This window comes from Sceloporus occidentalis, unplaced genomic scaffold (assembly GCF_023333645.1).
Source record: "Sceloporus occidentalis isolate IW3139 unplaced genomic scaffold, rSceOcc1.0.p SCAF_13, whole genome shotgun sequence".
NCBI classification, from domain to species: Eukaryota; Metazoa; Chordata; class Lepidosauria; order Squamata; family Phrynosomatidae; genus Sceloporus; species Sceloporus occidentalis.
In genome coordinates this window covers 17,051,108-17,122,931 of record NW_028316993.1, presented here as the reverse complement: position 1 = coordinate 17,122,931, position 71,824 = coordinate 17,051,108, and the positions used below count along the sequence as shown (strand labels likewise).

General features: G+C 41.8%; 3 protein-coding genes across 3 annotated transcripts; all 3 read left to right on the top strand.

Annotated features, from left to right (window-relative positions):
* The first annotated feature begins 14,238 nt into the window (after positions 1-14,238).
* ZNF683 (zinc finger protein 683) lies at positions 14,239-18,854 on the top strand. The gene is made up of 4 exons (XM_089479180.1): positions 14,239-14,603; positions 14,676-14,976; positions 16,420-16,548; positions 18,381-18,854. The coding sequence occupies exons 1-4, from the start codon at positions 14,239-14,241 to the stop codon at positions 18,852-18,854; spliced, it is 1,269 nt and encodes a 422-aa protein (XP_089335306.1).
* A 6,306-nt stretch (positions 18,855-25,160) lies between these two features.
* DHDDS (dehydrodolichyl diphosphate synthase subunit) lies at positions 25,161-42,648 on the top strand. The gene is made up of 10 exons (XM_089479036.1): positions 25,161-25,234; positions 26,010-26,096; positions 27,865-27,981; positions 29,944-30,086; positions 30,879-30,995; positions 31,571-31,672; positions 33,123-33,237; positions 37,466-37,573; positions 38,076-40,336; positions 42,207-42,648. Exons 2-9 carry the CDS (start codon positions 26,034-26,036, stop codon positions 38,310-38,312), a joined length of 1,002 nt encoding a protein of 333 aa, XP_089335162.1. The 5' UTR covers positions 25,161-25,234; positions 26,010-26,033; the 3' UTR covers positions 38,313-40,336; positions 42,207-42,648.
* A 3,896-nt stretch (positions 42,649-46,544) lies between these two features.
* On the top strand, positions 46,545-52,186 carry HMGN2 (high mobility group nucleosomal binding domain 2). The gene is made up of 6 exons (XM_089478247.1): positions 46,545-46,844; positions 49,957-50,001; positions 50,460-50,489; positions 50,681-50,731; positions 50,893-50,988; positions 51,280-52,186. The coding sequence occupies exons 1-6, from the start codon at positions 46,830-46,832 to the stop codon at positions 51,313-51,315; spliced, it is 273 nt and encodes a 90-aa protein (XP_089334373.1). The 5' UTR covers positions 46,545-46,829; the 3' UTR covers positions 51,316-52,186.
* Positions 52,187-71,824: the final 19,638 nt, after the last annotated feature.

The window sequence follows — 71,824 nt, the reverse complement described above, 5'->3', positions numbered from 1 at the left end:
CAGGCCTTCCCAGAATAGCCCCCAGCCATGCTTAGATTCCCCATACGTGGAGCAGTGTGTATTTGTACAATCCCGGCCATTATGAGTTTTTGTCCACTGCTTTTGTTCTATGCCATTGTGTTATTTTAATATAAATGTGTTGATTTTAATGTCTCAAATTTTAATCCCAGAACGGTTTAATTCTTTTTTTGGGGGGGATTGTATATATTTGTATTATTACTATTTCTGTATATCTGTATTATTTTATTTGTTGGAAGCCGCTTTGATTGTTTCTTACAAATAAGTGGGGTATAAATAAAAGTTTTATTTTATTATTTATTTATGGAATATATTTAACTCAGCCGTGGAAAACCTTGAGCATGCCGCACTCTTTTGGCCTCAAAAGGAGGCAAAGGCAAACCCCCTCTGAACAAATCTGGCCATAAAAATCCCATGATAGGGTTGTCTGAGAGTCACCGCAAGACTTGAAGGCATACAACAAAAAATGAACAACTCATATGAATGAAGATTTAAAACCTTTTTCAAATAAAATAAAATAAAATCCAACTATTAAGCCCCAAAGTCACCCAGAGCAATTTACACTGAATCAACCAAAAGAAGACAATTTCTGCTTGCAACGTTATAATCTAGGATGACATGACACAAAAGAAAAAAGGAATGGAGAGGGAAGAGGAACTGAAGTTGGTAGACCTACACACTTACTTCTGATGGCCTCTGATATTTGCAGGTCATCGCAAACATCACAAGCTGCAAAATACTGCATTTCACTAATACACGGATAGGGTATTAGAATGACCCAATTCATTATCATCTGTTATCCCAATATTGTGTCATTCTCCCAGTTTATTATTATCCAACAACAACTTAGAGCTATAGTAATCCTCTTCATCTCCAGTGTATTTTCTTCTAGTGTTGCGGAAAAGATACACTTGCAAAGGCACCAAGCCAACTATGGAGGCTTGTTTGGGACCTTGCAAACACTGCTTGCAAAGTGTCCGTTGACTTGGTGCCTTACAAGAAATGAAACAACTGTCTTTATTTACCACTTTTCTGTGCCACCCATTCCCCAAAGCTCCCTGGAGTGTTTACAAGTAGAGGTACGATTGCGTAAAATCATAATGTTAAAATCTTTATTATCTGAAGCAAATACTATAAACCCAAAGGAAATAAATAAATCCAATGTGAAATAAATCTAAAGTAAAACCAATAGCCAAAGTCAGTAATTCACATAAATTCGCCTCCTATACGCTTGTGGCTGAATCGGGATTTGAATACGGCGTCCCATGGCTTACATCATTGGCCACATATTAAATTAAATTCACAGTGAAGGAAGCACAGCTTATTTTTCTCAGGCTCTTTCAAATTTATAAAACAGAGCGACAAAATTTGCAACCACACAGAGGTCGAAGTCTGTATCATTCTTGCCACTGCCATCACTTCTGTTCTATGAGTCACCTTCCCACTGGAACCACCATCTTCTCTTCTTGACCAGTTTGGGCTGAGAGGTATCAATAGAAAAGGCAAGCCCTGGGAGGGAGATGGTTAGAGAAACCACAGGCAGGCAAAACCTCAGTTCTGAAACTTCACACCTACAGAAATGAAGAACGAGAAGGAGGCACCCAAAGGCAGCTGCTGGGGGTACGTTCAAGAGCAGAAAAGGCCAGGTCAGGAGCTGCAAACAGAAGAGAAAGGATAAGAAAAGAAGGGCTGTGATACTTATTGCTGTTGGGCCCATCATCAGAATATAAGATGGGTAGCAACTACGCTCAGTCCAGGACCAGTTTTTGGCTTCTAGTGGTTTCTTTTAAAAATGTTAAACAGTTTGGAGGCATCCTGCAAACTATTTAGAAGGTGAAAATGCCAGTCCCAGGGCTGCTAGAAGAAGCAATGTGCCCCTCCTTTCACCAGAAAAGGGTGGGCTAGGGTGTCTTTTGTCTTTAAATTGTTATAATAATTTTAATACAGTTGGCCCTCTGTATCCACAGAGTTTTTTATCCACGGATTCAACCATCCACAACTTGAAAATAGTCAAAAATAATATAAATTCCCAAACCAAATCTTGATATTACCAGTTATATGAGGGGCACTATTTTACTATCCTACTATGTATACTGGAACTTGAGTATCCACAGATTTTGGAACCAAACCCCAGCAGATACCAAGGGCCCACTGTATCACAAATTAAACAATCAACAAAAATCCACATCAGTTCTTGAAAACAATTAACAACAGTCTGGGGAATCTACACCCACATTTTGCCCATCCCTGGATTAGACCCAAAGCCCCAGCAATGGCACTACCTTTCTGCAGTGATGGGGTTGCATTCCCCAGTGAGGCAAGAGGCTATGCTGAAGGCAGCAGTGCTGTTGGTAGGGTCTCCCATGTTGAACAGGTTTTTCAGAGGAGCCAAACTAAATGTGCCAAACAGCTCCTGGGCAACAGCAGTAGTGGAAGGTGACATTGGCAGAGAATCTCTCAGAGATAACGGCAGTGGTGCCATAGCTAAAACTTATTAGTCCTGCAGAAAAGGAGGCATATGGTAAACCTCTCTTGAATGTCATGTACCATGAAATGCCTATGATGAGGCAATCCAAAATGAAACAAGAGATAGTGGCTGAAGATGACACTCCCAGGTTGGATGGCACTGAACAAGATGCCCCTGAGTTGACATGAAGGCACATAACTACAGCAACAACAGCTCCCAGTGTGTTGAGTGGATGCTGTGATCCCTCTCAGCTCCTAGAAAAGTGTCCGCCTCTGTTTTGAACAGACAGTATCTCTAACGTTCCCATCTGCTGTCTGCATTTACTGAAAGTGGTTCTCCTTTACCACAAAGGCTTCACTTAAAACCTGCTATTCCATTTCACTGGAGATGCTGAACACTGGACCTCGGCTGGGAACTTCGATGTGCCCAGCAAGCATTCCCTGCCAACTTGAGGACTTCCATGAGAGCATGATGATACATATCACTGATGGCAGCCCATGTACAAGGGGAAGGGCTTTTCACACATTCTAAGCTCTGCGCTGAGTGGGGCAAGCTTCGAATGTGTGAGAAGCCCTACCCGTACATTTACAACTAAAAATACAATGGGTAGAGAAAAAAAATGCAGATGGAATGAATCTGTTTTTAGGTGACACAACAAAAACCACCGGAAAGATGAAATGTGATTCAGCATGCACCTTCCTGCATAGCTAATTGTCACATTAACAATAGCCTACCCACCCACTGACACTTTGTTTTATGTTCCAACATATGGCACCAACGAAATTGGTGCCTGCTTTCCTTTACAGGAGGTGGAGCATGTAAGGAACCAACAGCAGCAGTGGCTAAGCCAGACAGCCTCTGCAAACATCTCCACTCAAGGTGTTGCATGCAGCCTGCACTTTCGCTGCGATGCCACGATGCTCGGAGTTCATTGTGGTTTCTCACTACAGTTTCCCTTGCTGCTGGGAGCTCATCGCTTCTCCCCTTCCCTCAATGGCCTGTGGGCTGTGAGGAAACAGCGAGGGTGGCAGGTGAAGGAAACAATTGAATGATTACCTGTAAAGACAGAATACACTGTTTATAAGAAAAGGGGCCAGAGAGTGTCCCCCTCCTGCCTGGAGCTGGGATGTTGAAGCTGAAGCAACAGGCTTAGATAAAAGAAGTACATTTTGATCTGCCATCTGGAAGACTGTCTTCCTCTATCGGGATATTGGCCTGTCACACAGCTGTTAGAAATACAAAGCTTCCTTTGGGAAGAAAGTCTTGGCAAACTTTCCATCTGATGTGGAACCAGAGCTTGGGGAAAATGATTTTGTTTAGCCCATCATTCCTCAGCCAATATGACCACCGGATGTGAGATAGTGGGAGCTGCAATCCAAAAGATAATAATAATAATAATAATAATAATAATAACAACTTTTGCAAGCTCTGAAAGCAACCACAAAATGAATTTTTAAACACTCAGCCATGCAACTGCCTATCACTGTTTTGAATTCTGGAGATTTGGGGTTATGACAAGTCACAGAAATGACAGTTAAGTCTCCCTTAGGTGACTGAAGGTAATGTTTAACAGTTTTGTGCAAGAAACAAAGTCTGTGTACACACACTGAACCATCAGAAAGCAAGGTATCACTATCTCAGCCACTAATGAAAAAAGTTTTGGGTTTTGGAAATATTTCCAATTTTGGAATTCCAAATAAGGGAGACTCAACCTGTAGTAACTATCATATGGTTTAGAACAAACTTCTGATGATTTCTTGAAAGCCTGTGTCAACCTGCCCCAGTCTTGTACCTCCTGCTCGTTTTTGACTAGAACGCCTATCAGCCAAGGTCAGCATTGGCAATGGTCAAGGGTGATGGCAGATGTCATCTAAAACATTTGCAGGACATTTGGAGGAAGGCTAGTGTATGACAGTGGCAGTTTGAATCCACACCACGTTTTAACACAAAGTTGAAAGTTAAGTTAAATTGAATTAAATCCAAGGTCCTGGATTTATTTGGAATAGATTGCTCCAAGAAGGAGGGGAGAACTGGGGAGAGAGAAAGACAGATACAGGTATTTCCAGACTGCACTCCTGCTCCAGTGATATAGATAGCCCTTGTCTCCCCCAAGAAGATGTCTCGCCTCTAGTTTGCTAGTGTGCTATTTTAATTAATTTTAATTCGACTTTTTACATTGTTGTCGACTTGTTTTGTTTTTGCTTTAAGGTAGGGAGGGGAGGGGGTGGGGTAGGGGATTATGTAATTTTGGGTTTTTATATATACTATGTTTTTTATTGACATTTGTCTGCTGTTGTAACCCACCTCAATCAGTAGGGAGAGGCGGGATATAAATAAACATCATTATTATTATTATTATTATTATTATTATTATTATTATTTAAAAGGACAGGAGCTATGGTTCCAATCAGGAGGACAGGCTCCAAATCAAGGCCCAGCGTCTCTTCTCAGAATGTATTAAAGCCTTGCCTGAAACGGAGTGCAGTGGGGTCTCCTTCCTTAGAAGTCTTTAAGCAGAGGCTGAATGGCCATCTGTTTGGGATGCTTTGATTTAGATTTCCTGCATGGCAGAATGAGGTTGGACTGGATGGCCCTTGGGGTCTCTTCCAACCGTATGATTCTAAGCTTGGGAAGCAACCATGAAAGAAAAGTGTGTCTCTGATCAGATGCAGAATGTCCTCTGAGCACTGAGTCATCAATACAGCTACATAGGGAGAATAGAGTCACCCAGGGCAGCATTCAGCCCATCATGAACCCCAGCACTTCTCTGCTTGGAAATTAAGCACCAGGGAAAATCTTCTCATTCTCTTTCCCTCCCTCCCTCTTGTGGCGTGGTAACTTTGACTTTCCTCTCCCCAAATAGCAAGAGCCGAAGAAAAGGACACTTCCTGCCTCCTCAGCTGAATCATTCATAGCGCACACCCAAGAGATCACAGTGGATTCCCTCCCATTCTCCCAACTGATCTTTGCTTCTACAGATAAAGCGGAGCTACAGTCCAGATTCAGGTAGGCAATCTTTGCTCCTCCTGTCAACTGCTGGAAGCCAAGGGGATTGGGGTTTCCCCCCCCATTCTGGGGCCTTTCTCTGCTCTTTTGGGTGGAATTCCTTAACTTTATGTCTTTGCTCCCCAGTATCATAACACCGTTTCCCCATCATCATCACACCTGCTGCTTATGTGCAGATACCCCATTGCGAATTGATTTAGAAATGGACATACTGTATATACTCATGTATAAGTCTAGAAATTTAAGTTTAAAAATTGACCCCAATAAACTGAGTCGACTTATCCATGGATCAATGTTAGTACTTTAAGTATATAAAACCATCCCCTGGTGAAAGACAAGAGCTTAATCTGCCCTTGAAGGACTGACCCCATTCTACTCTCTCATCAATCCAACCTTTAGTATGAGTACAAACAGTTATGTCTGCTGGAATTTTGTAAGTTCTTTGGCATTGTTTTCCTTTGCCTCATCCTTTACATCACCTAAGTTACATGCCCTTAAGTTTTACCCCCCACGAGTGGTATCAAAATCCATAATTTCGGCCCCAAAACCTGCCCTTGACTTATGCACGAGGTCGACTTATAGTTGAGTATATACGGTAGTTATACTCCAAGCAATACAAAATTTTGGCTGGAATGGCTTCTTTCCACATCCTGCCAATGTAAGGTGCTTCCCGCTAACGGTTTTCTCGTTCGTGGGATCCAGAGATGATAGTGTCTTCCATTTCAAGTCAAGTGAAGATTTACCCTCATCTTAAATGCCATGATCCCATAACGCATACACTACATTCTATGTGAAAATGGGTTTTGCATTTGTAAACCTCCTCTATGTTACACCTTTTATTCTACCTTCTTTCTTAGCACATGCAAGAACAACAACAACAACAACAACAACAAACCAAACAGGAAAATTAAGAATAACTGACCAAATTTATTTGATGGTGAATGGCACATTTCTAATTTGAATAATACAAAGTAATACACCTCCTGATGCTGTTCATCTGGAAGCATCCACATTACACTCCTCACCAATCCTTCCCTAATATCTGGTCATTTCGCTGAAAAATTCTGCTGTTTGGTGTCTTACTATTGTGTTCCTTCAAGTCAATTCCAATTTATTACGACCCTAAGGGGAACCTATCACAGTGTTTTCTTGGCAAGATTTATTCAGAAGTTTGCCATTGCCTTCCTCACGCAAAATCAATGTTTGGTTTTTGGAATGTGTATATATATATATATATATATATATATATATATATAATGTTTTCAAGCTGCGAGTGTTGGAATCCGCGGATAAGGAATCCATGGATATGGAGGGCCAACTATAGTTTGTTCTCTGCAAATATGTGTAGCTCCATCATCCTTTATTTATTTACAGGTGTGTATACTGCACTGTATATCGCCTGGATCCAAAAAGGCAAAGCAGTGTATACCAATATAACATAACATATAAGCAATACCATTCTTTATACCAGTTTCCATTGAACTGTTTCTAATTTTATTGCTCGTTTACATACATTTTAAACTTTTTTCATGTAAGCTTTTAGCCGTATCTGGTTTGCCTTTTGGACATAAGTAGTGTTGAGTTCCATACTGGCAAAAGCCAGGATATAAATAAAATATAGCATAAACCAAGAACAACAATACACAACATATACAGTACACACATTAGTATATACTCTTTATTTGGTCCCAGAATAAGATGTAAGACTGGACATAAGGCTTGGGGAGATTTGCAGGAATAAGTGTGTTTTGATACCTAAGAATAGTTGGAACTTGTTCACTTTCAAGGGAAATTTCATATAGTTGGTGACCAGCTTCCAATAATAGCCAAGCAGACCTCAGCAGCCTGTGGCATTACCTGGAAAGTCTCACCAGATGATCCTAAAGGCCAGATGAATCTGTAAAGGAGATGGCATTCTTCCAAGAAACCAGCAAGTTACTTAATGAGGCTGCAATATGTCCAGACAATCATTTCTACAAATACAGTACTATAGGTGACTGTGGTCTAATCTGCACTGCAGAAATAATTCAGTTTGACATTGCTTTAACTGTTATGGCTCAATCCTGTCAAATTCTGGAGTTTTTAGTTCTGTGAGATATTTAGGCTTCTCAGTCAGAGTACTCTGGTGTCACAACAAACTATAAATCGCAGGATTCCATAGGACTGAGCCATGGCAAATAAAACGTTATCAGACTGCGTTATTTCTGCAATGCAGATTAGATTTGTGCTTGTTGAAAAACTCAGATTCATAAAACGGAAGGAAGGAAGGAAGGAAGGAAGGAAGGAAGGAAGGAAGGACATGAAACAATGGGAAAAGTTGGATTTCAAGCATGGTCAAAAAAGAAACAAAACACGGCATGGATAAAAAGGATGTCCCCCCAAACTGTATTCATCTTTCACAGCTAATAGTAGTTATGGTGATTATTCAAAGGCTAAATAAATACATTTTTAGTGAAGAATAAATGCAATTGATTTAATTAGAGTTACAAATTTTATCTTAAATTAATATTTTATGTACAATGTTCAAACTGTTGTGTCTGTGCAGCAATGCACCACTTGCATCGTTGAAGCACAGAGTTGTAAACCTCACTTTGAGGTCTACACTGTAGAAATAATGCAGTCGGACACCACTTTAAATGCTGTACTTCCATCCTATGGTGTCCTGGGATTTTTCATCTTGTAAGGTCTTCAGCTTCCTCTGCCAAAGAATGCAGGTGTCTCAAAAAATTACAGATCCCAGGATTTGGTAGGATGGACCCCTGTTAGTTAAAATGGTGCCAAAATGCATTATTTCTACAGTGCAGATGAACCCTAAGTTTATATTCCAATTTTGCTACACGTCTTCTACTATTGTAATCTTTAATTCTTCCAACGTATTTGGTTTTGTGGCATAAACTCTATTTTGAAGGTACCCCCACAAGAAAAAGCTATTATGGATATATACATTTTTGTATTTTATTTTTTTAGGGGGGAATAGTCAGCAATTAGGAGTGTAAATCATTTCCCTAACTGCTATTCATTGTTTGCTGCAGATACTTTTTTTCGTTTGATGGGTTATGAAAACATTTCACTCTGCTCTTAATGGTCTTTAAATGAAATTTTTTAACATTGTGCCTTTGACTTTAGGGCTCTGATTGTACTCTTGTTAATGCTGAAACCATTTAGTTATGTAAAACTGCTTTAGAGGCCTTATTAAAGCTTAAAAGCAGTACCGTATAACAATGTTTTTGAAATGTAATCAACTGTTATTCATGTTTCACATATAAAAAACTTTGTTGTCATAGGAGTTTATCACACGGGGGAAACTGGGACTTTAAACAGTGATTAACCTGAGAAAATTGTGCAACTGACATTAAAATGTGATTAAAATGAGATTAACAAAAGACCGATTATCTTGTTAATAACCAGGGAATAACCAGGCAATAAACCGCAACTGGAAAATCTCATGAATTATTTGCTGCTATTTCTTGTCTGGTTATTCACGGGTTAATGGCACTTTATTCACGTTTCACCTCGACCTCGAGTGAAAACCATTAGCGCAATTGCGCAAAAATACCATGTTATTCACAAGATAATATCACTTTGAACACGACATTGTATGAAAACCATTAGCGCAATTGTGGGATTATCACAGGTTAATCACCGTTTATACTTCCAATTGTCCCTCGTGTGATAAACTCCATAGAGATGAACAGTTTGCAAATGAGAACAATATTACAATGCTTTTTTTAAGGGCAAAAATGATAGGGTTAATAAACGTATCTGGAATATTTTTTTTAAAAAAGAAGAATAAAAACAGACTAAAGAATTTCACCTAAAGGCCTTGGGAAATAACCAGGTCTTAACTTTATCTATATGTGAAAATACACAGCACGGCATTTACGCCTGAGATATGAATCAGTGACAGTGGTTATCCCCATGCTGACAAAATGACTCCAGGGGATTTTGAAGGGGAAAGTTGCTGCTAAAGGGAGCTTGAAGTCTGGCCAGGCCACCCTTTTTTCGTCTTGGGTTCTTATATTTAAAAAGAAAAATAAAGAAAAATAAAGAAAAATACATGGTGTGTGTGTGTGTGTGGTGTGAGGAACACATGGCACAACACATGTTGATGGACTGTATCTCCCATGGTTCTTCAATATCTATCCTGGCTAGACCTACTAGATGCTGCACTCCAACAACATTCCTCACCCATAAAGCATACCGTTCCAAAATAACCTGAAGGCATCAATCCCATCTGATCTTGGAAGCTGGGCTTGGCCAAGCCTGGTTAGTACTTGGATGGGGGACTACCAAGGAATACCAAATGCTGTAGGCTGTAATTCAGAGGAAGGAACTGGCAAAACCATCTCTGAGAATTCCTTGCCTAAGAAAACCCTACCAAATTCATAGGGTCACCATATGTCAGCAGGTGACTTGAACGCACATGCACACATGGGAGGTATATGAAAGCCTGTGAATGCTTGCAATATGCTCAGTAGTATTATTTTGGTTCTGGGATAAACAGGGACACCAGGACAGCGGGAAATAACTTTGTCTATTACAAATTTCCTCAGTGGTTTGCTCAGTGAAGGTCTGAGCTTGGTGGGTTGTTTTCACCACTTGCCCTCCAACTCACTCACAGGCAAACACATTTTTATTGGAACTGTTAGAAATGTATTTCGCTCCTGTCATACAAGGACGTAGCCAGGATTTTAGGAAGGGGGGGGGGTCCAGACTAAGTGCCACCATTATAATGGGGCTTGGGTGTGGCGGCACAGCAACACACACCATTCATTTTTCTAATGGAAGGGGGGGTCTGGACCCCAAGATCCCCCCCTGGCTACGTCCCTGTGTCATACTTTCTGTTGAATACAACGTTTAAATTCCTTCGTAGCGCTTTCTGGTGAAAGCGCTGGAGGCCTTGGCTTCAGAATAGTCAGAAAGAAACTGCCTTGTGCCCTTGAGATGATACCGCAAAAGGGGAGCAGTGTTTGTGTGTTCAAGTCACAATGAAACAAAAAAGTTCTGATCAGCTCTGCTCTTGGATGTGTCACTGTCTAGCAGTACCCACATCAAAAGAGTGAGTCCTTTATGGGTGGTTTTACTGGTCTTTTCTTCCTTTTTCTGCACCACTGGCATATGTAGCTCAGTGATTTCTAGGTACTTCTGTGTCCCTGAATATCAGGTGCTAGAGGCTATATTTCAGAGGAGGGAAATGGTGAAAGCACCTCTGAGAATTGCCTGCCTATAAAATCCACGGGGTTACCATAAGCTGACAGGCAACTTGGAGGCATATACGGTCAGTCCTCCATATCTGCAGATATGTAAAATTTAGGGTGCTACATAAATAAACTTTAATAATAATAATAATAATAATAATAATAATAATAATAATAATTAAAGCATCCATGGCTTGAAAGGGTTGACATAAGTAAGAGTCAACTTGGAGACACATAATAACAAATAGTCCTCCTCCTGAAAACCCCATTACAACCCCACAGTGCCAGTTCTAAGGGGAAAGTAAAAAGTAGGTGGCACTTATTAATGCTAGTCAAAGGACTCTGAACTTGTGATTGTGCAAAAGTGAGGTGCGGAGGATATTGCAGGATATACATTTGGAGAGGTGAAGTGGACTGAGTGTTGGACCAGGACTGCAGGGTTTTGCCTTTCATATGGCATTTCCAATTTTGGCCATGCTTTAAAAATGTAAGAAGCGTGACAGACGAGTCCGGAGTCCAGTTATACTCTTGTTTAAAGACCCAAAACACGTATAGCCAACCCTGCACGTAAAGTTGGCTTTTAAACCCATTGAAATTACCAATCTGCCCCACTAGTCGGCACTAGGAGGCTGTATTTGCTGACTTCCAAAATCTGCAAGAGAAAGGTTGGAGTCCTCTCTCCCTATTCCCATTCCCACCAACATTTCACAGATTAAAACTTGGATACACGTGGCCATGCAACATCGGAGTGTAGTTGAGATGGCAAAAGTTACTAATTCGATTAGTTAATGGAAGGCAAGCTACTTTTTTTACTTTGAACTCAGTTTGCAGCAACTGAATTAAACTGAGAACAAAGGGGGAAAGTGGCAGGAGGAGAGTGAAACTGCGCCATTGCAAAAGCTGCTGGAAAAGTGGGATATCGGAGGATTAATCAACACTGTCCCTTCCTTACAAATTGGGTCAGTTGGCCGGTATGCACTCCCCATCATTGCTTAAGGAGGGCTACATCTTTCAGGTTTGCCCATTCTTTAAAGGCTCAACGACTTGCCTATTGAATCTATATTGAATCTACTATATTGAATCTATTATATTGAATCTACTAATCTGTGTTCTTATCCAACCCCCCCCCCCAAAAAAAAACACAACCCAAACAGAATTCTCAACCATCTGCACTAACCAAATTCTATCAGTACAGCTAAACACGTAAAAAGGGCCGTACTGGATGAGACTGGAGATCCATTTAGTCCAATATTGTATTAATACGGTGACCAACCACTTCTCTCCAGGGATCCTACCTGTTTTTAATTGTTGGAATTGTTTTTAATGTTTTTAACTGTTGGAATTGTTTAGCTGTTTTTTCAACTTGGATTTTGCATGTTTTACAGTGTTTTAACTCGGACTGTTTTAGATCCGTAAGCCACCTTGAGTCCCTGTATTGGGAGGAAGGCAGGATATAAATAAACATAATAATAATAGTAATAATAATAATAAGCAGGACATGGGTGAAACAGTACCGTGTGTGTGTGTGTGTGTGTGTGTGTGTGTGTGTGTGTGTGTTATCCCTTCGAAGGTTGCTCACATACTCTCAGGTTCCTAAGCATCTCAAAATGGAGAGGAGCATGATGTTTCCACCTACTATTTTGTACATCATTATTATTGTAAATCATTATTATCATTATTGTTATTATTATTATTATTATTACATACCCTCCAATTGTCCTGATATGACAGTCAATGCCCGTTCATTCTCTTCTGTCCCACTTTCTCCACTGCCCTTAAAATGTCTCAGTCTCTTGCTGGTCTTCCCACTTTCCTGCTCTGTCTTTGGCCTACTTCAACTGCTGCTTTCAAAGTACAAAATAAGTGTACAGTCGTCTCTTCTTATCCCACTGATTTTTTATCCACGGATACATCAGTCATCCCCAACAACTTGTCTTTTCTGTGCTTTTTCCCCTCACAAAAGGAGAACCTTGCCACATACTGAATGTGAACAATCCCTCTTGGAGGTAGAATTCAAAGATATAGTCGTCTTAGTCTGTAGCATGAGTACATAGAGAGATCTTGCGGCACCTTGAACCTCTTGGGGTAACTGGATGTGCTTTGTGAACCCAGCTCAAGCCCATCCAGACCAGAACCTGATGGCCTTCCAACACAAATTGGGGATTGATTTTTACACTGTAACACCCATCCTGGAAGGAGAGGAACTTCTGACCTGGGACACTCGTGACATCTCCAGGAATATCCCCTCTCTGCAGTCGAGGGAACTGGCAGCTCAACTAGGTAAGAGTGCTACCAATGCCGTGGACATCACACTCATGCGAGTATCTTGAATAACAGGAAATTGGACAATTTTTGTCCTCAGCCTGTCGACAGAAGGATATTAGTCTCCACACATCATCTCACATTTGGAAAGAGTAGAAATTCATCTCTCGCTATACAGCAAGAGGTGGGAAATTGGCAGAGTACAGGGCCACATTTGTCCCTCAGGAGATGTTGGGCTGCATCTGCCCTGAAGAAATAATGTGGTGCCTTTAACTCAGTGCTATGGAATTCTGGGATTTGTAGGGTTTTGTTTTTTTTATTTTAGATATTCAGCCTTCTCTGTCAGAGAGCTCTGGTGCCCCATCTAACAGATACTGCCTATTTTACGGACACTTAGTTTCTGGATAATGGGCTAGAAATACACACATTACTATTTTTGTTCCTTGATGTGTTCTTTGTGAATGAGCCTGTACGTTTAAAATACACAGGCTTGTGATAAAAAGAACTTTTTTCATCCCTGTAGCTGTTTTTAATGTATTTTGGGGTGCTGAATTTGAAATACACAATAACAATGTCAGACCACACACAGTTCTTTCATAAGTTTGATTTTTTTTTTATCAGTTCACTTGTTACTCAGCTTTAAGAGTGGATGCTGATGTCCCGGTGTAATTTATTTTAGTTTTCTTGAGTTAGAAATCTACCAACCGTGAATAAAAGCAGTTGGTCAAGGGAAAAAGAGAAGAGCTTTATAGAGAAATCAGGTTAAGAAAACAGTAATCCTTCTAGTCTTTTCTTTGTTATTAATTGCCTCATTCTATAAGGTTTCTTAATAGGGAAGAAGGAAGTATCAATGCTAGCTTGACTCACGTAATGCAATATCTGCGGAAAGATATATATATATATATATAGGATATTTGTTTTTCTTGCAGCAGGTTTTAGTCTTTATAATGGTGGAAGGTACAATTTAATATCATGAGGCCATATATAAAACCATGGCATTTAATTTCTGTAAGTAAAAATACATGGACAAGATAAAGGACAATAAAAAGATTTGCTTCTTTCTTTATGGAATGTCTAGACTCAAGAGATTTTCGGTTAGACCACCAGGATGGTCAACTACCACAGACTAGCTCCAAAGAAGACCAGAAATGCACATCGTTTTCCATGAAAAGGGGCAAAAATGGTGAAAGGGAAGAAAGCATTGATGCTGAAGAACTAGAACAAGGCATGCCACAAAGGAGGACATCAGGAAATCAAAATGTGGGTTCAAGGACAGAGGCACCATTCATGGACACAGTCGAAGAGCATCCCACAATGCTCAACTCTTCTCACAATGCATCTAGGGAGGAAGTGGCCTATGAGAGATCTATACTTCCAAACCAAAGCAACATGGCTCCAGAAAAACAGTATGGCCCCAATTACTACCCATACAGCCCAACTACATCACAACAGAAGAAGCTTCAGCTTCATCTCAGCAACCTCTATTCTTCCTACTCAGGGTGCCCACCAATGGGCAGCGTGCCCCAAAACTACCATTATGCTCATAGTGCCATCTCTACCCACTACCCCAGGTTCGCAATGATCCCTCAAACCTTTTCCTTTCCGTCAGGACTGCCACTGACCAATCTTGGAGAAATTACACCTTTACATTTGTTCAGCCAGAATGTCCTAGAGAAACAAAGATGTCCATATCCTGGGATGTATCGAACTGTTTACCTACCCAGCTTGCCGCAAGATGCCAATAGATCACAAAATCCCTTTTCCTCTCTTCACACCTTTCCATCTGTGGGCTCTTCCAATGGATACCCCACCCATTCATGTGACTCTGTAGTCCAGCAAGTGAGGACAACCTCTCCATTTCTCCACCAGGCTGAGGTTGAGAATCTCAGTATACCAAAGACCTGCCCATCAGCATCTCAAGAAAGGAGCACCTCCATGCTATATCCTCTGAAGAGGAAGAATGGCAAAATCAAATATGAGTGCAACATCTGTGCCAAGAGCTTTGGGCAGCTTTCCAACCTGAAGGTATGATCTGCAAATCAGCATAGAAACAAGAATCAGTTTGTGAAACTCTATTATCTTCCCCATCAGGAATAGCACAATCCTCTTTATCTTCCCCAGGGCATGTTTACTAGATGTTTGGGTAGGATAAACTTTCATACTTGAGCCTGCATCCTCAGATGCATGCAATGGTAGTAGGAAGTAGGCACAAGTTTACAAAAGCTCATGCTACCAGCTTCTTCTTTCTACAAGATCCCTTTGCATGCGTATTTTCCAGACTTAGGTCTTTGAATTTTGCAACCTTAGTCCTAATTAGAATCAGCCCTCTGAAATAAACTGAATAAAAGTTACTAAAGACCACCTTAATTCCCCTAAATACACCTAAATGTGGATCTGGCCTATGGGATGATGTTAACCAGTCTACTGTTTTAACCCAGTTTTCTGTGGTGTGATAATGCTGCCATTTTTACAATGTCTTTGGATTTGGATAAATTATATTTTATTCTTCCTAGGCAGAGAAATCTTTTAGCCTGCCATCTGGACTAACAGAGGATTCCTTGAAACTAGTGCCTTAATTATTTCAAAAGACACATTAATCCAGTTGGGGTAATATTCAAATTCTCCCAAAGCAAGGTGGCCAGAGTGAACACTGAAGCAGATTCAAAACTGGAGAGGGCTCATGTGCCTTCAGTGTTGTACATGGCACTGTTGCATGACAAACAACACCGGCCAAAATTTCATCTTCTGTATCAACACTGAACGCACCTGAGCCCTCTCCAGTTTTGAATCTGGCAATTTTATTTCAGTCTACCGCCTCTACTCATGTCCTTTAGTCTGTAGAACAGATAAAAACAGGGGAAGAAATCATTGCCTTGAAAATGTCTAATATCTTCTCTCAGTCTCAATTGCATCCCCAGCTCTTGTTTTGATTACATTAATGTTTTATGTAAAACATTTATATACATTTAAGTTCGATGTATCCCAGCTTTTTGCCTCTTCACCCATCTAAGTTTTCTACATGGAAGGGGCTCTTGGACATTTGTGTGGCCTGAAAAGTAAAAATCAGCAGATACAGCCTTTCCCATAAATAAAAAACTATCATGAGCTATCATGATACTATAGTCCAATCTGCACTGCAGAAATAATGCAGTTTGACACCACTTTAACTCTATAGCTCAGTGTTATGCAATTCTAGTATTTGTAGTTTGGCGAGCTGTTTCACCTTCTTTGTCAGAGAGAACTGGTACTACAAAAAAAACAACAACCCTACAAATCCTATAGCTTTGAGTGCTGGCCGTTAAAGCGGTGCCAAACTGCATTATTTCTGCAGTGCAGATTAAACCTATGAAAAGCTCTACATGCTGAGTTTCCTCCCATTTCTACAACTCTTAAAGATCCAAAACATCTTTCGGTTTTGTTAACTGTAGTTTCAACTCTTCCAAGCTCACGCTGTACCATTGCCTACAGGTCCACCTGAGGGTACATAGCGGCGAGAAGCCTTTTCAGTGCTGGATTTGTAAAAAACGCTTCACCCAACTGGCTCACCTGCGAAAGCACCATCTGGTACATACAGGCGAAAAGCCACACAAATGCCTGGTAGGTGGCACTTCAGCTTACTTCTCAAAAGGTTTGGTGGAAGGTTGAGTATCCCCTGCGGTGTGGATGTACCTACGTGGGATCAGAAGGAAGATTTTTTATATCTTGGGCTGCATCTGCACTGCAGAATTAAGGCATTTTGACACCACTTTAACTGCCATGGCTCCACGCTATGAAATTCTGGGATTTGTAGTTTGGTGAGAGATGTCTCTTCTTTCATAAGAAGATAAAACATCTTCTCTATTAGAGAGCTCAGGTGCCACAAGAAACTACACATCCCAGTATTCCATAGGATGGAGCTACGACAGTGAAAGCGGTGTCAAGCTGCATTAATTCTGCAGTGTGGCAGCAGCCTTGGAATGAAAGAGAGAGGATGGGAGAAGACCACCTGAAGGCTGGGGTCAAAAGAACCTCTTGAAAAGTACTGTCAAATAAAAGTGGGTTTTCTGCATTTACTCCACTTTCATGGAACTCTATCGGATCAGAATCGGGTCAAAACCGGCGACAAGTGGGGATGACGGACATTTAACCCGATCTGCAATTCGAAGTAAATCATAGTGGGAACGCAGCCCTGGTATATTTAAGGACTGAATGGATGCAGGAGCAGGAACAACTGTTACAAGGCATGAAATCAAGGATCAGAATAGCCCAACATTTTCCTGGATGATGGGCCCTTCTGGAGGAGTCCTTGCTTTGTTTTTGTTATATGCTAGGGTGCAGGTGTCTTTAGCAGCTGCATGACAAATGGAAATTGAGTAAACAGAGTTCCTCCTGTCCTTGAAGCTGCATGCTGGGGGGGGGGGGGTCCAGAAATCTGAATTTCTACTCCTCATATAGTCAAAAAAGCAATGTCAGGAGTTTAAAAAACAAGTCATACTCTCTCAACCTCAGACTAGGGAGGCAATGCAAACCCCCTCTGAACAAGTCTTGCCAAGGAAAGTTATGATTGCCATAAGTCAGAAATGACTTGAAGGCACACACAAAACTAACATATTAATACAAAAGCCACAAAGAATACATAAATTGTATAATTTGGTAACTCCCAAAAGCCCTCACATAGAAGCAATCTGTCTTGAAGTTTAATCTACACTGCAGTAATAATACAGTCTCACATCCCTTTAGCTGCCGTGGTTCCCTCCTGTGGAATCCTGGGATTTGTAGTTTGTTGTGGCACCAGAGCTCTTGGACGTAAAAGGCTAAATAGTTCACAAAACTAGAATTCCATAGTACTGAGCTGTGGCCGTTAAAGTGGTGTAAAACTGAGACTGCATCCATACTGCAGAAATAATCCAGTTTGACACAACTTTAACTACCCAGGCTCATTACTATGGAATTCTGGGGATTATAGTTTTGTGAGATATGGTCAGAACAATCTGGTGCCACAATAAACGACATTTCCCAGAATTCTATAGCATTGAGCCATGGCAGTTAAAGGGCCATGGCAGTTAAAAACACATGGCAGAAACAATCCAGTTTGAGATCACTCTAACTGCCCTTGCTTCATGCTAGGGAATTCTGGGAACTGTAGTTTTCTGAGACATTTAGCCTTCTCTATCAGAGAGCTCTGGGGGCACAACAAATTACAGTTGCCAGAATATCCTGGCACTGAATCAAGGCAGTTAAAGAGGTCTCAAACTGGATTATGTCTGCAAAATGGTGTCAAACTGGATTATTCCTACAGTGCGGATGCAATCTGAATTATTTCTGCAGTGAATCCTCTCCTTTCAGAAGAGCCAGGACTAGTCGTTGCAGAGCAGGCAGCCTTTCTAATCTTTGTCTTTCCCTAATGCTTGATGGAGTCTGACAAGAACTGATCTCCCCATTACCTCCAGGTCTGCAGCAAAGGTTTCAGCAGCTCCAGCAACCTTAAAACCCACATGCGCCTCCATTCGGGGCTGAAGCCCTACGCATGCTGCTTATGTAATAACCGCTTCACCCAGCATGCCCACCTCAAGCTACACCAACATCTTCACGGACGCCGACACAGGCACCAGTGCCCCAGCTGCCTCAAGACCTACATCCATCTGGTTAGCTTGGAGGTCCACCGCAAAGGATATTGCCCACTTGCTCCAGTTGCCAACTGCTCCACTGCCCAGTTCTGCTACTTCAGCAACATGATCGACTGCTTTGACCTCACTCTGGATGCTGATCGTCTGGAAGAAGGAGAGCCTGACCCTGTCAGGGCTGCTCTGCTACTGGAAGCCATCCTTTGGAGGGACATGGTGGCCACAAGCCAGGACAAAACCTTCTGCTCTGCAAGCTCATATAGGCAATCTTGTCTGAGAATGCCTCTGCCTTTTTTGTAAACAGAAAGTCCTTGCCAATGCAACCAGCCTATTGTTACGGAGTGCGGAGAGATAGAAACTTCAGCTCTTTGAATGTTTTTTCGAGAGCTGATGGACAGATGTGGGAAGGAGGCCTTTGTGCTTCTGGTCCAGTTCACCCCACTTCAATGTCATACCTACAATATTTGAAATACTGTACCCATTATTTCTTAATATCCCCTTCCAGACAGTATGAGAAGCCAGTGTGGTGTAGTGGTTTGAGCGCTGGACAACAACCCTGGAGACCAGGGTTCAAATCCCAGCTCAACCACGTAAACCCACTGGGTGACCATGGGCAAGTCACATTCTCTCAGCCTCATAGGATGGCAGTGGCAAAACCCCCTCCGAACAAATCGTGCCAAGACAACCTCATGATAGGGTCACCATAAGTCAGAAACGATATGAAGGCATTGTAAAGTCGAAGATTATCATGGCCTGTATCCATAGTTTTTTGTGGGTTTTTCAGGCAATGAGGTCGTGTTCTGGAAGACTTTATTTCTGACATTTCTCTGAAGATGCCACCAAAGATGCTGGCGAAACGTCAGGAATAAACTCTTCCAGAACATGGCCACATAGCCAGAAAAACCCACAAAATACTTGAAGGTACACAACAACAACAACAATAACAACACCCTCCTCTTTTCAAAAGCCTTTTCCAAGTCTGGTGGAGCTGCTGCCCAGATAGGAGGAAGCTCACTTTCCTGCCAGGCCAACAAACCTGCCAGGACCAAAATCTTGATACTCATTCTCATAAGCGCATTGGGTGACACCTTGCAGGTTTCACCTGCTGTGGCCTTATCCCTTGCATTACCCTAATGATGCTTCTGTCCCCTTCCATAATAACAGGTGACAGAGCCTTCTCTTCTGTGGCACCCTGTCTTTAGTATTTTCTTTTATGAGAGTTGTGCCTGTCACCATCCTTGTTTTCCTAGGCAGACACCTTTTTGATTGCCCAGGCCTTTGAAATGTTTGTAATTTTTTTGCTGGCATATAGATTATTTTTTTGCTTTGCAGTGTCTTGTTGCATCTTGATTTGTATGATTTATTGTTTGTTTGTTTTTTAAATCCAGGGTTTTTTGTCATCTTCCTTGCAAGCCTCTGTGCGAATATTGGCCCCATTCCCACTGGCCCAATTAACGTGGGTGGAACTGGGTAGATCCAGATGCCCCTCCCCTGAATCTCTCCGTTAGCGAGTGCCCACCAGATTTGAGGGGCATTTTAACCCGAATGCCTTATCGGGTTTAACTTGAAGGCGCCTGCTGTCAATCAAGCGATCATCATAGGTGACGTTTGCATGGGCATCGGAAGTGTGATTCCCTCCCTCCTTTTTTTTAAAAAGCCATGCACAAAATGCTCCAAAGTGCGCACATTTTGTCAAAATTTAAAATCTCTTTGTGTGTGTGTGTGTGGGGGGGGCATTTGGGTCAGTGCAGGTTATGATCTGCCCCTGGCCCTATTTTCAACCCCAAAATGCAAGGTAATGCATCCTGTATCCCCCACTCCTTGCCACCCCAGAATGCCTCTTACGCATGTAATAATAATAATAATAATAATAATAATAATAAATTCCTCACCTCGGAAATGCCAGAAAAGGATGCGATTGCCATGCATTCTTTTTTGCTTTTAAAAGCAATTCAGGGCTACCCCTGAAGAGTAGCTAAAGCATGTATCATTTTGCCAATTGCCTAATTTACAAGAGCAACAAATGTAACATTTGAATTGTAGGATTGATTAGCAAAGGAAAAAAAGTCTAGCCCATTTGCAACATTTCCCCTTTGCTGGAAGCCAGCAAATAGAAGGGAAAGTGATCAAGCAGTTAGCCATGTTCTATCTATATATATATCTGCCTCAAGCAAAAAAAAAAAAACATGCACATATTTTGTCAAAAATAATTTTAAAAAATAAAAAAGGGGGGGGGAGGTGCCTGATGGGAGCTCCGTTTGTGCCCTGCCTTTGACCTGACCTGAACTGACCCTTTTCCTCCTGCTAGAAGAGCTTTGCCATTGCCTTCCACTGAGGCTGAGAGAGAGTGACCTGTCAGTTCCAACTGGCCCATGGAATCAATTGGGAATAAAAGGGAAACGCAGCGCGGGCATTCTGACTGTAGCTTCCTCATATAACACAAATAATAATAATAATAATCCAGGAGCAAGAGGAAATGAAAGTAGAACAAGCAAGCAGCCAAAAAATCATGCGCATAAATTGTCAAAAGAGGCTGCTTCTGCTGCATCCATTTCCCTACATCCCCCAGCTTTGCCCCACAGCCCTATTTCCCTGGGCAATCCTCCTCCTTCTCCTTCCTTCCGACCCTCACCTCCCTCTGAGCTGCCCTGGCTCCTTCATCCTCCTCCTCCTGCTCCGATATAGGATACCCTCCATGGCTCCCTTCTTCCCAGGGCTCCTTCCTCCTCCTCCTCCTCCTCCTCCTCCTCCTCCTCCTCCTCCTCCTCCATCACTTTCTCCACTCCCCCCACCCTCCCTCTTACAGCCCTTTGCAGCCCCAAAGTCACCCTGATTTCCCCTTTTGCCTCCTCTCAGCCTCCAGTCCTTCGGCTCTTTCCTTCTCCTCCTCTTCTTCTTCCCCCTCCCCTCTGATGAGGGGAGGGAATGCTCTGACCGCTGCCCACCCTCTGACCTTAATCCCTCCCTGAATTTGCCCCGAACATGATCGAGGGCAAGTTCATATTTCGCGGAACCCGTGTCTTTTGAGAAAAGACGGATTTTAGCCCGATTCTGGATACCCCGGGGTAAGGGGCATTTCCTTGTGCAAGCCTCGACATGGATTGTGACAGAATCGGGCCCAATATGAACTTCATGTGGAAGAATCGATTTCAAAACCGGTGTAAAAGGTAATGTGAATGGCCCCATTGTGTGAAGTTAGGTTGGTGGGTACATGTAACAGTCACATGAAAACTACTTACACTTGGTCTTATCAGGACCACATTTAAAGTGGAGTATTTGTAAAGCAACACTATAATATACTATTGATATGGTCTCAGGGTAGCCTTGGAAAATAACTTGTTTGTTCTCATATGACTACTTGTACATTGCCACATGCTTCTTCTTTGGCACATTTATCGGAGAAGACGTAGCCTTATAAAATATGGAAAAACTACAAAGAGTATTGATGTGTATCTTGTCCTCCCACGATTTACCCATTGTAAAATGGACTCAACATGTCTTTCCTGAAACATGATGTTCAGGTGTGTGGCACCATTATACACATCCAGGTCAGAGTGATCTTTTGCACAAACCTAAAAGCTTATTGTGCAAGCTTTCTTCCTGTGTAATCTCTGCTTTTTAAGAACACAAAGTGTTGGGGTGGTAAAGTATATCAAAACCAATGTGGAGCTATAACATTTGGTGCTACCATTGTCTCAACTGGAAATTTGTGAAGTAGCCACTTGGTCAGTTACATGCTTAAGAGGGTAAGGAATTGAACCCACTTTCCAAATCCAACTGGGGAAACTGTCACACTCCAGCCCTTGTTGAACTCTGACTCTCACCATCCCTGATACTTAACCCTGTCAATGGTGACAGATGGGAGCTGTTGTTGAGCAACACTGTGAAGCACTTATTCCTCAACTGTGTATTACATCCCGTTAAAGCAAGCACATCTTGTTCCTTAGCTCAATCTGTGGCATCACCACCTACACTGGGAAAAAACTTGACTTGATCTTTAGACTTTATCACACCAGCCAGCTGCCCTGCCACAATCTCACCAGTTTAAGAATGGAAGCATACCGGTTTGGCATATTTTCTTATCACACTTTTCCCCGTGGTAGTGCTTTGGGAGCCAGTGTGGCATAGTTTCAGTGTTGGACTATGACTCTGGAGACCAGGGTTTGATTCTCAGCTCAGCCATGAAACCTTGGCACATCACATCCTCTCACCCTCAGGGCAAACCTCCTCCAAACCTTAGGGTCGCTATAAGTCAGAAACTACTTGAAGACACACAAGACACACAGAGAGCTTTAGAGTTCCATGGTTGCGTGATCTATTTTCCACATTGCCAAATGGTGCCTTTCAGGATGAAGGGGAAAACAAGTGATCACAGTAACCAACATCATTCCAAAACTGGCTTCTGTGTAAATGTGCACACTGTGCCCAACAAGAATCTCTTTATGAATAATGGCTTCCTTTTATTTTGATTTTGTTAACACACATCATATAAATGTCAACCCGCCATCCTACCATTTGTCATTATGGTCTGATGATCCTATAATCTGTATAGGATTATATATATATATATGGCGCTACTGAATATCCAAAGCCGCACTCCATTCCTGAGCACTGGAGTGCAGCTTTTGGTGCAGCTTCCGGATTCTTAGGATGCATGCATCATTTAAATAGCATACCTCCAAAGAGACCCGAAGCAGCTTTATTTTGGCAGTCTGTAACAGGCCAAGGTTGTGAAATAAGTACTGGCCAAAGACACTTTAATCCTTTTCATATTCCACCTCTCATATGGTAAAGTCCTCAGTAGCATCTGGTCCAGGTATCCAGCTCACCACAGAAACTGATTATCCTTGCCTTTGTGTTTACGCACCGCTTTCCCAATTGATCGCCAGCTGGGGATGGGTCACACCTGTTCTGATTACATCTTTCTCTCCTCTGAGCACCTTGAAATTTTATGACTCTCCTGTGTTACAATGCAACACACCCCTCCTTTGTCAATACAAAGCCTTTTGGCTTTGCTGTGCAAAACACATTCCTGCCTCTACATCTTTCCCATCCATCTATATCAACCCATTGAGCAAGGCTTGGGGAAAATGGCCTTGCTCAAACCCTTCCCTGTTGGCTGGAGGATTCTGGAAACCGTACCCCCAAAAAGCAACTTTTCCTGGGATTGCCAGTGAGGTTACTACAACATGCCTCTGACGGAGTGGCCTCTGGCCCATAATGGATCAGGTTGTGAAGAGAAGGTTGTGAGAGATTAATGATCGATCTGTCACACTTTTAGAAGAACAATTAAGAGCTGAACGCAAGATGGGCAATCCGTTTAGAATAAGGGTTGGAAACTGCATGGAGGCCCAGGAGGACCCATGTTTCCTCCAGACCTTTAATGCGCTTTAGTCTCTCTTTAATGCCAAAATCTTCCCCAGTGTGATAAACTCCTATGTCAGTGATGGCGATACTATGGCACGTGTGCCAGAGGTGGCACTCAGAGCCTTCTCTGTGGGCACATGTGCCATCACCCCAGCACAGTGTTTGCCAGAGTTTGTTACTAGAAAGCCAGAGAGACATGGCACTTTGCAATAAATAAGTGGGGTTTGGGTTGCAGTTTGGGCACATGACCTCGAAAAGGTTCACCGTCACTGTCCTACGTTTTTACCTGAGAGAACCCCTCTCTAGGAATCTCTAGGTCCTCCAGTGCAACTCTGTGGCCAACATCGCCAGACATTGGCCATAGAGTTACGCTGGAGGAGCTACAAAGGCCTAGTGGAGGCTTCTCTCTAGCTAGGAATCTCTGGGTCCTTCAGTGTGACTTTTGGTTCTTCTGTCTTTTGCTATACAAATCCACACAAGTCTGACAGAGTCACAAAACACGCGTTATCTATGGTCCAAAACAAATAACCCAGTTTGAAACCATTTTATCTCTCTCGGCTCAATGCTGTGGAATCCTGGGAAATGTAGTTTCGTGAGACATTTAGCCTTCTCTGTCAGAGAGCTCTGGTGCCACAATAAACTACAATTCCCAGAATTCCCTAGCACTGAGCCAGGAAAGCCAAAGCGGTCTCAAACTGGATTATTTCTGCAGTGTGTTTTAGACTTTTGTGGGTGTTGTTTGCCTTCAAGTCGTTTGTGACCCTGAGGCCATTCTATCATAAGGGTTTTTATGTTTGTGAGCCGCCTTGCGCACCTTCTGGCAGAAAGTCGGCATACAAATTAATTAATTAATTAATTAATGTTATTGGCAAGTTTTATTCAGAAGGAGTTTGCCATGGCTATCCTCTGAGGCTGAGAGAGTGTGACTTGCCCCAAGGTCACCAAGTTTTCTAATGGGACCAAACCATTAGAAAGGCCAAAAAAAGGGGAGAAATCCTGTCTGACATTGGAAGCTAAGCAGGGTCAGGCCCGGTTCGTCCTTGGATGGGAGACCGCCAAAGAAGAACCAAGTAAGAGGAATGTGACTTGTCTTTCTTTGCCCCGCGCATGCGCTCTGCCCGCGAGGGATAGACCTTAAGAATCCTCGCCCCGGCCCCGCCCACAATGCGTGCGCGCCGCCGCCGCCGTGACGCAACGTGTGAGCTGGGGGCGGGGCGTAGTGACGTATGCGGAAGGGCACGTCATTCCAGCCTGTGTGTGCAGAGCAGCAGAGGCTGCAAGAGAGGAGGCAGAGGAAGGTGCTTGCAAGGCAGGTCAGTGAATGGGAGCCAATGGGGACCCCTCTGCGGGGATAAAGGGAGTCCAAGGCTGCTCTCTTTTGCCTTCCCTTTTGGGGCAGGCCCCTAATTCCTCCCCAGAGAGAAAGAACAGCCAGGCAGCAAAGTTACAGTGGTCCCAAACTGTGCCCCTTTAAGAGATTTTGGACTTCAACTCCCAGAAGCCTCAGCCATGTTGGCCAATAGTCTAGGATTCTGGGAGCTGAAGTCCAAAACCCTTCAAAAGGCACAGTTTGGGGATCACTGGTTTAAAGTAACCTGGTTTAAATCATGGTTTATCAGTAGTCCCCAAGCTGTGCCCCTTTAAGTGATTTTGGACTTCAACTCCCAGAAGCCTCAGCCATGTTGGCCAATAGCTTGGGATTCTGGGAGCTGAAGTCCAGAACCCCTTAAAGGGCACAGTTTGGGGGACCACTGTACTACAACACCCACAATCCACAAAACAGCCCAGCCATACCTTTGTGGGGTGTGTGTGTTGTGTGCCTTCGAGTCATTTCTGACTTTTGGTGACCCAGCCATAGGGTTTTCTTGGCCAGTTTCTTCAGAACTCCTATTTAAAGGTTGCCGACACAGGAGCTATGCAGAGTATTCCATACAGAAGTGGATGTTCAAAGAGCCCAGTGGGACTGCGCCACAGAACTCCTATATATAGGAATACCCTATATTCTTATTTTAGAATAACCTATCTTGTGTTCCTATATATTTCCTATATACAGTATTTCATATATACTCTTTATTTTTCCATCTCCAGGTGTGCATGTGAGCAGAAAGGGCAATGTCATGGATAAGAGAAGGAGAACTGTCCCTCTTGGAGAAATTCTGTGCCAGTGTCTTAAAGGCAAGTGTTAACCGTGGTTCATAAGCTGAGACATTCAAGTTTGATGTTTGCATGTGAATGTTAAGGCAGATGGGACATGTGTGCACTTCTAAGCAGGAAGACCTCAGTAGTAGTCTTCCATTACCTGGATCCCTCCAGATTTTTCTTGGCATGTATCTCCCCTTAGCCAGTGTGGCCAGAAATGATGAGACTTGGAATCCAGAATATCTGGTATCTTATTTTTAGGATTTCCTTACTTAGAGGATAAACCTGTCAACAGCTGCTAGCCATGGTGTCTAAATGCACCCTCCAAGTCTGGAAGCAGAATACCTATGTTAACTAGAGGCTTAGGGACAAATTTGTGGGAACTACCTTAGGGTACTTAGCTTGGTGTAGATGGCAAGAAGATGCAAAGCTAAACAGACCTTTGACCCTCCAGCTGTTTTGGACTTCAGCTCCCAGAATCTCTGATTAGCCACATTGGCTGGAGTTGTGGTTGCTGCTGCTGCTGTTTCTCACTGTCTTCACCATTATTACTATTCCATGTTGCTCCTAGTTCGGGACTCAAGGCAGCTTACAAAAGTTAAATGCAACTAAAAAGTCACACCAAGCAAAAGTTGGAAGTGTAAGTAAACTGCCAATAAAATTAAAACCAGTTAAAATTTTGCCATTTTAAAAAATACTAGTATAGACAACATAACGAAAGGTCTACCGAAACTGAAGAAGCAGAAAGACAGCAAGGGGAATGCAAATCTAACTTCTGCAGGAAGGCAGTTCAAGAGTTGAGGAGCAGCCACTGAAAAGGCCCTTTCCTGAGTCAGCACCAGATGTACTTGTGAAGATGGTAGGATTGAGAAGGACCTCCCCATAAGTGAGATCTTATGGGCAGATCTGTATGGGAGAATGCTCTGCCACTGAAATAGTCCTGAATCACATTTGATAAAGCAGATCTTTTAAATAAACTTGTAAGAGGGTTTCCATTTGATAAACCAGAAATGTGGATGGCAGACAAACAAATGCCTTGAGTAATTAATTTCTCTTTTTCCACTATCCATCTCCAGCCAGAATTTTTATTAATTTAATTCATAGCCCACCCGTTTGACACAGTTAAAGACACAACAATCAAATATATGGACAACCAGATGCATACATAACTTTTAGTCACAGACCAGTTAGCATTCCAAAGCCCTGCCTGAATAAAAGAAGTATTTCCAGCCCACTCAAAACCAAAAGAGATGGAGAGATGCTAGGCTCCTTCAGCGTTGTGTCCATAACCTGGGAGTGTCCACCAAAAATGTGCATCAGAGTCATGTTTATTGAACTTGGGAGGTGGCCTTGTTCTAAGGTGTTATTTTCTTGTACTAAATTGCTAGGTGCTCAGGGAGTGGCTTTCTAAGTACAGTAACCCCAGCTTTCTGGACATTCCCCCCCAAAAGCCCAGCAGGTTATACCACTACTAGACCTTAAAGATAAGAGGTTTTTATTTGGTATTTTTGAAACACGTACTATACGTGTTTAGGTGTTTGTACCACGACTATTCTTCAGTTCTGTTGTTGTAATCCTTGCCACTTTTTGTCTGCATTCTCACGCATTTCCAGGTCAATACACTGGGTCTGTTGGACGTCAGGTCCTCTCATCCTCAGGCACCCTGGCGTGTTAGTTGGGAATGAGGGGTGTTGTAGTCCAATACTTCATAGGCACCAAAAGGGAGAGGGCTGTTAACAGGTTCGGTGAAATCAAGCTGCCTCTCATTCCATCTCTGCTCTATCTGTTTCCTTTGCACGTTCAGGCAGGGCCAATGCCAAAGCACATTGCGTTCATCATGGATGGCAACCGCCGCTATGCCCAGAAGCATAAAGTGAAGAAACTGGAAGGACATTCACAGGGATTTGCAAAACTTGCACAGGTGGGCCATAGTTTGTTTGTTTTTCTGAGCACTTCTAATTTCCAGGCCTGTTTCATATCTGTCACCATTAGTTACCAATTAATTATTTGCATAATTTATACTCTACAGATCCTCACAGGAGGTCAGGGCAAAGTAATAAACTTTGGTTTGGAGATGAGTGATCCACCAAACGTTGGTGGACTGTTCCTCCCATCAGCCCTCACCAGCATTGGTTCTCGTGTTGGAGCTGATGCAAACTTCAGCTCAACAGCATCTAGAGGCCAAATGATTCCCAGCCATGTACAAGAGCTAGTGGAAGCATTAGCTGTAGAATTATAGCCTTCATTTGTCTAAAATGTATGGATGTTCAAAGCAATTTACCCCCCAAGCCAAGGCCATATGTAAAAAAAAAAAAATAATGGAAGAAGTGTCAAAATTTAGAACAGGCGTTGAAAACTCCAGGTGATCCAAACGCCACTTGAACAAAAAATGTTTTAATCTTTGTGCAATCCCAGTGAGGAGATACACTCCTCAAACTCTTCCAGAATTGGGTTCCAAAGCTCAGGGGCTACAGCCATAAAGACCCTGCTTCTAACTGTTAACATCCTGAAGTGCTGTGAAGACAGAGAAAAGAGTGCAACCAGTTAGCCAATCCCATTAAGAAGTAAGCCTTTTCCTACAGTCTGGCTTCTAGCTACTGAGTCCAAATGCAGTGGGTTCAGGTAATAAGCAGTTGGAATTTTCCTAATTTTTGTTTTATATTAAAATTAATAGGTCATTTGTCTACTTCTGTATTTCAGCTTATGTTGCCATTGCATTGATTTCATTTTTCTGGCCATGAACTTGGCTATGGAACATACCAGTGCTCAACCTTCCCTTTTGGGATCCTCTGCAAAAGGAATGAGAACAACCTACCTATCAGGTTGTTTAGATAATAAAAGGTTAAGGAAAAGACCTTATGTGCCACCTTGAGCTCACTGAAAAGATGGCATTTAAATGGAACTGATAAATATTTCTTTTAAAAAAGTTACATGGATGCTGTCATTCTTATCTCTAGATTCTGTACTTGAATTTATTAGTTTGGATTAGAAGATGTTTTAGTGCTTATTAACAGCGGTGTCTTGTCATAACAAAGGCAGTATTTCTTTACTGACCTTTAAAACATGATTGCTTATGGAAGGAAGATGCTTGTCTTGTACCACAAAGTGTCTGAGCAGAGACTTGTTTGGGATGTATTCATATTGGAATTACACAATGTCTTCCCTCTAAGGTGCATGTTTATAGGGTTGGTTTCAGAGGTGTCACTGTTACAGCAATCAGGGCAGTCTGTAGTGATGACACCACTTTGTAGTTAATAACTTTAACTCTTTGTTAAGAATGATGTTTTCTTGGGACTGTACTACAGATTGCGAGGAGTGAGGAGATCATGTTCAATTCAGATCCTTTCAGGTGGGGAGTGGGAGGGAGAGAAGCCTTCCTCCACATGAAAAAACTGAGAGACAGGCTGATAAAAATTTTCCTTGTGTGATGGTTTTGTTCACACAGGCCTGTTACAGACAGCCAAAATAAAGCTGCTTCGAGTCACATTGGAGGTATGGTGTTTCAATGATGCATGTGTCCTAAGAGTCCAGAAGTCACAACAAAGCCATGCTCCAGCCCTAAGAACTGGAGCGTGGCTTTGGTGTGGCTTCTGGACTCTTAGGATGCATGCATCATTGAAACACCATACCTCCACTGTGACTCGAAGCAGCTTTATTTTGGCTGTCTGTAACAGGCCACAGAGAACTTATTTCAAAATGCTATCCATACTAAATAGTTGCATCCAGGGAAAAAGTTTTCCCCTCTAACATGCCATTTATGTTACAGTCCTTTAGCAGTCTAACAGTTGCCCACCTTTGTACTAGAGCCAGGAACCCTCATTTTTTTTCTAGAAACTAAATCATTGTTCAGCAGGTCCAACACTTTTCTTCTCCTCTCTTACAGACACTGCAGTGGTGCCTGAGTCTGGGTATTCGGGAAGTCACAGTTTATGCCTTTAGTATTGAGAATTTCAAGAGATCCCAAGAAGAAGTAGATGGCCTGATGCAACTGGCAAGACAAAAGTTTGCTCGTCTTCTAGAAGAACAGTAAGACCTTTCTATACTGCTATAAACCTGTAAGCCTTTATGGCTGCCTTTCTAAGGAATGTGACCTTTTCTGTATGCTTTAAAAGTTGGAAACTATGATGCAAACAGCTGTCATTCCCAGCAAAAAATGTGAATTAAGTTTGCACTGGGCTATAATTTTTCTCTGACAGAGGAAATCACAGGATATTTACTATGCTGTAGATTCGTTGGACTGGGACTCTGGAGACCAGGGTTCGAATCCTGGCTCGGCCATGTAAACACACTCTGTGATCTTGGGTGCAAGTTACAGTCACTCAGCCTCAGAGGATGACAATTGCAACCCCCAGCCCTGCCAAGAAAACCGCATGATAGATTTGTCTTAAGGTCACCATAAGTTGGAAACAACTTAAAGGCACAGAACAGTAACAACAAAGCTGAATTCATCTGGTGCAGCAAAAACAAGATATTTTTGTGGCACATCTGAATTTTGATAGTTGGCATATAGTTCCATGAACTGCAGCCCATTGAATCTAGTGAAATGGACCTAGTCTATGGTAACTTAGGCCAAGTACAAGTTGTTCATCTCTGTGATACTATTTGACTCTTCACTTCTATTTTCAAGATATAAACAGTTTCTCTTTGAAGCCTCCCTGGATAAACAGAGATAAACAGAGATTAAATAATAATAATAGATTATTAATATAATAAAAATAATCCAGTCTAGTGAATATCAGATATATATTGGCATTGCTAAAGTGTAGCTTGTCATTATGTTTAACTTCAGCCAAACATTTGTCTTTTCACACTCTGTAGGGAGAACTTGGAGAAACATGGAGTGTGCGTTCGAATCCTTGGGGATCTGCCCCTCCTGCCGCAAGATATTCAGGAACTAATTGCCAAGGTTGTGCTGGCCACAAAACACTACAACACGTGAGTCCTCTTCTGCTTCTTTGAACATCTTCCTGTATGCAATAATACACTTTTCTGTCTTGCCCTCTGATTCTCAATGCTGCATCCAAAATGGCAGCTCAGTTGTGTGGTCCCTGCAGTGCCATTCAATGGATTATGTCATTTTACTGAAGAATGTAAAAATACCCTACTGAATCATATCAGAGTATAATATTTTATGTTCCACAGTGGACAACCTGGAGTTTGTAAAAGTTACTGTTTGGACTACTGTTTGCTTTTAAAACATGTGCCTATTCTGCATCTAAGTCTTCCTGACCATTTTACCAAGACTAATAATGAGATGATCCCTGTCATAGTCTTATAGTCTGAGTCACACATGGCACAGAAAGAAAGGGGATCGAGTGGGAAGAGAAAAATAAATCAAGTTCAAGCACTGTTCCATGTTACCTGTAGTTGCTATCTCTGTGTCCAGTATATAAGGCATGTTGCTCTCTGACACTTTCTATGGTCATCTTCCTAGGAGGCAGTTGAGAATGGGTGGAAAAACTGGTCTTACTTTCCACACCATGCATGATCTCTCTTGTCTTTTTTTAAAGGTGTTTCTTGAACATTGCCTTTGCATATACATCGAGACAAGAAATCAGCAATGCAGTGAAAGAGCTGGCTTGGGGTGTTGAGGAAGGGCTGCTTCAACCCAGGTAATTATGCACTTGCATATGTGTGGATCTGTTGAGACACATGCATGATTTCAGATGTGGGACCAGCTGTGTACTTGTGGGACTTTGAGCAATGTACTGTTTTCACTGGCATATCAAACTCAGGGCTGAAACCTGTTCTTGTGGCAGAAACTAGATTCATACAGTGCTGACAGGTTAGCCTTTGTCCCAGTCACAGAGACATATCCTTCCTTGCCAGCCCTCCTGAGTGCACAGCACTGTCCTTATATTATCGATTGACTGATTTTTGTGTCTGTAATGAAGCAGTGCCCTCCCTTTGTCAGAGCAGTTTCTAAAGAATTAAAAAAGAACATGTGTTTAAACTCCTAAAGTACAGCAGGGCACACTTTGTTCTTGCAAAACCTACATTTGTGTCACCCAGAGTTCCACTGACTTGAGCCATGTGCAAAAGATGCATATATAGAATTAAAGAAACGATGCAGTGGAACATAGAAATTAGTTTTGAGTACCACAACTCATTATTTTTTCACAAAAAAATCCACTCCCAAGCCCTTCTTCATTTCAGCAGTATATTGGGGGTGTCATCTAAGCAGTTTCTGTGAAGCAGTTGTAATTTGGAGCATCTTTCCATCTGACTTGGAAATGACCCAGAAATTTCCCAATTGCCCACCAAAGCATCTAAGCAGGCACTTGAGGAAACAAATATGCAAGGCTTTTGAAAAAAACAACACCAGCACAACAGACATGAATATGAGAACAGAGGGATCTTCTTCCTTCTCCCTGCTCAGCATTCTAACTGTTAGAGTCTAACTTCTGCTGGCTCTGATTTTTAACACAAAATTAACATATTTAAGAAACTCACTACAACAAACAACAAAAACTGAACAGCCAAATCATCAGTGCTCAGCTGCTGCATCACCTTTCCTCCACCTCCCACCCTACAGGTACACTGGACCCATCATTCCCAGGCAGAATGAAGCCAAACAATAAAGGCTGCCCCTTATGATCATTTACTATCCCTGCTTGGGGCGGAATGTAGAGAGCAGTGCCTGGATAGATTTGAACTAGGTTCTGACATTGATCACAAATTCCTGGGCTGAGCATGGGCTCAGAGGCACTGTGTTGTTTCCCTGCCCAATTACTTTTTTCTTGGTTTTAGTAGATTTCAGGATCCTTAGAAAAGTTACTTCTAAGTAGCAGAAGGCTTCAAGAAATTATGATCCAAAAAGTTACTTTTCCAAAATCTGTTGTGTTACAGCAACTAACTAAATTGTGGAACTCCTTGCTGCAAGTTGTGGTAGTGCTTTCTAGCTGAAGATGACTTTGTGGAGGCTACTGCTTGTGACCTGAAATGGTCGATAGACCTTTTTTAGCCTGCTGCTTTTATGATCTGCTTATATTAGTAATGGGAATGTTGTTTATAGTTAAGAATGCCTGTTGTAACTTGAGTTCTTGTGTCTCTTTCCCTTAGTGATGTGTCAGAATCATTAATAGACAAATGCCTTTATAGCTCCAAATCTCCGCACCCTGACATACTGATCAGAACCTCCGGAGAGGTCCGGCTTAGTGATTTCATGCTCTGGCAGGTAAAACTTAACTACATCGTCCTATATGCTGAATAACACTATATGCTTTGCTAGGCCTCATTTCAAGAAAGATGTTCATAATTTGGCTCTTGTGTCAGGCAAGTCTAATACATAACCTGAGAGATCGATGGACATAACAGCCAGGACAGTATAGTGCAACCTCCCCCAACTTGGCAACTTCCAGATATGTTACAATATGTTGCCTTTTATCCAGTGATGTCGCTAGGGTTGATGTCACCCCCATTTCTGGACCCCTTGAGAGCCAGGTAGAGGGGCAACCATAATAGGAATTGGGGAACCTAAATCCATATGCGCAATGCCATATAACTCCCCTGCCAGTGCTCAGCTTCTCATCCAAAAGTACACACTTGGCCTCAGATAAGCACGCACGCACACACACACACACACACACACACACACCCCATCCCCACACATTCATGGCTTGCCAGGACGCCACTACTCATCAGTTGCTGCCCTTGGAGATACATGGCTGGCCTGGCCAGGAAGGGCAAGCTTGGCGGATCCTCCTCTCCTTCCTCCTATGGAGCAAGAGCAGCCACAGTGGGATAAAGGCAGCGGAGGCCAGCACAGAGGTGCCTCAGCACTCCCCTGCCCTCGATGACTAGGATGAGAGTTCCTAGGTGCACTGCTGCCACTTCTACTGCTGTGTCACCCCCTCTCATGAGTATCACCCCATGTGATTTGAACTCCACACACCCCTAGCGTTGCCAGTGCTTTTATCTCCCTGGGGAAGATGGAAGTGGTTTGACATACATGTATGTTACCAGGCTGGGAAAGGCTGATGTAAATGAATGGAGTACAGGACTAGCACTTTTAATCCTAAATACACTGAATAGGTCATAAGTCCTGTTCAACCCATTGAGACTTATTTCTAAGTAAACATCCATATAATTTCACAGTACTGTGGAAGAGACTCTAGTTCACATTCCTTGGTGAACTGGTGACATTGAGGTAGCTGCGTGCTCTTTTTTGCTTAACACTCCCTTGCAGGGCTGTTGAAAGGATAAAATGGGGAGAGACTGTGCTGCTCTAAGTACCTTGGGAAGAAAGTAGGCTAAAACATATAATAATGCATTAATCTTCTACTACACTTGTACACTGCTGTTCAACCAAAGCAATTAAAGACTTGGAATGTCAGATACAAAAGGAAATTTGCTCCTGGTTAGTCATAGCTTTCTTCATTTCAGCAATCATTGAAAGGAGGAGGGGTTTGGAGTGTCATTAAGCAGTTACTGGGAAGAAGACAATTCACGACATATCCTTGTTTGAGACAAATACTATTATATGGTTTAATACACCTCTTTTACTTCCAGTGCAATAATTTCATGTATGTATATCATTCTTTTCCCTGTCTAGGAATCAACTCTGTGAAAAATATTTTTGTTTGGGTGACCTGTAATTAGCAAGTTTCTTCATAGAATCATAGAATCATAGAATCATAGAATTGTAGAGTTGGAAGAGACCACAAGGGCCATCCAGTCCAACCCCCTGCCATGCAGGAAATCCAAATCAAAGCATCCCTGACAGATGGCCATCCAGCCTCTGTTTAAAGACCTCCAAGGAAGGAGACTCTATCACCTTCCGAGGAAGTGCATTCCACTGTCGAACTGCCCTTACTGTCAGGAAGTTCCTCCTAATGTTCAGGTGGAATCTCTTTTCCTGTAGCTTGCATCCATTGTTCCGGGTCCTGTTCTCTGGAGCAGCAGAAAACAAGCTTGCTCCCTCCTCAATATGACATCCTTTCAAATATTTAAACAGGGCTATCATGTCACCTCTTAACCTTCTTTTCTCCAGGCTAAACATCCCCAGCTCCCTAAGTCGTTCCTCATAGGGCATGGTCTCCAGACCCTTCACCATTTTTGTCGCCCTCCTTTGGACACGCTCCAGTTTCTCAATGTCCTTTTTGAATTGTGGCGCCCAGAACTGAACACAATATTCTAGGTGGGGCCTGACCAAAGCAGAATACAGTGGCACTATTACTTCTCTTGATCTAGACACTATACTTCTATTGATGCAGCCTAAAATAGCATTGGCCTTTTTAGCTGCCGCATCACACTGTTCACTCATGTTCAACTTGTGGTCTACTTGGACTCCTAGATCCCTTTCACACGTAGTTTCATTCAGCCAGGTGTCACCCATCCTATATCTGTGCATTTTATTTTTCCGCCCTAAGTGCAATACCTTACATTTCTCTGTGTTGAATTTCATTTTGTTAGCTTTGGCCCAGCTTTCTAGTCTATTCAGGTCATTTTGAATCTTGATCCTGTCCTCTGGGGTATTAGCTATTCCCCCTAATTTGGTGTCATCTGCAAATTTGATAAGTATGCTCCCAATTCTGTCATCCAGGTCATTGATAAAGATGTTGAATAGCACTGGGCCCAGGACAGAGCCTTGTGGGACCCCACTGGTCACTTCTCTCCAGGATGAAAAGGAGCCATTGTTGAGCACCCTTTGGGTTCGGCCGGTCAACCAATTACAGATCCATTTAACAGTTCCTTTGTCTAGCCCACATTTTACAAGCTTGTTTGCAAGAATGTCATGGGAAACCTTGTCAAAGGCCTTACTGAAATCAAGATATACTATATCCACAGCATTCCCTTCATCTACCAAGCTGGTAATTTTGTCAAAGAAAGAGATTAGATTTGTCTGGCATGACTTGTTTCTCTGAAACCCATGTTGACTTTTTGTGATTATGGCATTGCCTTCTAGATGTTCACAAACTCTCTGTTTAATGATCTGCTCCAGAATCTTTCCTAGAACTGATGTCAGACTAACTGGACGATAATTGTTGGGATCCTCTTTTTTCCCCTTTTTGAAGATGGGGACAACGTTTGCCCTCCTCCAGTCTGCTGGGATCTCTCCTGTTCTCCAGGAGTTTTCAAATATGATTGCCAATGGCTCCGATATTACTTTTGCCAGTTCTTTTAATACCCTTGGATGGAGTTCATCTGGTTCCTTGTGGGGTGGGGTTCTGTCTTGAAATCAAATTATTTTTAGCATTTTTTTCATGCCCACTTGTAGTTTCGTGGGTAGAGGGTGGCCTTTTTCTCAAGCAGTAAAATGTCTCAGCTCAGCGCTTGACAAAATCACAGTGACCAGATCTGCATGATTAAACAAAGCCTACACAAATGTTAGGATAATATGGCACCACAAATGTTATTGGATGGCAATTCCTTGCATTCCTTACCACTGGCTATGCTATCTATGGCTGCTGGCATTTTCAGTCTTCAACATCTAGAGGGGCAGCATGATTCCCCCATCTGTACAAAACGAAAGCACTCCTAGACACAGACACCACTTGGACCTCCAGGAGCCAAGTTAGGTCAGAGGGTAAGATCTGAACCTTGCAGGCAGAGAGTAGTTCCTTCAAGATCCTGCTTTCAGCACCATAAAAAATTTATATTTCTGCTGTCTCACTGCTGTGAGAGTTTTCAGATGCAATCATATCGGCATCCATAGTGTGACCTTGGGCAAGTCATACTCTCTCAGCTTCATAGGAAGGCAATAGCATACCGTCTCTGAATAAATAACAAGTGTATAACAGGCTACCTGCCTGTGGAATGTTTCAGTCTGAGATGTCCTGATAGAGAGATCTTTGCAAAACCATAGGACTGAAATGCTTATTCCAAGGTGCAAAACTGGTCCCTTGCAGGCTGTACATGCATATCTTGCTTATCCTTGGCAACAGAGGGCAGCATGCAGATGCTACCCTAAAAGAAGCTGCCTCAACTTTGTACCTTTTGGATGTGTTGGACTACCTCTGCCAGAGTCCCCAAAAAGCATCTATGCATTCCAACTCAATTTTTTAAAAAAAGATTTATTTTAAGCCGATTGTTGATCTGTCCCAAAAGGCTGCTAGAATAGTTTACAGGGACTAATAGACAGGCCTAATCTAAATGGCCTTAAAGTCTAAATATTCTTTCTGCTCAAAATTGTGGTCTGTGGACCAGTACGTCTGTGAGCCATTGGCTGCTAGTCTGCAGAGAGTTTCCATGGAAAAAAAGAAATGGACTCAAATATGGTACTGGTACCTGGCACATTGGGGGCAAAAAAGAATTGCCAGTCTCCCACAACAAATAGTCTGAGAAGTACTTAGCTGACTGACATGACACAATAGGAAAGGAGTTTGGAAGGGAGGAGGAAAAAGCAGACTTGGACATCAGGTACAAAGTTCTTAGCATTAACACCCCTGTCTTTCTTTCCTCAGACATCTCATTCTTGCCTAGTGTTCCAACCTGTGTTGTGGCCAGACTACTCCTTCTGGAATTTATGGGAAGCTATCCTTCGGTTCCAGATGAATTATAATGCTTTACAGGTAGGAACCTAAGTTAGAGGGTGAGGCAGAAGAACAAATGCTGGATTTTCCACAGAAATCTGACTTCTTGAAGATTTAGAAAACCAGTAATGCCCATGTCCTACCCGGTCAGCTGCATAATTTCACTGGGAAAGTTTGATGTGTCAAACTATGGGCCATTTCTGTCCATGCAGAACTGAATAGTTCCAATTTATACATTTATAAAAAATTATAAAATAAAGTTTTTTCTAAAAAGCTTGCTGCTTAAAGTCAAACGTTCCATGCACTCCCTAGTTTGACTGCAAGCCTGTGCAAATCATTATTACATGTGAGAGTATTCATTTATTTTCTATATCTAAGTTTTTTTACCGTTAAACAGTCAGCCCTCTGGATCCACTGATTCAACCATCCAGTTATGATGGGAATTGTAGTCCAGCACTTGGAACACAACAGGTTCTGTGCTTTAAATCAGTTCTAAAAGCCAATACATCATTATTCTTTTTTTTTTTTTACCCCTTTCCAGAAAGCCAGGGATTTATACGTGGAAGAAAGGAAGTGGCAGCAGATGGAAAATGACAAGGCCTGCATCTTGGAGAAGCTGAAAGAGGAAGGATCTGCATCCTGTGCAGATGCTCAGAGACGGCGGACACTCCTGCAAGAATTAAGGGCTAAACGGGAAGAGCGGGTCCAAGGATTTCTGGAGGCCCTGGAGAACAAAAGAATGGACTTCCTTGAAAAACTGACTATGGTATCAGCATGACAAGAAGAGTTCCTAGGGTCTGAAATAGGTGCATAAAGGTGATGGGGAGGAAAAACACGAGCCGAGTTACATAGTCCAGCTGCTACACAGAGGGGTTCATTTAAATGATGGAAACATAGGTTTGTGTGTATGTGCTCTTTATAGACATATACAAGACTTTACCTGAGATTGGGTGAAACTATGGTCCTCAAGATGTTACTGGACTACAACTCCTGTCATCCTTGAGCACTGGCCATACTGGCTGGGGCTGATGAGAGTTGGAGTACAATGACTTGGGGCCAGAGGTTGCTCACCCCTCATTTAGCTCCTTGAGGCTTCCGATTATTATCAGTGTGAGGTTGGGAATATAGTGTCAGAAATAGATTTGTTTTCTCACTCAAATATGGTTTAAAGATAGCAAAACAAAATCTATTTTGTTGTGGATTCGGTTACTAAAAGTGCACCATTGTTGGTACATACAGTATATGGGAAGATTTGTTTATGCAACAGGGATTTTATTCTGTTTTCCCAAATGCCAGCACTTCTGTGCTGCAAATCAAAAGGCAACAGAGTCCAAAATGTCGATTCTAGTGTTTAAGTCTTTATCTGTCTAGTCAAAAGGTGTAATATCCTTCACACTAGCTTTTGAAGCTCATGGGATTCTTTATTAGCCAAGGAAACCAGTGAGCCTTGAAAACTAGCATGATGAATTTTGCACCTTCTGTTTGAGCTGATAAAGATATCAACATGATGTGTAGTTTGGACCCCCCCCCCCCCGACTAACACAACTACTGCTAAGAAAGTTTCAGTATCTTATAAAAGTTGTGTGCAATGAGCTACCAAAATATTGTCGTGGGTAAAGTTTAAAAGATAACCTTGTTTCCGCACAAATAAATATGTGCCTAGAATGAGGTCGCTGCCTTCTAAAAGAGTTGTTTCAGTTTCCAGATGGGAGACTGTTGTCTTGTAATTTTTCATCCCTCCTTCTCCATACGAACTGACAGAAACACCCCAGTCTGGAGGAGAAGGGTACCTGTGGAACTCAACAAAAGTATCATTTCATGCTTTTGAAGAGTATTCCTCTTATTTACCTCGAAAGATTTGGGCATATGGCCTGGGCTCAATACATAGTTTTCAAAGAGAACCTAATGCAGCATTCTCTGTTGTTGTTTGAAAGGGGGTTGTTCTAATTTTGGATATCATTACAAACTTTTTTTAGAAGAAAGAAAATTCAGTATAGATTCAACTGTGAAGATTAAATCATCAGGCTATGAATAAAGTGCTTTTGTAACAGACATCTTTTTAAAAAAACAAACTAATGATTATTAAAAGTTACTACAGTCGGCCCTCCTTATCCAAGGATTTTTTATCCACGGATCCAAGCATCCACGGCTTGAAAACATTCAAAAAGAAGTATAAATTCCAAATGGCAAAGCTTGATTTTCCATTTTATATAAGGGACACCATTTTGCTATGCCATTATATTTAATGGGACTTGAGCATCCATGGATTTTGCTATCCACAGGGGATCCTGGAACCAAACCCTAGCGGATAACAAGGGCTCGCTGTATTTTAAGGATAAGCGAATCCAAAGAAATGTAGCTTAATGGTCTTTCATTTTGAAATTCTGAGGATGAGTGAACTGCCATAGTGCTGATAATGGAATTCAACAAGCTGCTTAAGAGTTGCGTTTGGTGCACATAACTGAGGCGATATACTAAAACACATGATGATCAATAAATTATGAAAACGTTCTTTTCACGCAGTGGTTTTTAACTACTGTAGTGACCCGCATCTTTATACTTCATAGATCTCCGATTCTAAAAGATGGGCTTTCCTTTTCTTGTACAGCATGCATATATTCCAGACATGCAGTTCTCTTTTAGAGATGGGGGAAAATATATTAGTAAATGTTTCTGATGCATTAAAAACCAACATACTAAAAATGTGAATAGTATCTTCTGTTGGAAGGAGAGATCTGACACCCTGAAGGAAGGACTTTAGTATGGTTTTGAAAAAGATAATGGACACTCCACTCCTTTCAGGTAAGTGATCCTAAGATGCATGCTTGAAACTCTCTGTAGTCTATGTCCTAGATGTTTCTCATTGTCATAAAAACTCAATTACTACCAGCCTCTAAAGACTGGTACCAAGGTAATGCTTCAGGATAGCCATGGTGGGACTTGACTGTAGAGTTACTCAAAACAAAGCCTAATGAACTAGGCTCCAGGGTTGGAAAAAACAGGTTTTTTAAAACAAAATGTTTTAAACCTTTCTTTGTTTAAACCAAGTTTGGCTTTTTGCATTAATGTGTAGGACTAAACCAATATAGGGCTAAATCAAGAAATAACGTAGCAAAAAGCAGTTCAGATGTTATGGCCATTAGCTTAAATAATAATTATTCCTACCCAAAAAATTACTCTTTTAAAGCAAGGGTTTTTTTTGGTTGAACTTACGCTAATTGAAGGATTTGTTTCTGAATTGCATTTCTCATACTATAAAATAAGTGGTTCATAAGAAGCAACTGACACTGGATACTGGTCTAAGAATGAACAACTGCCAATAAACGGTTGAAGTTAAAATATTTAAATTCAGGCATTGTTGTTCCAGTAAAGAAGGTTGGAAAGTAATAGTCAGACTTGGGGAGGGAAATTAAACTCATATTTCATATGAAATATAAAATTCACATGAAATATGAAACCATTAAAAACAACAACATGGCTTTGCATCCAAACTCTTCCTTGAAATATCCTGATTATCCTCATCCCTCCGCAATGTATTCTTCCTCCTCTCCCTTCCACTGATCAGATATCACATCTAGTCTTAGGCAACATTTAAGGAATTTACTTCCAACAATTTACACAATGACTTTTAAAATTATTATCCAGGATAATAATTATTGGTTAAAGTGTTTTACCAATATTACACCAGTTATGCTTTTTTTCTTTTATTGCTAGTACTACTCTTTCCCACATTCAGTCTCTTGAATGTCTTGTTCCAGTAAGAGGGTTGGAAAATATTAATAACAGCCAGACTTCAGAAAGAAAAGAAATGAAACTTGAATCTGCTGTCCTGGGAACAGTCACTACATTACTCTGCAGCAGCCATCTTAGCTAGTTCTGGTACAAGTTGAGCATCCAAAATCCAAAACTTATTGAGTGCCAACATGATGCCACAAGTTCAATGGTTCAGTACACAAGCTTTGTGATCATGCACAAAATTATTTTAAAGTATTGTAAAAAATTACCTTAGGTATATATGAGACTCAAAAGATTTTTTCTTATCCAGAGAGGCTTACTGAGATTTCTGGAGGAACCTAGGTTCTCCACTTACAATTTTCCTTATAATAGCAGTCATCTAGACAGAGTTCAAAAAAACAACCCAAGAAACTGAACATATCCAATGAATAATAATAATAATAATAATAAAAAAATAATGATAACACAGGGCACAATACTAGAAGTTCTTAATTATTGCAGTGGGCCCTTGGTATCCGCTGGGGTTTGATTCTAGAACTTCCCATGGATACCAAAATCAGTGGATGTTCAAATCCCATTAAATACAGTGGCTTAGTAAAATGCTTTCCCTTATGTAAAATGGTTTGCTTTTTGGAATTTAGATTTTGGGGGAAATATTTTCAAGCTGTGCATAGTTGAATCCGTGGATACGGTGGGCTGACTGTATTATTATTTTCACCTTCTGGCTAAAAGGCATGCTGTGTATTACAAGGAACCCAAAAGATCTTTATCCATAAACTATAATTAAACAGATTAAAGTAAAACATGGTGGAAACACCTCTAAAGATGCTGATTTTGCTTGATCTAATGTCAGAGTTTAACCTATTTGGGTTCATTGAAAGAGCAGTTTTGAAGCTTGCAAATACTCCCTGACTCTGCCTTTCTCTTGGATTCTCAGGTGTAAGCCAGGAATGGCTTTTCCCCAGTTTTGGTTGGAAAGATGAGGAGAAAGAAACAAACATGGCTGCGCATTAAAACCAGATTACTGCCTCTGGTAAGTGTGGCAGGTACACTATTTGTTTGAAATATTGTGCTTAACAAACCATTTTTCCACCACCGGGATCCCCAAAATGTTTTAAGGTAAAACTGCAATGTAAAAACAGAACCAAAACATACTTTAGAGATTTATAAAAGACAAAAGGCCTGACAAAATAATACCATTTTAACTTCCTTTTGGAAGCGCTACAGAGGCAGAGCTAGCAAACCTTCACTATGGGAGAGGGGGAGTTTCTGCTACAGAAAAAGCACGCTACTATAAAGTCCTTCCTGAGATGAAGGCATAAAATACATCAGATTTCAAAATAAGGCTGAAGCAGTCAAGCTGCTGATGAAGGTCAGGTTTTTTGGAGCATACTCTTATTGGGGGAAAAGGGGCCAGATGCCCTCCTTTTCCAGGACATGCCTACATTTGAATCTTCTGTCCAGGAGGAAGTTCAAAATGTCCTTTGTTTTGAGCATGACTAAGAAGCATGAATTTGTATTTATATTAGTGTTTTTAGCTTTCATTTGATAAGATCCTACAGTTTTATTGAATGTCCAACATTTTGCAGAGCCTTGTCCTCCCTTGTGGTTAGGACATCTGTTCACCCTGCACTGGATGCTGGTCAGTTTCCTGATGTGATTTCCAAGTGGTGGTTGTTTTTCGAACCTTATCTGCCTTAGAGCCAGGATAGTTGAAAAAGTGGTTGTATTCATATGATCCTGTCTAGCCACAGAGAATACCAGAACAAAGTTACCTTGCATGCTCACCCTCTCTCCATGGGAATGCATGGGAGGGTTTCCTCAGTTACAGCAGGGAAGCCTTTGGTCTCAATGCTAAATAAGTTTGTTTTCAGATACTTTTCTTTTGTCACCCGGTTATTTTGGTTATAATTTGATCTACCGCTTGTTTGTTTTTGTCTGATGAATATAATATTCTTTGTGTGTGTGACGTAAGCCTCTAATTAATTGATGTTAGTGACCTGGGGTGGTTCTACCTATGAACTAGAGCTCATGGGATCTACAAGTTTTTAAGCCATGCTCCCAACAAATCTCTTGCAGCGGAGCTTACTCTTATGTGCTATTTAACATCAGTAACTTTAATAGGGACGAAAGAGGTTGGTAGCGCATGCTGGTCCAATTAAACATGTTGTATAGATCACACTGAGAGAAAAACTGGGATGAACGCTGGATGACACTTTGTTCTCCTTAAGCACTAGTTAAGGGATAGTATTGTTCCTGAGAAATGAGAGCAACAGGACAATTTATGTTGTTTTGTAATTGCAGAGTTTTAAGGTTACTGGTGTTTCATGTGTTGGCAGATGTTAAGTAACATCTGTCTTGTTTTTTTACCAACATCCAACCATAGTCAGAGGCAAAGAAATACTGTATGCTTAGTATCAAAACACAAATCATCCTTTCATATATCACATACATTTATTTTCTTTCATTTTTGCTGAAGACGTAGCATGAAAAGACATAATCAGGTTACTAAGAAGGGAGGGTAAGAGGCCTTAACCCTTTGCCACTTGTTCTGGTCCCAGTTTGCATTAGGATGGGAGAAGATTTCTATTGATCCTTTATAATGAAAGAATTAGGTATATTCTGAACCTACAGGCCTGTTACAGACTGCCAAAATAAAGCTGCTTCGGGTCTCTTTGGAGGTATGCTATTTAAATGATGCGTGGGTCCTAAGAGTCCGGAGGTCGCGCCAAAGCCACACTCCATTTCTAAGCACTGGAGGGCAGCTTTGGTGCAGCTTCTGGATTCTTAGGATGCATACATCATTTAAACAGCATACCTCCAAAGAGACCCGAAGCAGCTTTATTTTGGCAGTCTGTAACAGGCCTCAGATTTGTTTTCACTACAAGAAGTGAACAGAGTCATCTAGACCTTTCATGCAAACTGGATAAAGTTATTGTTACTATTCTTTTAAAAATAGGAAGTTGCAAAACCTTGCTTCTTTACTGCAAATTTCCTAGAGATTTACTAAAGATCTATCTTCTGCTCATCCCTACTATAGTTCCTTCTCAGGTAACGTAAATTTTGTAGCATCCAATGGAATAAAACTGCTGTTTGTATCTATCCATTTTTGGAAATTGGCCCTTTTGGCATTCAGTGCCAAATGTTGTTTCTGATATTTTCCAGTCCACATTAAACTCAGATACACAAGACTTTGCCCCATCTCTTTAGCTTCAACATGTGAAGGGGCCGTTTTAGTCTCTGAAGTGTGTACAGTGGGTCCTTGTTATGGTCTCCAGAGTCATAGTCCAACACCCAAAGCTCTACAACATGATGGCTCTAGCAAAGTACAATAACATCCAAAACCCCCAAAAACAGTGATAGCCATTATTGGGCCAGCCAGAATGCACAAAATACATGCTGCAAGTTTTCAAAGCTCTGCTGGCTTCTTCATTAGGCAAAGATGTTTAAATATCATACAAGAGAAAACATTTTTCAGCGATGTTAATCACAGGCCTGCATTTTGTCCAGATGTTCTTGGAGTTAAGATGGTATGTCGGCCATGTAGCAAAGTGCAATAATACCCCAAATCCGCAAAATAGTGATATCTTTATGGGGCCAACCATCTTAACCCGGAAAAACACCAAGTATATCTTGACAAAATGGAGACCTATGGCTAACAGTCACCCAGTGGGTTTCATCATGACTGAGCTGGGAATCGAACCCTGGTCTCCAGAGTAATGGTCCAACACACTCAAACCACTACACTGTGCTAGCTGTCTTTGGATGCACATAACAACAGCCATTTTTGATCACTGATCAATGCTGCCTGGCATGGCTTCCTTTTGCCAATACCCTATGAGAGCTAATATGGAAGTGTGGTTTGGGCATTGGACTACGACTCTGGAGGTCAGGGTTCGAATCCCAGCTCAGCCACAAGTTGCACTCTTTCAGCCTCAAAGGACGGCAATGGCGAAACCCCTCTGAAGAAACTTGCCTAGAAAGCAAACCGGAAGCACGCAGTGTTGCAACAGCTCTCCCCAAAGCCTGTTTTGGGGGGGCTTATTTGAACCCCTTCCCTGATGAAGAAGCTGGTGGAGCTTCGAAATCTTGCAGTGTGTATTATTGTGCATTGTCCCAATAAAAGTATCACTGAAGTTGATGGCTTTCATGGCCGGCATCCATAGATTTTTGTGGGGCCTGTGGCCATGTTCTAGGAGAGTTTCTCCCTGACGTTTGGCTGGCATCAGAGGTGTCACTGTTTGGTGCTTTTTCCATTGGCTTTGCTATATGGCCAACATGGCTACCCCTGAATGTTTCCTGGTTGGGGTTTTGTGTTGTCTGTCTGTATTGCTGTGGGGAGGTGAGAAAGGTGTCAAAATGGTGCTGAAGAGGACAGCTCCCCACCTGGCCTAAATTTTTACCATCCTCTCCTTTTCCCTCACTGCATTTTCATACAGCGGGGAAAGGGAAAACATAAATGCACCTGAGGGAGGCCCTTCTGTGTTTGTGAGGGAAGACCCTATATTCGTTCCTAGTCAGGGCTGGAAGAAAGAGGGCGCTCTGGGTTACTACTACGGCCGACCGTCGTCGTCGTCGACGACGACGTCCTTTTAACAAGCAATGACCGCACCTTCGTTTTTTCCCCTTTGAACGAAAGGAGAGGCCACCATGTTCCAAGCTTTCCCTCACATTTTATTTCAACATACGAAGTAATGTTAAAACATGAGGTACTACTAGCGCCTGAGCGTGAGGCGTTTTAACGGCCGGCGCTTATTTCCCGCCCTGAGGCTGAGGGAGGAAAATATGCGCGCCTTTTTCATTATCCTTTCCCTCAGAAGAAACGGGACATCATCATCATCATCATCATCGCGCCTTTTTCCCTCTTTAGTCAGGGCCTTCTCTCGGAGCCGGGGCCTAATTTAGGCTGACCTCTCCGTGAGGTAAAAGGGCTCCTTTCGTCGACCATACTTTCTTATTGTTATTTTATGCGAGACAAGGAAAAAACGACCCGGTTGTTGACATTTTGTATTTATTTCGCCTGTGTAATAAAAGAATGGCTGCTGAGTGGTTTTTACACACAAATAAGGACGTTTTCGTGTTTGTTGTACGATTGTGTTCGGACAAGAGGCGCACACGGACCCCGCTCGAGGGAGGGAGCGAAGGGCGACTAGTTGCTGCGCTCCCCTCGGCCTCAATAATAATAATAATAACGCCAGCCTCTGGCGGCAGCAGCAGCAGCAGCGCCCGCCTTGTTGTCCGTCCCTCCGGGCCACGTGACGCGCGGCGTCCAATCGTCATCCGGGGCGGTGGGGATCCGGCTGGAACCGGTTAGGCCGCGTCCGGCTCTATATAAAACTTTATAAACACCCCGATTCAAATTAGTGGGGTCGCGAGCCCGACGAGGAGAGGAGCCCGCCCCTGCTTGGGTTTTCCATTTCGGCTGTTCCCTTTCCGTCGTGTTCTCCCTCCCTTCCTTCTCGGCCCTCCTCCTCCTCCTTTCCTCCTCCTCTTCCTCCCGAGACCTTGCGCTTCTCCCGTTTCCAAGCTTTTCGTTTGTCTCTCCTCTGTCACCGCCGACATGCCCAAGAGAAAGGTACGTGGCTGAGGCGAGGGAGCGGGGGCCTAACGTCATCGCATAGTAACCATAATTAGAGAGACGAGGCGGACGGGAGAAAGGGGTTTATGCGGGGGTGCCATTCAGGTCAGCCGCCATTTTCCCTCCCCTCTTTCTCCTCCTCGCTACACTCGTTTCTTCCCCTTTCCCCCCATCCTCAAAACAACCCCTTCTTCCTCTTCCTCCTCCTCTTCCCGCTTCCCTTCCCAGTCTTTATTATTATCTCCCTCTTTCGGGAGATTAACGGTTGTAAAGAGAGCGGGAGGAGGGGGCTTTTGGAAGGGGAAGCAGAGCGCGTGCGCGAGAGGCGCCTCAACGGTTGTCGTCAAGACTTTTTAAAAGGCGGGCGAAGGGGCGGAGTCAACTCTTGCCGACCGTTAACTGCCGCGCATTCTCGGCGGCCAATGAGGAGAGGCAGGGGGCGGGCCGAGAATGCTGATTGGCTGGCGCCTCTCTCACGCGCTGAAGGGGGGGGGTAAAAGGTGCGCGCGCGCTCGTTCGTTCATCAGTTGAGGAAGACGAAGAATAGGACCCTCTTGTTTATGTGCTCTTTAATGGACTTCATCTCCCAGAATCCCAGGCTATTGGCCCAACACGGCTGAGGCTTCTGGGAAATGAAGTCTCGTGCTCTTTGAGGATCGTTATTAAGGGGGAGGCTGGGCGGCTAGAAGGAACCACGTGGGTCTCGAGGCTCTGTGTGTCTGCGGAGGGGAAGGAAGGAGAGATGGTGACGGCGCGCGCGCGCGCTCTTTGCGCGTGCGCAGTGGGGCAATGGGACCGCGCGCGCGACCTGCCCCCCTCACGCGCCAACGTCGCCCCTCTTTCTCTCTTCCCCCCCCCAGTGACGCACAAACACACTTCAAAAAAGGCGGGAAGGGCGTTTTAACCGCCTAAAATGGCCATTTTAAAAAGAGACTACCTCCTCATTGAGCCTCAACAGAGTCGTTTTTAATTCATCAACCCCCCCCTTCTTTCTATTATTAAAAGGCCACCTTTCTTCTCCCCCCCCCCAAAAAAAAAAAGTACACTCTTCATTCTTTTCCTGCCTCCCTTCGTTCTGTTTTTGGGAGAGACTGAGGAGGGGGGTACCCTCCTCACCCAAAAACAGAACGAAGGGAGGCAGGAAAAGAATGAAGAATGTACTTCTGAGGGGAGGGAGTGGCCTTTTAATAATAGAAAGAAAGGGGGGTGAAGAATTAAGTTTTAGACTCTGAAAGTGTCTTTGCAAACAAAGTGAGGCCAAAGTATTTTATACATGCTTTATTGAATAAAGTCTCCACAGACTCAAAAAAGCAACAAGGAATCAGTAAAAATAGTAATAAACCAGAAGTTGTGTACAATTAAAAATATTACTATTGCTATTATTTATTTAGAGTATAAATTTACACAGCGCTTTACATACAATCCGTTAAAACAGGCCAAATAAACCTGTCTATGGCATACGTTTGTCAAAAATAATTAAACATAATGCATATGAACACATCTCAATAGTAAAATATATGGTTGTTTTTTTTTAAAAGGCCACTCAAACCCTGTTCAGAGGAAGAGATTAGGCTTCGTTCTCTTCCATTCCAGCCACGGATGCTGTTGAAATGTCAGGAATAAAGTCTTACAGAACATAGCCACAAAAAACCATGGATTCTGACTATGAAAGCCTTCAACTTCATACTAGGCTAAAGCTTTCCATACTATCCACTTCCTCAGATTAGCTGCTTCAACAGCCAAAAGGGCAACCTTTTGAGTCACCCCTCAGAACAAGAAAAGCCATTTGCTCTCGTCACCCCACCTTGGGCTAAATAATGCTCTCTAATGCTGGCATAAAACTGGCGATGCAGTAAATAACGGGCAAGATCTTCAGCTTTAGAAGCCCCACATATAGAGAATCTGCCTTGTACAGGGATGCCCTGATATCCAAACAAAGTGAGGTTTCTGAACTAGAAGTGCAGGCTCCACAGCCGTTGCCCAGGCATTGGCTTTCTGCCTTTTTCTTATGGAGCAGCTTGAGCTGCCAAGACCTGGTTTCTTCTTCAATATGAATCGTGTTTTTAAACAATATATAAACACAGAGCTAGATGGTTATGTCTTGGAGGGATGAGGATTATTGGACCTAGAAAGTGGCCTGAGCACAGAGTCCAGGGGTGTTTTCTTGGATGGAAGAGAGGCAACAACGCACAAGGAAAGGGAGAAGTGGCTTCCTACGTTTGCAGAGCCCTGGGGAGTAGGCAGACAAAACTCAGTTTGCAGGATCAAAATTCCAGACATAAGTGAGATCTTGGGTCGGCTGCATGGACTCAATAGAGGTCACAATGTTTGAAATAAAAGGAGCCATTATGTAGCCTAAAGCTGCAGTGTTAGGGAATAAAGGATAATGCATCAAAATAAGGAGCATCTGGCAACGCAATTACCAGCACGGCCGTCCAACAAGCACATCTCTCTTTGCAGGGACATGGCGTTTCCATAATAACAAAGATGTATGCATTTGTTAAAGAAAAAGGATATTATATTTAATTTTCATTTCACGGACTTAGCTGAAATAATAATTGTCACAAGGATGAGAATAGAGTTCAGTGCAGCTTTGTTCCTGGATAAGGTACAGCCCTTCAAAATGAGTGTGTGACAAGCTTGATTCCTCTAATAACTCTGTAGAGAACACCACAAGTCACTTCATTTTGCAGGAATGGCCATTTTGAACCGATGCCCCTCTTCTACGCAGACAGAAAAAGGTTCTGTCTGTGTTTTTTCACAAGCGGTCTCTTGACTTACCAAGCACAGGAATGTCAAATACCAGTAGCTTGCATCTTATTGTACGTTGGGAAAGATGGTGAGACTTGGCAGTGCATCGAGTGTTTTAAGTATTTAAATTGGTGGTTCACAGCTTTTGGTCCTCCATTTGATTTGGACTTCAAATCCCAGAAGCCCCGGCCGACTTGGCCAGCAGTAAGAAATGATAGGATCTGAAGTCCACCACGTCTGGAGGACCAAAGACTGGGGACCACTGACTTAAAATTTGTCTTGTAGATAAAATCTCAAAATGAAAGTGTGATGCTGTTGTGGGTTTATTCAGCCTTTGCCTTTCTAAAATTCCTTGTAGGCTGAAGGAGAAACCAAGGGTGACAAGGCCAAAGCAAAGGATGAGGTAAGAGCGTTAATTGTTTCCATTTGAGAAAACAATGGGTTGCACCCAAACCTTGGTGATATCTGCATTCATGCCGTGGGTCACTTGTGTGCCGAAATCCAAAGTCCAGGGGGGCAAAGGGCACTTCTGGGGCTGCATGTGGTTTGCAACAGTTGGTTTGTGGCCCCTGATCCCACTGGATCACCCTTTTCCTGGCCAAAAAGACTATATGAGTATCCTTTTTGGAAGAGGCAAGTCACCTTTTAAATAGGTCACAGAGCCTTCTTGTATTTCTGCAACATCAGAAATACCTGCTTTTAAAACCTAGAGGTAATTTTCACCTTTTCTTTTCAGTCCATGAGGGCCCAAAGGGAGTGTGAGATGCTTCTTTGTGATTCTTTTCTACTGTACTATACAAAAGAGAGGCACAGATTCTAATGGTTGTCATACATTTTCATCCCTTCTTTTTCTCAAAACAGCCACAGCGGAGATCAGCAAGATTATCTGCTGTAAGTATTTTGTATGCTAGAATGTCCTTGGCGGGATAGTTATAGTAATGATTTCTAAATAAGTGCTAATCATAGTATTAGTTTGGACAAACTGAACAGGACTTAGCTTTACTCCTGTGCATCACAGAGCACACCAAAGTAATCAAATGTCTGATTTTAAATCTACTCACTTCTTGTGTTTTCGTTTCTAGAAACCTGCTCCTCCAAAGCCGGAACCCAAACCTAAAAAGGCAGCTCCAAAGGTGAACTTAAAATTGTAGCTTCAGTTTGAATATTTTTTCCTTCTTCTGCAGCGTGGGATACTCACAAACAATTGTTTTTTAAATGCTTGGGAGGGGTTTATATCAACAGCCATGTTGGTTTACGAACTAACAGCTGCTAATGTATTTCACTTGATTGGCAGAAGGGTGAGAAGGTACCCAAGGGAAAGAAGGGGAAAGCCGATGCAAGCAAGGATGGAAATAACCCTGCAGAAAATGGAGATGCCAAAACAGACCAGGTATAATAGCAATATAAGATCGTTATTTTGGTAAGCAAGGGATGCTTATACAATGGGTTGAATTTCGGCTAATGTTAATATATTTTTCCTGTAAGCTCTTTTTGCTGTTGTGAACAAAACTGAACTTAGTGGTAAGAATAGCATTGTTCCGATACATGAGATGACAGTTAAACTGATTGAGAAATGCTTTCCTTGGTGCCACTGCTGGGTTCATGCAAACATTGCCATGTGGGTGATCAGATCATATCTCAACCTCAAAGCACTCTGATAGGACTACTCTTTGTCTTTCAGGCACAGAAAGCTGAAGGTGCTGGGGATGCCAAGTGAATTGTGTGAATTTTTGATAACTGTGTACTTCTGGTGACTGTACAGTTTGAAATACTATTTTTTATCAAGTTTTATAACAATGCAGAATTTTGTTTTACCTTTTTTTTAAAGCTATGTTGTTAGCACACAGAAAGCTTCATTGTTGTGTTTTAGGGGGAGGAGAGGGGACAAATGTCGTTGACTCTGTTACTTAGAACCTGAACTTTTAAAGTCCCTTCATTTTTGCAAGAGGGGATATTCATGGACATGAGAACAGAAAAGATTCCCTGATAATTGTTTGTTTGTATTGATTTCTTAAATGGTTAAACATTTAAATTTCCCGGATGCCTGTGTCTTGAGGAGGAGGTAAATTTTAAAATTCTGCTCACCATGTTCATCCTTTTCATATGGTCATTTACATTGTATTTATCACTCCTCTGAGAATGGCATAGGGGTCCTTTCTTGCTCTCTTAAATCAAGCCATTCTTATAGTGTCAGGCAATTCAGACCTCTGGTGTCAAATACGGAGGGAAGGAGGATGGCTCACAGATGAGCCACGTTTCTTTTTTATAGAGTGAATCTTCAGATTAAGAATTCTGCAGTTTTGTTCTTCTCTAAAAGTCAGGGTAGGCTTGTGAAAAGTTGTTAAACAACATACTAAATGTGAAAGTGTCCACCCTCACTCTAAACTTTCCCTGTTCCAAGTATGAAGTCAAGATTCTTCTTCATTGGGTTTTATATAGTAACTTTACATTTTGGTAGTCCAAGAAGAAGGGGAGTTGGAAATTGTTGTAAAACATTGCAGATTGTAGCCCATGTCCTGCCTGAATACCATTGATTGATCGTTTTATGAAAAGTACCTTTAATAAAGCTGGATATTGTTTGGCTTGGACTGTTTTTTAAGTGGTGTTATGTTTGATTCTTAGTGCCCTTTTCTTTCAGTTGTACACTTGTACTTAGGCTTCCAAATGTATTTCAGACACTATAGTAGAGTACCCTCATAAGCACATTTTGGGTTAGTACTTTCTTAGCTCCCACAATATAAATGACACTCAACTCTGGGCATTTTCCAGTTAACAATATATGTGCAGGAATTGCACAGTTGAATACTCAGCCATGAAAAGCTATAACATGCCACAGAGGGGTTTCCCTGACATCCTCTGAGTAGTCAGCCACGTTTTTTCCCACCTGTCCAGAGAAGTTTGATTGTGCCGTCGTTTTTTCTGAGGTTCCAGACATCTCTCCAGTCTCTAAGGTATTAAGTCATCTTCCTTTTGTTTTGCAAGTAGTAACACAAATGGTTCTTTAGTGGCTGCTGCAGTGGAAGAATGGCATACAAGTGTGTGGACAAGCAATGGGTGAACACCTACACTTGAATATGCCCTGCATGGTTGGATTAAAAGCCAAGGGTTGTATTTCACGATTAGAAATGGGGTCATTCTTTGGGTTTGATCTGAACATATTTACTATTCTAGTCAGTTGGAACGATAGAAGTATTTTATGAACCAGTAACATAAAAAATTGTAACTTTTTATATACTGAATATTCAAAGATTCCTATGGCTTGATATTTTGTGTTTTATAACAAATAGCACCCGTCAAATGGATCCTCTTCATGATATGTGTAAAGTTGTGTAGTTGGACTTTCTGATGACAAAATTATGTTGCATGTTTTGAAAATAAAATGTTTAGCCCTCCCTGCTCTGCTCCATTGATCAGAGTCTGTTTATGATATCATTTACACAACGCACAGCCTGCAGCCTTTTTTTTGCTTTTCCTTGGTAAGCTGCTCCTCTTGTCCTTTTCCCAACTCTGATCTCAGGACACACATAACGGAGGTGGATGTACATTTCTATCTATGGAGTTTTATCCTGAGGCTTGATTCAGATACTTGCTCATCAGCATGTACAGGGAAGTACGTATCTATAATGCCGCCCTATCTACCAAGGGAAGAGTAACTGGCACAAACATAAATACGGCAGTTAAATATAAACTCTGCTTATACAGACATGTACTTAATGCTGTTAATCAACAGTGGGTTGAAATCTCTTTTGAACCCTAAAGTTTTGGATTCCTCAGTCCATCAAGTCATTTCTGACTTACTGTGATCCTCTTGGGGTTTCTTTGCAAGATTAATTCAGGGAGTTTGTCATTGCCTTCCCCTGAGGCTAAGGGAATATTACTTATCCAAGGTCCCACAGTGTCCTAAGTCCCAACACTCAAATCACTATTTCACTCTACCTTTCCAGACCGTCAGTTACTTTCTTCTAACTAAAACTCCTTGGCCATCATTTATATGTACTTTCCATGTATATTTATTAAAAAACCTTCCTTCACATTTGCTCATAGCAGGACAGTATACAAAAACAGACTAATACCAAGATGAAATAGAAAAGAATGAGCCTGCCTGGATAGATAGACAGACAGCCAGCCAAATGTAGTACATAGAATCATAGAGTTGGAAGAGACCACAAGGGCCATCCAGTCCAACCCCATTCTGCCATGCAGGAAATCCAATCAAAGCATCCCCAGCAGATGGCAATCTAGCCTCTGCTTAAAGACCTCCAAGGAGGGAGACTCCACTACACTCCGAGGGAGTGTGTTCCACTGTCAAACAGCCCTTACTGTCAGGAAGTTCTTCCTAATGTTGAGGAGGAATCTCTTTTCCTGCAGCTTGCATCCATTGCTCCTGGTCCTGTTCTCTGGATCAGCAGAAAACAAGCTTGCTCCCTCCTCAATATGACATCCTTTCAAATATTTAAACAGGGCTATCATATCACCTCTTAACCTTCTCTTCTCCAGGCTAAACATCCCCAGCTCCCTGAGTCGTTCCTCATAGGGCAAGGTTTCCAGACCTTTCACCATTTTTGTCGCCCTCCTTTGGACATGCTCCAGTTTTTCAATGTCCTTTTTGAATTGTGGTGCACAGAACTGGATACAATATTCCAGGTGGGGCCTGACCAGAGCAGAATACAATGGCGCTATTACTTCTCTTGGCTTATGTTGAAATTGTGTTAATGCCAATGCTTTAATAAGACTTGAAACTAAGTTAATATAGGAATTTACATTCAACTACATAAGTTGAGATAATACATTACAAAATGTATACCTTTCTACTCAGACATCTGACTTTGATGGGAGTTAATCATAGATAGGTGAGTATAAAAGCTGTTGAGTTCAACCCCTGGGGAAAGCCCCATTAAATTCAATGTGTCTTACATGGGACAAGATAAACTTCTACTGTAAGGCTGGAAATCAAGCCATCTAAGATCACTAAATACAAACATATGCATAAGTTCTAGATGAAAAGTAATTGGGAGTTTTTACTTATCATTTGACTTAGGAAGTTTCCTAAACAATGTCCCAAAAAGTCTGAGGAGGAGGAAGTATTAATGCACATGTAAAGGACCGACAAGGTTTTGCACACGAGAAGTTATAGCTTCATTCCTTTATATTGCAGATAAAAGCAAACGTAGCATGGTAGAAGATGGGGGAATGCCTCAAAATATCGGCAGCTTTATGGTTATATAAAATCTTGTGCTGGGAGGTGTTTCTTCAGATTTTTGTGTTTTCCCCCCTTTTCCTTACAAGTCCAGCAACACATTAATTCCTATATATTATCCCAACGTTTCACTGCAATAAGCATTTTAAACAGATTCCTTTTTTAAAATATCATTTTACAGTGGGCCCTTGGTATCTGCTGGGGTTTGGTTCCAGGACCCTCTGTGGAGCCCATCAAATAGAATGGCATAGTAATAGGGTGTCCCTTGTATAAAATGGCAAAAACAAGGTTTGTTTTAGGACTTTATGTTATTTTTGAATATTTCCATTCCATCGGTGAGTTGAAGTCATAGATTAAAAAAAAAAAATCCATGGATGCGCAGGACCAATTCTCCACAGAAGTGGATCCTAAATAAATGAAATTATTTTCAGTCTGCTCTAAAGTAACTAATCTGAAAGCACAGGACTCAGTTTTTCCTGGTAAATGGTAAATATGTGCATTTGATCCAGCAGAAAATAGACTTTGGTCCAAAACACACTGTGGAAATAGTCCAGTTTGAGGCTGCTTTATCCTCGGAACTAGTTTATTGTGGCACCAGAGCTCTCTGACAGAAGGCTAAAAGTCAAAACTACCGTTCCCAGAATTCCTTAGCATTGATCCAGGGCAGTTAAAGCGGTCTCAGAACTGGATTATTTCTGCAGTTTTGGACCCTTATGTGACTTGTGAAAAGTGGAATCCTCAGTCCGCATTTTTTTCTGTCAATGCCCAGGAAGCAGTGGTTGTCAAAGACCATCCTTTTTAGGCTGGAGGGTTGCTGCATGTCAGTCTGTCAGTGCTATAGTTCTCTTTACATTAATATTTGGTTGTGTTGCAGCATTTTGCATTTCAAATGTGTTGCAAGAATTACCAACGAGCAAATGGTGCTTCCTCTTTGGAAATCTTTTCATATGCTACTACATGATGGCAGAATTATGCAAACAGGAAAAAGAAGAGCTTGCTGCTTTTAATATTAACTTTTTAAGAGTCTTTTGCTGATAATTACCAGAATTTTGCAAGGCGGTTTCGTTGTTTATTGTTTACTTTCCTCGTTTACAGTATTACCTACAAAAATGATGTGAAATGCAGGTCATTTCTTATGCGCTGCTTGAGCCTCTGCTCAAAGACTCTTAAACGGATGCTTTTGGTCCAGTAAAATGGAATGCTATCTAATCAATACAAATATACAAATGGTAACAACAAGCAAAGTGAAGCCCCAGTAATTGATCCTGCCATAAATTAAGAGCTTTTGAATGTTCTTGAATGTGTTGAGTCTGAGTTCAAATTGCAGCTCTCATGAGGACTGTAATTGGCATGTATGTTTCCATCTTTAATTGCAATTACTTGCCATTTATTACCAGGAATAGCAGCAGTCCCTAAGGTAAATGTTTAAAATAGGATATATGAAAATATATATATATATATTAAGAAAACATATTCAAGATTAACCATTTTTTAATTTCAGAAGCCAAAGCAAAGCAGAACACTGGTATTCCCCAAGCTGTTATAGCCATTCAACCCAGTTTAAAAGGAGGCTGCTCTTTAACCTGTTTTACCATATTAATATTCTGTATTTCAACTTTGTGCTACAATATTAAGATACACCTCATTTTGGCTTGGCTGCTGTGGTGTTGTGCCAGTATTTAATAGATCTGTTGCACGTTGGGAAATATGCACATATTTAGCACAGCAAATGCAAGTGTGGCAATGTTATTGCTGTATAAAGTATGCATGGTTCTTAATGGTTCTAACAAGATAATGTAGGGCAGAAGTTTAATTGGGCTTTCACAGGTTGTAAAAAAGGTTCTGTACAGGCAATGAATCGCTGTTTTCATACTTGAAGCAAATGCACATGGTGGTTTGGATAGGTTTTCAGGCTGAGCACCCCTAAGCCAGAAATCCAAAACTTTTTGCCACCAGTGGTTTGCTTCTGCCTTTGAGGCAGCGGCTGCAGCTCCTGCTTTCTCGTCTCTCAGATCCTCAGTCTCTTTCCAGCCTCACTTCTCACACATAACACAAGCAGCAAGCGAAAGAGGCTAGAGGCCAACAAAGAGGAATGCCACAACTGCCAGCTCTAAGGTGGAATCAGGCAGTTGGCAGCAAAAAGACACAAGGCTGGAAAGAGTCTGAGGGTCTGAAATGGGAATCCAAGCGTACGGCTTGGCGTGTATATACAGATCTTGTAGCACCTTTGAGACTAAAAGAAAGTTGGCAGCATGAGCTTTCGTAAGCATGAGCTATCACTCTCAAAGGTGCTACAAAATCTCTACATACTGATTCTAGAGACTAATACGGCTCTATCTTTGAATTCATGCATATACAGTACAAGTACATACTATGCGACATATATATTGCAAAAACCCAATTTGAAATACTTCTGGTTCCAAGCATTTCAGATAAGAGATACTCAACCTGTATTGTACCACCACTACCTCTTCCCCTACACACACACACACAACACATCCTTCCGACTGTCGCATTTGCCCTCGCATTGAAGGATGAAGATTAAGGATGGAAAATTAGCATATCTGGAGACTTGTGTTCAATGGGCCACGTGAGCTGCTAAAATGACTGGAAGTTCATTTCTAGATTTGAAACATGGTCCATTTGTAATATTAAATACTATGTATGTGAGGGGGAGCTTACCACCTATTTAAAAGACGAGATGGCACTTTTAGAGGCTTTCAAAAGAGCAGTATGCCTTTTTATTTTAACATCTGAAGAGTCAGGAGGTATCAAGGGCCTAAAAAACAGCTTGAGACTTGTGTGCAGCCTAGACCACACTTTGCCACCCCTGGTGTAGATACTCCAACAGTGCCGGAACAGGAACGTTTCAGGCATGCTCTGGCTTCGTGTTCATTTCTAGAAAAATGAATTTAGGCTTCTCTGAAGTACTAGGCTCTTGTCCCATTCCCAGCAGGGCTACAAGATCAGAATTTTCCAGTTCTTAGAATAACCTCTCTTCTTTTTTGGGCTATAGCTTAACCTGGTGTCCAAGGCATCAACTAGCTAATCCTGACTGGTTTGCGAAAACCCGATTCCTAAACAGGTTCTGAACTTGACTTTTTCCATTAAGCTATGGTTGTTAAAATCATCCAGTTTGTTCAGATTATATGATAAAAGTCCAATGAATCCAAAAGAAATTCAAGCTTCCCACTGTACTGGGTGGGAGAGAGGTTGGCATTGCAATTGTACTAAACTGCAGTGCTAAGCTATAATGTGAACCAGTCTATTGTCAGGGGAATTGAATAGTTTATTAAGTGGTTATGGAATAAACAAATCAAAATCTCAAATGCAAAATCGGTTTTGGCATCAACATTTCAGATAGTTTCCTGATATAAAGTCCCCACCAAGGACCCAGCACAAAATAACCAAGTCTGTCATGTATACCCATCCTTTCAGACTCCGATGTAGTGAGCACTTTCTTGTGCATGAGGAGTGCACCAGATACTTTTCCTTTTGCTCCTCTACCACCATCATGAGGGCAAGAAACAAGCCCTGCAATATTTTGCATCTTGAGACTTGAGTTGCTTTGCATTCTTCCAGCCTACACAAATAGACTCATTCTGAAGAAGCCAAAGCAAGAAAGAAGCATGCAAAACTGCAGTAGCATAGTGCTGAGTGCTCCAGAGTGCAGAGAGCTAAAAAGCTAATACAGAAATCAATCCATTGAATGATTCACTTGCTTTGAATGACGAATTTGTTTTGGTATTTGGGGACTTTTTATCTATGGAAACAACATAGCGAAGAAAAAATGTAGGTTTTAGAATCACTGGTAGGATGAGAAATGTGCCTTTTAAAAAGGAGATGAAAATGGAGTTACGATCAATACAGGAAACGTAATGAAAGGTTAGAGAGAGCGCGTCTTTTGGAGGTTTTTTAAGAAACGTGAAGCTCTGATATTTATACATACATTTTAAAGGAGACAAAAGAAATTTCACTTCAGTTAAAAGAGGCTTTACAAATTAAAAATAATAGATATGGATATTGAGGTTCTGGGGAATTAATGCCTCTCAGGGCCACCCAAATCATTTTGCTGCCTGCGGATAGGACAAGATGACACGCCACCACCTCTCTCCCTATTCCATCTGCAGAAGCTGAACTGGTAGTCTAATCTTATTTCAGTGTTGCCAAGGGGACAATGTTCTGGGGTCCATTTAAGGAGGCCAAGATGCCACAGAAGAACAATAAAAGCCCAGTTTCTACTACTTGAGATGATCGCTTCATGTTGCTGACCCAGGTGACTGATGGATTTGTTGTTAACAGCTCTCAAGTTGACCTCAACTCATGGTGACCCTGTGGATGAGACATCTCCAAGACCCCTGTCCTCCACTGCTCTGCTTAGGTCCTGTAAATCCATACATACCCATGACCTCCCTAATAGGGTCTAGCCATCTAGTGTGGGGTCTTCCTCTCTTTCTGCTCCACACCACTTTCCCTAGCATTATTGCCTTTCCTAGTGAGTTATGCCTTCTCATGATGTGGCCAAAGCACAACAGTCTCAATTTGATCAACTTGCCTGCAACAAGATGGGAGAGTAATTTTTTAAAGGTTGAAATCCTAAAAGGGAAGGGCAACCGGCAGGATGGAAGGAGCAACAAAGCTGGATTTTTGTTTGTTTTCTCCCCTTTCAGCTCTTTCTTTTCTTTTTGCACCCACATATTCTGGGTAGATGTTTGTACTGAGTTGTCCAACTGAACTCCAAGATCTCTTTGCCTACTTAGCGATACCCTGCCAGGCTGCATCAATAGAAAATGATGTATACTTTATTCATTGGTTTGCCTTTATATACAATCCACTGAGCAAATACCTTTGGGGCTTTTTACGATCATAACTATCCAAAACGGGCAATAAAATAACCAAACCAACAACACAGTCATTTCCAGAATTAACATGTTAAAATATTAATATGTCTAAAAGCCAGTAGTAAAACTGAAACTGAAAAGAGCAAGTTAAAGATCAGATGCTTCTTGGGAGAGGGTCTTAGCCAGGCATATAAACATTTTGAAAAAGACCTTTGGACCTCTCCATAGTTGACTCAAGCCAGCATGATATAGTGGGTCAAGTGTTGGACTACAACTCTGGAGACCAAGGTTTAAATTCCTGCTCAGCCATGGAAACTCAGCTGGTGAGCCTGGGCAAGTCACTCTCTCAGCCTCAGAGGAAAGCAAAAGTGAACACTCAGCAAATCTTGCCAAGAAAACCCTGTGATAGGTTAACCTTCGAGGCACTGCAAATTGGAAATGGATTGAAGGTACACAATAACAATAGTTCAGATAGCCTGGATTTCATCATGGATAATGTCAGGGTGCCATGACTTACATCTGAATCTGCTTCTGAAACATCTTTTCCCACCACAACTTGTGATGATTTAGGCAGGTGGGAGAGAGATGGGACTCAGCTAATGGATCTTGTGTTCATTTACTGTGACTGTTGGATATTTCCCACTCAGTGTGGCTCATGCAATCCCATTTCTAATGCAAACGTATAGCCTTAGTCGGCCAGAACCAGACTATTTATTCATATTACAAATGCCACTCCTCTGCTTTCTTTTCTGTATCATCCATGATTGGAGGAACTAACATACATACTGTGTGCTTGAAGATGAATAACACCTCCTGGGTGAAAATGCTCTTCATCTTAGTGTCCCACTTTCCTATTTTTGCATGCGTTCATACTGTATTTTGTCACATGGTGGCACCAGCTAACCATGAAATAACTGAAACCATTAAATTGGCTGGAATTGATCCAGAGGAATTCTGTGAAGCTCCAGAATTGGAATTAAAATGCACCAGTTGTTGTGCTATGCATTGCTTTTCTCCAGAGCTGTTTTCTCATTTGCTATGCTGCCGTGCTCTTCCAGGATAATCTATCATGACCATTATTATCATTATATTGATTTATATCTCAGTTTTCTCCCAGTCCTCCAGGTTCTTCTCACTCAAGGAGGCTTCTTGTTCTTGTGTGCCTTGAAGGCATTCCCAACTTATGGCAACCTTAAGGAGAAACTATCACTGGGGTTTCTTGACAAGATTTATTCAGAGAGAGTTTGCCTTTGCCTTCCTTTGAAGCTCAGAGTATGACATGCCCAAGGTCACCCAGTTTTCCATGGCCAAGCGAGGTTTCAAACCATGGATCCACTATGCCACACTGGATCCAAGGAAAGATATAAAAGTTATAACACATAGAGCCTTAAAAAATTCACATCATACCAAAGTAAAAAACATAATTAAGATATAACTAAACTACTCAATGAAAGCCACAGTGGTTTGAGTGTTGGATTACGACTCTGGAGATCAGGGTTCGATTCCCGACTTGGCCATAAAACCCACCTGGTGACCTTGGGCAAATCACATGCTCTCAGCCTCAGGGGAAGGCAATGGCAAACTTCCTCTAACCAAATCTTGCCAAGAACACCCCATTGTGGGTTTGTCATAGGGTTGCTACTAGTTGAAATGGCTCAGTGGTACCTAACAACAATCCAATTCCTTTTTTCAGCCCATGAAAGCTTGTGCTATGACTACCACAAGATAGTGTGTTGTATTCAGCACTCTGTCACCACTGAGCATAGTCAACCCTCATTGAAATCTTTATGGATATATATATCCCCACATATTTTTTAACTTTGAGTACCATTCTGGATACTGTTAATTAAGTTGCTATCAATATAAAGGGTCAATAGACAATAAACTAAGTAAATAGCTGTTCACCTCAAATCATTGTCTTGTTCTTATATTGCTATATGGTTCTTCCCTCTGTTTTATATGTTCATCACATTCCTCTGTGTTCCATGACATCAGGAAAGACTTTAAAGCTATAGGCTTGACTTATTTGATGGAACACGACAGCACAATCTCTTAGATGTCCCATACAATTAAATTACTGAGAGGTTAAGGAAGCTGAAGGGTTATAACAAGAATATGCTGAAGAGTAGGTCCTCCTGTGCTTCTCCTTTTCTCACACACATTGACTTATTAAAGTGCACTTTGGTTGATACTTAATCCTTGCCACTTTGTCCAGTTTAAAGGTGCTGAACAAATGATGGTGAGAATTGCACACGTCACCCAGAGCAATCTGGTGCCACATTGTGTTGGTTTGTAGAGCAAATCAACAAATCTAAATGGAAAATCGGAGAGGGGGCAAATCGGACTATGAAACAACTACCAGGCCATTAGGGTTGTCAGATCTCAGGGCTTGGCCTGGAGTCACAGGAGCCGGAATAAGGTTGCCAGATCTCAAGGCATGGACTGGTATCTCAGTTTGACATAAGTCAGAAATTATTTGATAGTGCACAACAACAGTAAATTTAATACACAAGAACATATCTGTCTCAACATGTTTTGGGCACTTCTAGAGGTGTTGAGACACTATTCTACATGAGATATTGTCTGCAGCTTCTCCAAACTGTCCCATGCGCAGGCAGTGCAATGCTTAAACATCTCGTTCCGCCACACTGACCTAACTTCTCTCATCATTTCATAGCTGAACTGCCAAAAACTGGGTCTTTGTTGTGATTTATATTTGCAGCATTTCAAAATAAGTGGGAAGGAATGATGGTGCACAAACAGCAAGCAGCATGATAAATTGGTTGGAAATGGTTGCTCTCTAACAGAAATTGTATATATCAGGTTTAGACTTCCTCCCCTTTCTAAAATAATAACTTGTTCATGCAACATTATTTTTCATACAATATTATTTTTATGCTATTTCACACACTCACAAACAAAATCAGATGCAAATAAGACCCTTGGCAAACAAAAACAGTTTAATGCACGGTTAGAGCAAGGGTAAGAATCATGTGGCTCCCTAGGTATTATTGAACTGAATACTAACGTTATTCATAAATCATAATTCCCATATATCACTGGATGTAATGGCAATAGTTGTGACATAAACAACTAGCAAAATTAAAATTATACCTTTTAAATTACAATATCATATGCACAGCCTTCATGTATTTACATGTACATTGTTTCATGTAGTTAAAAGTGACAGTTGGGTAAGATGTCATCTTTTTAAAGGGAATTTTAAAAGAATAACAAAACGTTAATAATCTATAACATTTTTAAAATTGAAAATAGAACATTAAAATTAAACAAAAATTAAACCCTGGGACCCAGACACATTCTCTCTTCATAATTTCAAAGGGACACAGGTGAACACCACGGCTTGTTTCTGCCAAAGATGTAAGACCTCAGAGAAGATTTTTTTATACTATTGCATTTCAAAGGTTGCATTCTGGACTTCTTCGTTGACACGGGGGGTGGTTTAGAAAGGTGTAAAGTAAATAAATGTTCATTCTGCTCACACTAGGGAGTTTATCAGACAAGGGGAATTGGAAGTATAATCCGATGGCAATCTGAACGCATTCATGGGGTTTAAGGTTATTGCATGATAACCCACTACAATGGGAAGTCAGTCCGAACGCAATCATGTGGTTTCATGTTATTGCGTGATAGACTGCCACACGCAAATTCAGGCAATGGCATGCTATTTTCGGGCAATGGGAAGCCAGTTCGAACGCAATGTACATTCACGTAATTGCGCTAAACTAGCGACTTTAAGTGAATGCGTTCTGGCCCCACTTTCTTTTCATTCGAATTTAAGAGAAATTCCTCCCGTTTGATAAACTGCTATGTATGGTCAATGACTTATGTTTGCTCCCTCAGGCAATTGATTTAGCCTTCCTGCCTGCCCTTTCCTGAAACTGAATACACTTTTTTAAAAAAGAGGGATGCCTGGAGGCACATTTTTATCACATGTAAAATTAATTGCAGCCTAGATGTTGCCTCCTGACTCAACTTTGCGCTTAAAAAGAGCAGAAGCCAGACATCTCAGAGCTTTGTCCCTTCCACTTCCCCAGTTCGTGATGTGAAGGAAATAAGGAAACCAAGGGCCCCACAGCACCAAAATAAAAGGGAAACTTACACAATTAAAATACGCCACATTCCAGTTGAATAAACTACAATCTGGTCATAAGTGATTCAGAGGAATTCAGGCTTTTTTTTTTGGGGGGGGGGGGAGGCATGGAAAATTTCATAAATTCCTCTGAAAAAAGGATTCCTGGTTTTTACCACCGTATTCGCAAGGATGTGCGCTGCTTCGAGTGGATTCACATGGCTGCGCATTTTCAGCAGAGGGAGGGCGAATAGATGCAAATTTGTGCAGGAAAGTGAAAATAATACAAATGTGTGAATTGCATAATACACTTACATGGAGACTAGCCCTTAATAATGTTTTTTTAAAGTGGGGCCCCATTTTGCTTTCTTCTAAGAGTGAGTCAGGATGGTGTCATGGTTTGAGCCTGGAAGCTCAGGGTTCAAATCCCATGGAAATCGGCTGGGTGACATTGGAGAGGTCATAATCTCTTGGCCCCAGAGGAAGGCAAGGGCAAACCTCCTCAGAACAAATCCTGTCTGTCTGTCTGTCTAAAAAAAACAATCCTATGAAAAAGAAACCTAAATTGGAAGCTTTTTGAAGACACACAGTGGCAGCAAACTGGTGAATGGTGTGAAAATTTGTCAAGAGGGAAATAAATTACCACCTGATTTATGAAGATGAAGAAATCCAATCATAAGAATAGGGGTGACTGAATAGCAATAATTTCTACAACAGCTGTAAAAAAAGAAAGTGAACAGAGTTTGTGTTCTCTGATAGCAGCCAAGATGGTACAATGGGTCGTGTGTCATACTTAATGCTGGATTAGAATTGCAGTTTCTGTAAGAAGTTGATAGGAAAGGAGGCTTAATAAATCCTGTTCTCAGCTCCTTATCTATAAAATAGGTATTACAGTTAACATTGTAGTTGTTATGTGCCTTCAATTTATCCTTAAGTTGTTTACTCCATCTTATGACAACCTTCTTCAAGAGTCGGTTGTTTTGCTTGTGTTCTGGAAAAGATTTCTTCAGAACAGGTTTTCAGATGGATCTGAGTTTCAGATGGGTTTGAGTGAACCCATCATGGGGTTTTCTTTGTAAGATATGTTCTGAGAGGGTTTGTCCTCTTGGATTCCTAGTCCAACTCTCAAACCACTGTACTACACTGATTCCACTTATGGCACCCTATTGTAAAGTTTTCTTATCAACATTTGTTTGGAAGAGGTTTGCCATTGCCTTCCTCTTAGGCTGAGAGAGTGTTGACTTGCCCAAACAGACCCAGTGGTTTTCCATGGCTGAGCAGGGATTTGAACCCTGATATCCCAGAGTCCTGATCCAAACCTCCAACTACACCATGCTGTCTTTCCTAGTTAGTAGTAGTAGTAGTAGTATTTAATACAATTTTTAATTAATTCTTTATATAACTCTGCTGCTGGTAGGCTCTCCCAAGTTGCACAGCCTTTGTCAAGGAGTCAGACAATGGTTATGATCTTCTATGGTCCATTTTACCATAGCAGGTCCACATTCAGCTCCAGAAAACACCGTGATAGGTGCACTTTAGGGTAGGGTGATCAGATGCCCTCCTTTTCCAGGACGTGTCCTACATTTCAACCTTCTGTCCAGGAGAAATTCCAAAATGTACTCCATTTAGAGCCTGACTAAAAAGTATGAATTTACATTTATATTAGTAATTGTAGCTTTTATTTGGAAATGTTCTATATTTTTCTTTAATGTCTTACATTTTGCGGTGCCTTGTCCTCCTTTGTGGTGAGGACATCTGGTCCCCATAACTTTTTAGGGTCACCATAAGTCGAAAACATCTTGAAGGCACATTCAGCAACAACAAGCTGGGCATTACACCCTGTAAATCACTAACAGAGTTCTGGACCTAATGTTCAAGATGAATGAAATAAAAGACAAACCAAATCACGTGAGCATTTTTAATCCCAACAACCTCGACCATATCTTGTGATAACTTATGGCATTACATGCATGCTACACATTCATTAATATATGCCCCACATTAAATTCGGGATGGAAAACTACTCAGGAGAAAATGCTCCTTTGACATTTTCACAGTTGCCAAGCAGAATCGCATGCTTCAATCATAAAAGAACCATAAAAGGGTGAATATGGCCCAAGAAATGCCATCATGGCTGTTCTTCCTTTGTCAACCAAATAAGGACATCAGTTTGTTACCGAAACTTGCAAACAAATAAGTTAATTGGAATGATAGTTCCTTATTTATATTTTTTAAAATATATTATTTAAATATCTGTATTTATATATACAGTGGGACCTTGGTATCTGCTGGGGTTTGGTTCCAGGACACCCCATGGATACCAAAATCCATGGATGCTGTCCAATGGCATAGTGAAATCGTGTCCCTTATATCAAATAGCAAAATCAACATCTGATTTTTGAAATTTATATATATCTTAAATATTTTCAAACCATTGGTGCTTAAATCCGTGGATATGGAGGGCTGACTGTATGTATATTTTGCTTCCAGTGTACAGACAGTGGTACCCACAACGGCAATTGGTACCCACTTCTGTGCCAATCACATGAGAGCATCCTGGGCAATAAAGACCACTTCTGTGGGTTGTCGTGGCAACAATCTCTCCATCATCATCCCTCATCTCCCCATACCAGAGATGTCCTTTTTTCTGAAAGGAAAGAAATGAGCTGAATGGGTCTCAGCCATGTTACCAAATGTTTCCATGGCCTTGACGTTCCTTAGTCCTGTAAGATAAATCCTGGAGTCTGATTTGCCTACTTCTTCGTAGGAAGGTGGCCAACCATATTTGAAATTCCAGGGATGTGATGATGCCCCAAATGTTCTCATTAATCACCTGCTGGAGCAGAAATGGAGACTGGCTAAGCACATCACTTCAGTGAGATAAGATCATATCCTTTAGAAATGTGCTATTTGGTTGCTGTGCAACTTCAAGCCATTTCTGACTTATGGCAAGCCTGTGCCAAATCTAATTTTGCATTTTCTTGGTTCACCCAGTGGGTTTTCATGGCCCCAGCAGTGATGTGAATCCTGAACTCCCAATGTCTGAGGGTGCATCTGCACTGCAGAAATAATGCAGTTTGACACCACTTTAAGTGCTGTAGTTCCATCCTATGGATTCCTGGGATCTGTACTTTTACAAGGTGTTTCATCCTTCTCTGCCAAAAAGTGCTGGTGCCTCACAAGATTAGAACTTCCAGGAGTTTTTAGGATGGAGCCATGGCAGTTAAAGTGGCATCAAACTGCATTATTTCTACAGTGTAAAGTCACCCCTCGTCCAACATTCACACCATTACAAATCTAGTGCACCCACCTGTGGTTGGAATCATTCTTTTTGGGGGATGACAGCTCCAGAATCCTCTACCTGGAATGAATGGCTGGGGGATTCTGGGAGTTGTCATCCCAAATAAAAGAATCCCCCCCAAGCTTTAGTCAGGCAGAACACCCTTTTCCATTTTTTGCTGTTATCTCTCAAAGCCTCTCAGGAAAATGAGTTGGCAGTAATTTATTACTAATTATAGATATGTTCCAGTTTCTTTTTTCTTCACTTCCCACTTTCCCACTTTGTTCTCAGCTTACTAGCTGCAAATGCAAAGGGCAAAAGTCGTTTGCACTCCATTGACAAAGCATGGGAGAAAGGAGAGGAGAGGTAGTGATCTTGTTCTTCCCAGTAGACTCAGGCAAAAGCAAAATACTGCGGCCTCTCCTAAAATGTGTGTTCTTCCTCATGAGTAACTTTTGCCATCTCAATGTGTTGTTTGGCCACGTGTGTCCCAGTTTTCTTCTCTGAACGGTTGGAGAGTATGTTGTAGATAAAAACACCCTTCAGCCGTTCTGAGTGAAACAAGTAATTAATTTATTCTGGAAAGCTGCACTAGGGAAATCCATAGCAAGTTAAGGAACAACACGGCTGGCGTTTTTGAATCTCCAGCTTCCCGCTGGATTACCTTAAGATGGAGGAGCTATTGCGGGGGTCTGTTTCCAATAATAATAATAATAATAATGACACCATCTTTCCTAAATAATTTTTTGCAGCCTGAGCGATTTATTCTTTACACCGGAAGTATGCATCGGATGAACTCTATGATTCAAATGAACATTTTCAGTACACTTTGTACGCTCTGCCTAACAGCGCCGTGTCAGTGCCTTGGGAAAGGCAAGACAACGGTTTTATTTGCCACTAGAAGAGTGCAGATTCGTTCCTCCACTGAGAATTTTTACCTCTGCAACCTGACAACCCAAATTGATTCCTTTATTATAGAGTGGACAGCTTCATGAAACATCCAGCCGAACCTAAACGCATATGCTTTCTTGCTCTAAAAAGGCCTTTGCAGGTATGGACCCTGAAACAGTGGCAGGGGAGGCAGAGGAGGGCTCAAGAATCCCCTAAGACTAGATTGGAATGATCATGAGAAATTGGACCACCAACTGAATAGTTGAAACTTCTCACTCAAATGTGTACTAAATGGTCTCATTCTACAACAGTTTTGAAGATACTCGGGCATCATTTGCACTGCAGAAACAATAAAGTTTGACACCACTTTAATTGCCATGGCTCAGTGCTGTGGAATACTGAGAATTTGTAGTTTGCTGTGGCACCAGAGCATTCTGAATGAGAAGGCTAAAATAGCTCACAATACTACAAATCCCAGAATTCTCTAGCATTGAGCCATGGCCATTACAGCAATGTTAAACTGCATTATTTCTACAGTGCAGACGAAGCCTCAGATAGGTAGAATTTAAAGATATAGCCATGTTAGTCTGTAGGATTAGAGATTTAGCGAGATCTTGTAGCACCTTTGACACTAACTGCAAGAACGCAGTTGGGAGCATAAGGTTTGGTAGACTAAAGTTTACTTCCTTAGATGCATCTGAGGAAGTAGACATTAGTCTACGAAAACTCATGCTGCCCACTTCTTTCTTTCAGTTAATCTCGCAGGAGCTATAAGATCTCTACATCTGTGAAGCCTCAGATTGCTAAAGCTTCAGGAGGAGGAGGAGGATAATTATGATTTTTACATGCAACATACTGTGTGTTTTCTTTTGTCAAAGTATACCAGATAGTAGTCAAAGTAAATAATGATCTGGAGGTCAATATGGGCCTGCCACCTTAAAAACAGTTCCAGGAGGATGCCTTTCTGCAAGCGTTCGGTTTGGACCTCTGGAAGAATGATCTGTCCCTGGCCTATCCCTTCAGCCTGTTGGACAATGAGGAAAAGGGAGCTAGAGGATGAGCATGGATAGTGGAAGATGTTGGAAAGAGAACGAACAAGAGAAAGCAAGTTGGCAGCAAAGAGGATTGGCAGCAAGAGACAGCAAAGAGGGTTGGCAGAAGGAGGCATTGAGGAAATGCAGCGACGTCATTTCGAAGAGGCTTCAGTCCTGCCTAGTGTTCTGCAAAAGAATACACCATGGAAATTGGGCCATCAATGGAAGGATAGAAAAGATTCCCCATTATCAGGAATAAACTCTTCCAGAACATGGCCACATAGCCAGAAAAACCCACAAAAAACTATGGATGCCAGCCGTGAAAGTCTTCGACTTCTCGTTCCCCATCTTTATTTGCTTCTCTCCTTTATTAGAACCAACTCAAATGGAATTGTAAAGAGACCAAACATTTGAGTTTGCTAAGAGCAGATAACAGGCTGCAGCTAGAAAGGGCAAGGAAGGTACAGACATTGTTAACCCACCCACAGCCTGTCAACTACTGAGAGACTAAGCCTATAACTCAGATGGAGAGCCCATGGGCATTTTCTCTGTACGGCCAGCCATCCGTTGAGCGGGAAACCAAGCATCGGAAATGCAGCACAGCAAAAGCAACGCAACGATCCGAAATCAGCTTTGCTGGGGCAAAAAAGGCTTCAGATTCACCCCTTGAAAATGCCAATGGCTCTGTTCAGGCAGGCTTTTCATGGGATGGGTATTGTGATTTTATTGTGGTTTTAATATTTGTAATTTTATATTGTTTTTAGCTGCTGTTTTAATTTTTTTTTAATTGCAATGTGTTTTTAAAATTGTTATTGGGTCCCTTCGGGGAGAAAGGCGGGATAGAAAATAATAAAATAATAAAATAAGTAATGGCAACCAGGTGACAGCAGTCTGGATTAAGACTGCAGGGTTGACATGGCAATGAAGGGAAGAGAAAGATGGCAAAGCAGATCATGAAGGACTCAGCATCTTTTCAGACACAAAAGGCCCCAGAGTCCATCCCAGCATTTCCAGTTGAACAAGTCTGGAACTGGGGACCCCCTAAAAGTTGAAGGAAACAGTGCTGGATGGATGGTTTGGCTCCCTATAAGTTAGTTTCCTGACTCTGTTTGTTAGGATAGAGGGAAGTCAGGAAAGTACTGCAAAGTAGGAATTGGGGAAGGATTCCATAAATTCTCCATATCAGTCGATCAGTTGCCATTTCCGCCGCAGCAATTCACAAGGCATTGCTAATTGTATTGACTTGCACATACTGGCCCTTTGCTCCCCATGTTTTGGCTTAACAAGCTGGAATTTCACTTCCTTTGCTCCAGAATGTCACTTGCCATGTTTTAAATTTTTATTCATTGATGTCTCCAAGTGCTGTTCTTTCTCTCCGCATCAAAGGAGCAGACGTGACTGTGAATGGCAGTAATGTTTCTCATTGTGCTTTCTCTCCCTCTTTTTCTCTCTGTGTTATTACTGTAGCTTGTTCGGTTTAGACTGCTTGGAGGAGCAAAGACAAGCTCGGCGGCGGTTCGTTGCATATCATCATTTCATTACAAGGAAAGGAATGACTGAAGGCGTCCTTGACAACTGGCAACCTTATTTATCTTTTCTCTACATGACATTCCTGATGAAATGAGTATTTTACACCACTTACTCTCAAGCACACATTTATAATACACAAAGCCTCTTTCGACTCACAATAACAGATTGCTTTAAAAGACAGTGGCCACTATGGACTAATAGAGCAAACATGACGAAGGATCTTGTGGCATCTTTAAAGATTAAAAGATTCCTTGTGGCCGGAGCGTTTCCTGGACTAGAGCCAATGCTAGCAGGTGGGTAAAGCAGCAGCTTTCGGAAGCAGACAGATGGGATCGTTCTGGCTTTTGATTTCCTTAGCCAACACATTTGGCCCAACAATAATTTCATTTGCCAGATGAGAACATGGCCCTCAAACTCGGTCGTCATTACTGCAACCTTGTTGTTCTGTGACTTCAAGTTGACTCTGACTTAAATTGACCCTATTATAGAGCCGAGATTTTTTCTGAGAAGGTTTGCCATTCCCTTCCTCTGAGGGTGAGAGTGTGTGATTTACTCCAAGTCAGTTTTTAGGACTGAGCAGGGATTTGAACCCAGGTCCTGATCTCAGCACTCAAACCACTATGGAGTTTATCAGACAAGGGAAATTGGAAGTATAATCCAATGGCAATCCGAATGCAATCATGAGGTTCCATGTTATTGTGTGATAGACTACCACACGCAATTTCGGGCAATGGCACGCTATTTTCGGGCAATGGGAAGTCAGTTTGAACGCAATTCGAATTCACGTAAATTCACTGAACTAGCAAATTCACGTGAATGCGTTCTGACCCCACTTTCTTTTCATTCGAAATTAAGAGAAATTCCTCCCGTGTGATAAACTCCTATGCTGGCAAAGCCAAATCTCAGTTCCTGTAATGGAAACTCAATAGGATTTTGCTAAGATTTCAGAGAGTGACCTCCAAGAGGTATATAGATCCACATTGGTATGGGTTGAGGTACGGTAAACTAGTGCTGGAAAACTCATAGCCTTCTAGGTGACTCATTGTCCCCAGCCAGCATGGGGACGATGGGAGCTGTAATCTCATGACAAGGACCATTTCCCTCTTGTCCATAATCTGTGGGGCCACTGGCCATGAAATGCAGCCCTAACCAGCATAGCCAATGTTGAAGAATGCTGGGAGTTGTAATCTAACAGTAGCCGGTGGCTTACCAGGATTCCCAACTCTGTTAGTACAGTTAGCCTTCCACATTTGTGGGTTTGACTTTTGTGGATATGATTACCCACAGATTTAATTAATATGTTCTGTCTAGGAATCTCTAGGTCCTTCATCGCAACTCTGCCAAAGACTGACCATAGAGT

Bases quoted from the DNA above. Each gene is read 5' to 3' on its own strand.
- ZNF683 (XM_089479180.1), top strand. From the start codon at position 14,239: ATGGACACAGTCGAAGAGCATCCCACAATGCTCAACTCTTCTCACAAT. The intron at 14,977-16,419 runs GTATGATCTGCA...CATTGCCTACAG, and splicing joins GGCAGCTTTCCAACCTGAAG to GTCCACCTGAGGGTACATAG. The intron at 16,549-18,380 runs GTAGGTGGCACT...CATTACCTCCAG, and splicing joins AAAAGCCACACAAATGCCTG to GTCTGCAGCAAAGGTTTCAG.
- DHDDS (XM_089479036.1), top strand. From the start codon at position 26,034: ATGTCATGGATAAGAGAAGGAGAACTGTCCCTCTTGGAGAAATTCTGT. The intron at 31,673-33,122 runs GTAATTATGCAC...TCTTTCCCTTAG, and splicing joins GAAGGGCTGCTTCAACCCAG to TGATGTGTCAGAATCATTAA. The intron at 33,238-37,465 runs GTAAAACTTAAC...TTCTTTCCTCAG, and splicing joins GTGATTTCATGCTCTGGCAG to ACATCTCATTCTTGCCTAGT.
- HMGN2 (XM_089478247.1), top strand. The intron at 50,002-50,459 runs GTAAGAGCGTTA...TTCTCAAAACAG, and splicing joins AGGCCAAAGCAAAGGATGAG to CCACAGCGGAGATCAGCAAG. The intron at 50,732-50,892 runs GTGAACTTAAAA...CTTGATTGGCAG, and splicing joins CTAAAAAGGCAGCTCCAAAG to AAGGGTGAGAAGGTACCCAA.